Below are 72089 nucleotides of genomic sequence, written 5' to 3'. Positions count from 1 at the left end.
GGATTTTCTTTTTCTGTTTTTCGTTTTTGTTTTTGTTTTCATAAAAAAAGAATTGTGATTTCTTTTTGAGAAAATTGTGAAAGTATTAACTTTTTACTAAGTGAAACTTTTAAACAATATATCTCATAAGAAATCCACCAAAAACATTTCCCTGCTTTCAATAAAACATATTGACATTGGATTTTTAGGATTTGATTCAATAATTGGGATGATGATAATTCTGGAAAACTAAAAGTCATGTTGATATGAGTGGATTGTTTCTATGATTTGCTAATTGAGTTGATTTGAGAATTACTTGATTAAATCTTTTGTGAAAGACTTTTGACCTTATGAGTCTTGAACCTTAATGTAAAGGATGGATTGCCATGTGCCATTCCTTTTTTTTCTTGAGTGACTTGCTCATGTCTGTTTATACTCAAATGTTTAGCTTGACTCTTTTGTTTTGCGTCTTAGGTGAATATGCATGATTTGATATGACTGATGCATTTCTTGTTTTTATCTACTTGGCCAAATAAGCCCACCTTGATATTAATCCATTGGTAGCCCCTTTGAGCATTAAACCTCTTTTTCTTATTTTAAGCCTATTGCATAACCATGAAAAGAAAAAGACCATATTCTACCTTAGGAAGAAAGAAGGAGCTAATGGATTGTGTTCAGGAATGGTTGAGGAATAAAGTGTGTGGGTGAGTACCTCACCCACAAATTAATAAAAATGGCAAAAGGAAAAATTGTTGATGAAAAAGTGTTGAAATAATTGCTTTCTAAAAAAAAAGAGAGAGCAACACAGCAATCAACGAAAAAAAGTTGTTTTTGAAATTATGCTCTATTATTCTTCCTACATTACTATTTCAAAAACCCAAAAATCCTAAACTTTTTCCTACCTTTGCCTTGGCCCCATTATAACATGTGAAAAGTCCTCATGATCTTTGAATGCATATTTTTCTGAAAGTTTGTAAATATTAGAATCTTGTTAAGTATTATGAGTGTTTACTTGCATGGGTATTTTGAGTGAAAACACAAGCCAAAAACACTTAAACGAATTTTGGTGAGAAAATAAACATTTAACTTGAGTGCATTCTTTCATAATTGATTGTCTTGTGAATTCAAAAGATTAACTCAAGTGTGAAAAATAGAATTTTTCCATTTGTGTATGCATGACAACTTGATTTCTAGAATATTGATTTGTCTCAAGTAAGATTCATTCCTTTGATCTAGTGTTGATGTGAAATAAAATACCTCAGAAGAAGTTTTGGAATTGTTCAATTTTTCCCAGGAGTGCAAAAGGATAAGTGTGTGGTTATGATGAGTGCATATTTTTGCCCTTATTCAGTGTTTAATTTTGGGTATTCAATTGAATTTATGTTCTTAAAGAGTGATTTAATTGATAATTCTAACAATTAGGCTACTTGAGCTTGTGTGATAAAAATGTGTTAAAAAGTGATTTTTAGCTGCATAAATTATTTTTGGATATTTTAACGTTTGTTGATGCAGCTGAAGTTAAAATTAAGCTCATTCAAGGTGAAAATAAATTAATTAAAGTTACAAACACCTTTGAATAAGGCTAAAATCAGCAAGTTCTGAAAAACTCACTTTTGCACCCCATACATTACTTAAACACTCTCCTATTTCCAAATGGACCACAAAAAACTCTTTCTGCACCCCTAGTTTTTACTAAGTTGCACCCCTCCTACCACTTAAACCCATTTCAACCAGATGTTGTCATGTGGCAATCCTCAACTTTTAAAATTGGCCAACCAAGACAAGCCACGTGGCATTAATCCTTGCAAACACATATGCACCAATTATACACTGCCACGTCATCATCTTCCATCTCTCCCATAAACCACAAACCCTAGCCTCACATTCCAACGTCGGCAGCCACTGTTTCGCCACCGCGAGAAACCTCCACCACTTGCCGGAAAATGCACCACCAAAGCAGCGCCATCACCATCACGCCGTTCCCGAGAATGCAGATCTGCACCACCATCGTGAGTTCGTTCACCGCAACCACCTGCATCCTTGCGAGAGTCCAGAAGCAACATCACCTTCTCGCTGGAAACCACCATGAGCAGAACCTCCATGCCTACACCATTCACGAACGCAACTGCAGTAGCCATGGCAGTAACTTCACCACCTTCGAAGAGCTATGCAACAGCGCACCCCCGCACCACCACGACGTCCACACCAGATCGAACCTGTAGCAACGGAGAGGCATCACGCGAGCACACAACGAGCAAAACCCGTGATCTACGCGAACTTGCAACACCACCATCGCACCACGCGCAGCTTCATCCTTGCCGAAAAACGCTGCTGGAGCGAAGACACCGTGAGCCACCACGTTCTGCATCAGTACCGTGAAGAACTAGCAGCAACAGCTTGATCGGAGGTGCAGCAGCAACCATTGCACCTGCGGCATAATCCATGAAGGGAGCGGAAACCCTAATTTTGGGAGAGGGAAGGGAATGACATGTGTCATCCTGTCATTGCACAGTCAAATGGTCAAATCTGGTCAAGCATTCAAAATCTGGTCAAACAGTCAACTCTGGTCAAATGTTCAAAGACTGGTCAAACAAGGAGGGGTTTAATTGCAAATATTGATATTTTTGGATGTCTCTGCAAATTTTTACTATAGGATTAAAAATGGCTTATTGAGAAAATTAATGCAAATATTATTTATTAATAATTTATTAGATATCATTAAATAATTAATTTATTTAATTATATCATAAATTATTAACCAAACTATATTTGTCAAATAGTTTAGATCTCTCCAAATATCTTTGAATATTTATCTTTATCTTTATTTTAAAAGATATTTGAGAGGTTTTAGCAACCGAAAAGCCCAGTACAAGGGAGAACAGAAGAACAAGCTCGGGACTTCGAATTTTAGGAACCCTTAGGGGGCCTAATTTCGTTTCCTTTCTCTTTCTATTCTTCTTCTATTTCTATTTTGTATTTTATGGAGTGCTGAACTTCTTGGGTTGATTCCATAGTAATTTCTTAATTGGATTTTGAGGTTAGATCAATTAATTTGTTTGTTCTTTTGATTCTTGTTGAGATTTATTTTCATCTATGTCTTTTGGTTCTTAATTTAGTAAAAGTAATGATTTTTACATTGTAGCAAGTTAGCACGGTGTTAAATCTACATAACATAACAATCGTATGAGTCCAAGAGTTTTTAAATTTTAACTTAGAAGTTACTTTGATTAATTTTAGAAACTTTCATATGATTGAATGAGTTTTTGCTAATAATTGAGAAGTTACTTTGATTAAAGGTGAAAACTTAGATTAGAATTAATCAAGAAGTTACTTTGGTTAATTAGTTTTTTACTAGATATAAGAGGTAAAAGAATGGACATGATTAGGATTAGTAATATTTAATTGAGAAGTTACTTTGGTTAAATTTACTAAGATTAATCTACAAAGTTCTTGCTTTTGATTGAGAAGTTACTTTGGTTGAAAGTAAGGACGCCAACAAATTAATTGAGAAGTTACATTGATTAATTTGAAGTCTTAAACAAGAAATCAATAACAATAATCTTTAGGAAACCAATGATGAATCCTATTTTGAAAAGCAGTGGAATCGACCTATTTTTCTTTATTATTGTTTATATCTTATTTTATCTTTTTATCTTTATCTCTCATATTTTTATTATTTTATTTGACTAACTCTTTTGTATAGATATTATAAGAACTAACTTGTTAAAAATCAATTCCGTGTTCGTTGGGAGACGACTTAGGGTTAACTTAACCTATACTAATTTTTTGGCTACTTTCTTAACAATACTGAAGTTGTTATAGATAAGTAGTATTAATTTGATCCTTGACGACAACGTTATCAGTGAACATGTTGCATGTGTATCTCAAATTGAACCTAGGAATGTGAATGAAGCTTTGAATGATAGTAATTGGATTGTGGCTATGCAGGATGAACTCAATCAATTCACAAGAAATGATGTGTGGTTTCTAGTGCCTAAAACTAATTATATGAATATAATTGGAACCAAATGGGTTTTTAGAAACAAAATGGATGAAGATGGTAATATTGTAAGAAACAAAGATAGACTAGTTGCTAAATGTTATAATCAAGAAGAAAATATTGATTTTGATGAAACTTATGCACCTGCAGCTAGGCTAGAAGCTGCGAGATTACTCTTAGCATATGCTTGCATGTGTAACTTTAAATTGCATCTAATGGTTGTGAAAAGTGCATTCTTGAATGGTTTCCTAAATGAAGAAGTGTATGTATCACAACCTCCTGGATTTGAGGATCATCTTTATCCTAACCATGTTTTCAAATTGAAAAAGGCCTTATATGGTTTTAAACAAGCACCAAGACAATGGTATGAAAGGCTAAGCAATTTTCTCTTATAAAAAGGTTATGTCAGAGGTCCAGTGGATAAAACACTTTTCATTAGAAAACATGAAAATGATGTTATACTTGTTCAAGTGTATGTTGATGATATCATCTTTGGTTCAAATAACAACACATTATGTGAAGAGTTTGTTGCAGCTATGCAGGGAGAATTTGAGATGTCCATGATGGGTGAGCTTACCTACTTTCTAGGGCTGCAAGTCAAGCAACTCAAGCATGGAACATTTTTAAATCAATCAAAATACTGTTTTGACTTGTTGAAAAAGTACTAAATGGAGGATTGCAAGGAAGTTGCCACTCCAATTGCAACAAATTTCCTTATGGATGTAGATGAGGTTGGCCAACCAGTAGATTCAACCAAATATAGGGGGTTGATTGGGTCCTTGCTCTATCTTACAACAAATTCAGACTATGTAGGGTGCAAATTGGATAGGAAAAGCACAAGTGGTACTTGCCATTTGCTTGGATCAAATCTAATCTCATGGAATAGCAAAAAGCAAGCTTGTGTGGCACTTTCCACAACTGAAGCTGAATATATTGCTGCTGGACATGGCTGTGCACAAATCATATGGTTGAAACATCAACTTTTAGACTATGGTGTGAGGCTAAGCAAGGTACCTTTGTATTGTGATAATACTAGTACAATCAACTTAACCAAGAATCCAATACAACATTCTAAAACCAAGCATATAAAGATTAGGCATCATTTCATTCGTGATCATGTTCAAAAGGGAGATTGTGAAATCAAATTTGTTAAAACTAAAAATCAATTGGCAAATTTGTTTACAAAACCATTGGCTAGAGATAGGTTTAACAAGCTAAGAACTGAACTAGGCATTTTAGACATCAAGAATGTGGTCTGATGGGTTTGTAGCATGTTAATCTTATGTACTCATGCATTGATTCATAAAAATCTTTGCTGTATGCAAAAGTTAAAAATTGTCATAGTCAACATGTTGATTTTGCATTTCAACGTGTTGATTTCACTTAAATTTGCCTCTGTTTGCACAATTCATGATCTGTCAACCTGTTGTTTCTGTATTTCAACATGTTTATTTCACTTAAACTGCCATTGGATGATGAAAAATTGATCTGCTATGATTTTTAATCTGCTATTTTCATAATTCAGTATGTTGATTTCATTAAAACTGAATATGGAAAAATGTAGTTCAGTTTCACGGTTTTCAATCGATTGATTTTCAAAATCAGTCAGCTGATTTCACTTAACCAGATTCTGTTTTTAATCTCTGATGCTCGGATGTTGTTTTAGTCAACTGATTCTATTTTTTAACATGTTGATTTTACTTAAACTGTGCTTTTACTCACGAATTGAATTATTAAGCTGACTCAGTCAAAGAAAGCATCTTTTTGTCACGTACTATCTACTCTTAACTGCCCATTTCATCAGCCATGTGTTACTTTTACTGAATTGTTTGACCAAAAAGCATTCTAGTTTACAATTCCAATGTGCCTGCAGCTCACATGATCTGAACTGATTGATTCTCTCATAAAAACACATTGAAAACATCATGAATGCATGAGATACTATTTTGGACCGCATTAAATTGATTTGGGTAACATAAAACGAATTAATTAGAAAAATCTGTACCATTTAATCAATTGTTTCTGAAAATCAGTTTGTTGAATTATAAATACTGCACTTGTATTACTGCATTTGCATCATACATCTTTTAGAAACGGCAATACCAACACTCATCATGCCTCTTCGTTCCCAAAGAGCTATCCAATCTGATGATGAGCATTCCACTCTTCCTACTCCAAGGTCTCCAAATCATGAAAGCCATGGAGGAATTGAAGCATGGTTTGAAGATCATGAGGATAACATTCAAGTGTTCCTTATTGAGATGAATAGGAAGCAGATCAGCATTCCTAAGGTGTTGAGGTTCTCATGGCTAAGGGCTGAAGGCTTTGAAAACCTATTCCAACAACTAAAGCATCAAAAGTTGAAGTCCTTCCTTGAACTTTCAGGGAAAATCTATCCAGACTTGATGAAGGTGTTTTTCACCAACTTGGAGTTCAAAAATGATGTCCTACTGTCCAGCATCAAGGGTGTCCAAATGGAGATCAACAAGAAAGCTTGGAAAGATGTGGTTGGACTCAAACCAAGGGGTGTACAAGTGAGAAAAGGTGAAACTAGGGCTGTTCCAAAATTCAACAAGATGCAATATTATGGCCAATGCTTGAGAAATCCTATTGTTGAAATCAAACACTTCCATGTTGGTGGTCTCAAGGTGGATCAAAGGTTACTTGGTATGATTGTCACAAAAATCCTTGTTTCGCGTGGTAGCAACCATTCAACATTGAATGAGGGAGATTTGATACTCATGTACTGCATTCAACACAACATTCAAGTGGATTGGATCTATGTGTTTCGTGATCACATGCTCAAGGCCAAGAGGTTCATGGATTTTAGGCTTCCATATGTGGTTTTGGTGTCTAAATTCATTGAATACTTTAGTATTGATGTAAAGGATGAGCTAGAGGAGTCAACTGGACTATTGAACCATACCTCCAACCAAAATCTGCACAAAATGGGCTTTATCAAGGTGGGAAATGGATGGACAACTACTGAAGTTGTTGTTGTTGGTGCAAATGACCATGAAGCTGGTCCAAGTGGTGCAAATCAAGAAGATGAACCAACTGTTGGACCTATGGACTTGATTCCCTACAACCCTCTAGAGGATAGAGGCCCTGTGTACTCACATTTTGAGAGGATGGTACTGAACCAGCTACATGAGCTCAATGTGTCTCAACATGAACATCACAACTATTGCAATGAGAGGTTCAATGCATTAGATGGCCAAATCCATGATATCCATGATATGCTCCACTCATTCCAGACCAGAAATGATCCTCAGGATGACTGAGTGTGGTAGCTGTTTAGGATCATGCATTGCATCCTTGTGTTTGTGATTTTTCAGTTTGAGTTGTGTTTGTTTCAGTTGGTTGTTTTTCATTTCAGTCGACTGATTGTATCAGCTTTATGCATCTGTTTTCTGTTTTCAGTTTCTGTTGGTTGTATTCCCTTCCCGTATTGATGAAATAAAATGCAATGCTTGTTATCTTTATTCATTTCTTCTGTTTGATGAATCCAAAGGGGGAGAATAATTGGAAAAATTGGAAATTGGATAATTAATCACATTAAACTAAGCATTAAAATTGGAATCAATAATCAAATCTAAATTTGAACTCATATTATTGATAAGGGGAGCATGATTAGAGTTGTATACTTGCTAGCTTGTGTGTATTGCTGCTGTAAATGTTTTTCAGGTTCACAAGCTTCAAGCTAAGGTTTTACTTCATCAATTGGTATCCAACAAATGGAAGCTTTTTTGCAATGGAAGATAGAAGAAGATAGATGGAATAGAGGTTGGCTTCATCAAATCAAGGGGAGATTGTTGACATGTGAAGCCAATGTGGTTTGCTTCTTGAAGATTTGATGAAGACTTAATGAAGCTCTTTTGAACTATCTTGAAACCATTACCATTGGAATGAAGCCTACATTTATGAAGGAAAGGTGATTTGATGATATCCATGGTGATCAAGGCTAGAAGATGTGCTCTCCATGTAGTTACATCATTTAGAAAGTGTATTTGTAGCTTGTAATTCATGTCGTAGACCTTAAAGCATTAATTAAATGTAGTTTGGTCTTTATTGTGTTTTTAATCTGTTGAATGGTTTTTCAACAGGTTAAAATGTCTCTTTTAGTCTGTTGAATGGTTTTTCAACAGGTTAAAAGGTTGGCTGCAATAGTCTTAAACTGTAAAACTTTGTAAAACTTTTGAAATAGTGCAAAGTCAAGCTAAGGTTGCCTTGAAAAACTGGATGTAGCTCAGGTTTGAGTGAACCAGTATAAAAATTTGTGGTGTCCTCTCTTCTCCAACCTTTCTCTCTTGTATTTCCATTTTAAAGTTTCAGGAACTTGTGCTTTAATCATCTTTTTCATGTTCTTGCATGTTTTCATGGCATCTGTAGCATTGAGCATGTTTGTATGATCATTTGGAACTGGTCTTGATCATTCTTGAGCATTGTTTCTGGTTTAAAATTCAAATTCGCATTTCTGCATTTTTCCCAGTATTTCAGTCGACTGTTTTTTCAGTTTCAATCGATTGATTATACTAGAAGAGAATCTGTTTAGTAAAATCAATCTGTTAACTTTGTTTTTGATCGATTGAAAGTGTATAGTTCTGTATTGTTTGCATCCTAACTTGGTGATCTATTTGATTCAATTAAAGGTGGTTTTTAGCTTGCAAAGATGGCCTAAATTTTTAACTAGCCAATTCAAACCCACCCTTCTTGGCTTTTCAACCATTTCAAAACTAACATGCTTAAGTGCTGGTATGACTTTGATTGGTGAATGTATGTATATAATATATAGATGTGTGATTGATGAGTATGTTTCCTATCTATTGTGCCTTGTATGAACGAAATCGTATGAAATCCCCTTCTGTTTACGCTGCTTTCCGCAAAACTCTAGGTTTTTGCCCAAAAACCGCCTGGCTGGCATGAATGTGCCGCCAGGCGACACATCAGAATTGACCCAGTTTCTGGGTTCTGCTATGAACCACCTGGCGACGATGAACTACCGTTACGCGGTGCGACGATGTTCTACACGATTTTTGTGGTGTTGTGATGCAGAAGTCATTGCGATTTCTGGAATTGGTTGGTGTATACTATGTTTGATTTTACTAATGCAAATTGAATAATGGGATTTGGTGATAAAATTTCATATCAAAGGTGTGGCATAACCATGGAATTAGTGATAAAGGTGGAGAAAAGTTAATTAGGAATTGATTTATATGTCTGATTATTAAGTATTCGTATCCATCTATGTGCATTTTATTTTCTGGATATGCATAAGGGTTCGGCCTAGTGGAATAGTGAGATGGGTTGGGAAAAATGTAAGGGTTCTTCGCACAGAGGGAAAAATTGGGAAGTTTCCAGGACTTGTTACATCGCCTGGCGGTGCATTATCTACCGCCAAGCGATAGTTGGGGGCTTTCCAGCTTGGTGTTCTGATGGTGTAGAGGCCGAGAGTGGTGTATGGGCTCTTGTGATAAATTTAGGTGGACAAGAGTATTAAACTAAAGTTGTGGTAAGTGGAAGGCTATAGCGAAAAGAATATGAAGGTGTATAACTTATTAGTATGTGAGAGTGGGGTTGCATATGACATTATGAACATGATAAGGAATGATGTTGATGGTCAATAAGTTTGGGGGTTCTGGGAAAAGGTAATGTTTTGTTGGATATAGAACTATGATTTTTTGACACTTACTATCTATTAGGGTAAGGTTTAAATCTTAAATTGGTGTAGCTTTAGGTGAAAGAGATTGAATAAAAGGTTGGCATCATTTCAATAGGGAGGTAACAGGTAGTTTAATTATTTATGTACTGGAATTGGTGGACCTTTTCCATGAGCTTCATTGAGGTATTATGCAATGTTAAAGGACTTGGTAAAATCATAGGATTTGAATAAGGGAATTGAGAGTTATGAATGATAGACATTCGAACCCTGTGAGAACTGTAGATTACCAAGAGTCTAACCTTGAGTGACGAGTGTATTTATGGACTTTTGGAAGTACTTTAGTCTTTAAGCCAATCTGTTTTGGGGTGCTAAATCAGTAGATATCGCTACTAGTATAACGCCTGGTGGCCCGGGTGTATGTGCCAGGCGATAGGACCTCTAGGGAAGTCCCTGCACTGCGTGGCGCCTGGCGGCAAGGTGTGTTCCACTAGGCGACAGACCTTGAAACGGTGGGGTTGTCTGGAGCTTGGCGCTTGGCGACGAGGATGTTTTGCCAGGCGGTCTGCATAGGTTTTGTCTAGAGGCGGTTAGGCTGCACTAGACTATAATGTTGTGGTTAGTGGCTTGTATGTGTTGTTTTCACGCAGTGATGCGATACTTGGATGGTGGTGAACACGTGATGGTATAAGCAGGGAGGTTCATATCCTCATACTTTCGTGTGGGGATACAAGCGAGGTAGGTTCATATGTTCCGTGCTCACACTTGAGAGATGCTGCATGCGGGGAGGTGCGTAGCTGGTGGATCACGTGTGTTGAACTACGAGCGGGCAAGTCCGTAGAGCAGGACTACAAGCGGGGAGGTTCGTAGAGGCAGGACCACGAGCGGGCAGGTTCATGTGAGCATCATAAATCCTAAATCCAAGGCTAAGTATTGTGTGATTTGAAGGTTGAAAAACCTTGGGGTATTAAGGTCTTGGCCAAGAACTGACTAGACTAAATTAGTTGGGTAATTGATATTATTAATGTATGTGTTATTTTCATTATGAGCTCACCCATTTTGTTTGTGATTGGCGATGATCATGTGATTCGTTACACGGGAGCAGATGATGATACAGGTGATGCTGAGGATGCTTAGGCGACGGAGTGAGGGCTAGCTAGGATTAGAGTTAGGGATTTTTATTATGTTTTTATGATTTCATATTTTTGGAGATTGTAATGTTTTTTTTCTATTACTGCTTATAGATTTTGGCGCGATGATTAAACATTTTAACTTTTTTCGCATTCGGGAATAATAATATCGCGACGTATTAATTTCATTTTTTTTATTTATTTATTTAATTAAGTAATATTCCTTAGGGATGCTACACCTCCCGCAAGCTGGAGAGGAGTTTCAACCATCTCTAGCTTGGACAAGTTTGCATGGAATAGCCAAGGGGGAAGAGCTTTAGTGAAGATATCAACAAGTTACCGAGATGATGGAACTAGAAGAAGTTTCATTAATCCTGCTTGTATCTTTTCTTGAACCAAATGGCAATCGATCTCCAAGTGTTTCATTCTTTCATGAAAGACTGGATTTGCAACAATGTGTAAAGCACTTTGATTATCACAATAAAGTGTTGCTGACTTAGAACACTGGATTTTGAGATCATGGAGAAGTAAGTTAACCATTGCAACTCGCAGGTAGTAGTAGCAAGGGCTCTATATTCTGCTTCGGAGGAAGAACGAGACACGATATTCTATTTTTTGGTTTTCCAAGAAATTAAAGAGTTCCCTATGAAGAAACAATAACCTGTGACTGATCGGCGTGTGAATATGCAAGTTGCCCAATCGGCATCACTAAACCCAATTAGGTGGATAGGATAATTCCGTTTGAAGTAGAGCCCCTTGGTTGGACAACCTTTCAAGTATTTAAGAACTCTTATTGCAGCACCTAAATGAGACTTTGTAGGATTTGCCATGAACTGACTTAATTATTGAGTCGTAAAAACGATGTCTGGACGAGTCGTTGTGAGGTAAATCAAACGACCAACAAGGCGCCTATAGGATAGGCGATCATCAAGTAATTCACTCAAATTATCCTATGTTAAACGAAGAGAACTATCCATAGGAGTGGAATCTGAAAGCAACCCAAGGCAGCATTTTCGTTGAGATACAAAGATGCCATCATCAAACCAGCTTACTTCTAATCCTAGAAAATATTTGAGTTCCCCCAAATCTTTAATTCGAAAATTGGATTGAAGTATATGTTTGAGCTTTGTTATTTCAGTGGAAGAGTTGCCAGTTAAAACAATATCATCAATGTATATCAATAAACCAGTAAATTCCCCTTTTTCATGCTTGATAAACAAGTTGTGATCGTCATGTGATTATGAATAACCAAATGAGAGAAGAAGGTTAGAGAGTTTCTCATACCATTTTCGACTTGCTTATTTTAGGCCATAGAGAGATTTCTTGAGCTTGAAACACTGTAAGGATTCGTACCCATATAGACCTTGAGGAATCTTCATGTAAACCTCCTCGGACAAGTCATTGTGTAAAAAGGCATTACTAACATCCAGTTGCTGCAATTCCCAATTGTTTATGGAATTTAGGGCAAGGATAACTCACATGGTGATCATTTTAACCACTGGAGAATCCTTTCGCAACAAGCCTCGCCTTATATCGCTCCACACTCCCATCTGGTTTCCTTTTGAATTTGTAAACCCATCTACATCCTATGGGCTTTACATTCTTAGGAGTTTCCACAATCTCCCAAGTTTTGTTCAACTTTAAAGCCTCAATTTCATCCTTCATGCCTTCTTTCCAACAAGGCTTCAAAATTACTTCTTGATAGCTTAGGGGATCAATCTCAGAAGTTAGGTTCATGACATAATGATGCTCAAACTCATTAATGGAAGAAAGAACATATTGGATAGGATACTTACACGTTGACGATGATTGATTTGGTTTGGTCTCTAGGTTGTAGCAAACAAAATCTATAAGTCGAACATTGGGTTTAGAGCTACGAGTGGTTTGTCTTGGTATGAAAGGAATAGGGTTTGGATGAGGTGAGGAAGAGATATGTGGCGAGATTGACTAGGATGGAGAAGAAGATGGCGAAATTTGTAGAGAGGATGAGGTTGTTGGGGAAGGTAAGGTTTGAGGTAAAATGGGAGTCTTTGATGGAAGTTGGTCCTGAGGTGTAAAATTATTGTGTTAAGGTGTAAGTTGGAGAGGATCAATGTCATGGAAGGTCTTTGTTTGTGGAGGAAATAACTTTTCTTTTTCTTGGGCCTCGGGTTTGTCATTAAAAGGAAAATGGGACTCATAGAAGATAACATCTCTAGAGACAAAAATGTCTTTATTTTGTAAGTCTAAAATAATATAACCTTTTGTGCCAAATTGATAGCCGAGAAAAACTTCTTTTCTAGACCTAGAATCAAATTTCTGTTTGGGCCCAGTGGTTGATGCATAACATAAAGAACAAAAAACTTTAAGCATGGAAAAATCAGGTTTTTGGTTATGCAAAGTTCGTAAGGAGTTTGTTTCTTTGTAACTAGTGAAGGTATACGGTTAATAAGATAAACTGCATGTTTTATTGCATAAGACCAAAAATGTTTGGGCAATTGAGATTGAAACATGAGAGCACGTGCCACATTAAGAATATGTTGGTGTTTTCTCTCAACACGCCCGTTTTGTTGAGGGGTATAAACACAAGTAGTGTGATGTATAATCCCTTTTGAAGCAAAAAAATCTTTAAGAAAAAATTTTGGACCATTATCCGTCCTAATACATTTTATTTTGGAATCAAATTGATTTTCAATTAAAGAAATAAAATTTTGAACATGTATTTTCACTTTGGATTTTGATTTCAATAAGACAATCCAAGCATAACTACTAAAATCATCCAAGATAGTTAAAAAATATTTTTCACCATGAATGGAGGCCTTAGAAAAAGGCCCCCAAATGTCCATGTGCACTATATCAAATTTTTTTGAAGCTCTACTATCACTAAGGCAATAAGGCAATTTTCTTTGTTTTGCAAAATGACAATGACAAATGTCACAATTTTCATTAATATGTTTTGGAATAAAAGGGAATTGTTCACATAACATATTTAATCGGTTTCCCGAGATATGTCCTAATCTATAATGCGAAAGGTTGGAGTTTGAGATGGTATTGGTAGCACTTTCATTAATGGAAGGTTTCTTTGTTGAAAGAACCTTGGCTTCTTTGTTGACTTATAGATGATAGAGACCTTATTGAAGATTAGCCAAACGAGAGAGTTGGGCCCTGTTACATCAGAAGAATTCTTTTGTTGTTGTGGTTGGAGCAGGGACATTAGGGTTTGATATTGGGCCTGGGTTAATGTTATGGGGCCTCCCTCCTTCTCGAAACTGTTGCCTCCCTCAGTTGGTTCGATCACAGCTGCATTGTTAATGGAGGAAGAGCTAAAGGCATCGCGATTGAACTTTGGCCTCCCTGGGTATCGAGGATGACTAGGGGGATAGCCATGCTTTCCCCAACACACGTCAATGGTATGTCCAGGACGGTGACAATAGGAGCATTTCTTAGTGGAGGCCCCTTTGAGAGCGGAAGAAGGACCAGAGCCACACCCTTTGCCGAAGAAAGAGTGATTAGCTGAATTCACAAAGGCGTTGGGTTCAGTAGGTGAAGATAAAACGAGTTGGCGTTCCTACTAGACAACCATGGAGAAGACGCGGTTGATAGCAAGGAGAGGATCCGTCAAAAAGATTTGGGAACGCACAACAAAGAAGTGTTCATCCAGAACTTTGAGGAATCAGATTATGAAATCCTGTTGGTGGTAATTTTTGACAAGACACAAGCAAGAAGAAAAGGGTTTGTAGTTATTGAGTTCTTCCCAAAGGGTCTTCAATGCGATGTAGAACTCATAGACATGACGAGTTCCTTGAGTGGTGTCCTGATTGTAAAACAAATCTAATACTATATACAATTGGGAACTAACAAAAGGCAAGATTTTCAATTGAATAATATATCTGACCTACTTCTCAATTCAAATTTTTATCTACAAAAGGTAAAAACGCTGATGTGTCAATCTCTCAGCATTTTGAAGTCTGAAAAAAAAATGGAAAAGAAATTGAAAACCAAAAGTTTTAATTAAAACTTCTTTCTCTCTCTTCCTCAGTCTTCTCACCTTCCTCTTTCTCAATTCTTTCTCTCTCTTTCTCATTCTCTCTGCGACCACCTTCTTTCTTCTTTCTCTCTCTTTCTCATTCTCTCTGGCACCGCCTTCTCACTTCTTTCTCTCTCTGTCTTTGTTTCTCCGCGTTCATCATGGTTTCTTTGCCTTTCTTAGCTTCTTCTCTAACATCTTCTTCTGTTCATCTTCTTCTTTTCATCGAGTTGTTTTTAAATCGCAAAAAAACGACTATGGAGATGGTTTATATTTTTTTCTGAGCTTTGTTCTGTTCATCTTCTTCTGTTCATCATTTTTTTTTCTTTACAGACTTCAACTGACGCTTACAAAGACATGCATCCGAGATTTGCCGTTCATCTGTCCATTTTTTTTTGTGGATATCTATTTTTCTTCTTATATTTGTCAGATCTAACTTTTTCATGCGTTTTTTTACAGGTTTAAACCCAGAAGTCGTATTTATTTTGATTTTTCTCAAGCAAGCATCTCATTTTCTTCTTATATTTTGTCAGATCTAACTTTTTCATGCGTTTTTTTACAGGTAAGAACCCAGAAGTCAATTTTATTTTGAATTTCTCAAGCGAACAACTCATTTTCTTCTTATATTTTGTCAGATCTAACTTTTTTCATGCGCTTTTTTACAGGTAAGAACACAGAAGTTGATTTTATTTTGAGTTTTCTAAAGCGAACAACTCATTTTCTTCTTATTTTTTGTCAGATCTATCTTTTTCATGCGTTTTTTTACAGGTTTAAACCCAAAAGTCGTTTTTATTTTGAGTTTTCTCAAGCGAACATCTATTTTTCTTCTTATATTTTGTCAGATCTAACTTTTTTATGCGCTTTTTTACAGGTTTAAACCCAGAAGTCGATTTTATTTTGAGTTTTCTCAACCAAACAACTCATTTTCTTCTTATATTTTGTCAGATCTAACTATTTTTCGTTTTTTTACAGAACTAATATGGTTCACTGAGACATATGGTTTTATTACGCAGATTTCGTTTTCATTTTGACCTTTCTCAAGCGAACAACTCATATTCTTCTTTTATTTTCTCAGATCTAACTAATTTTTTCCGATGATGGTATTTTCTAGGATTGCTACATGTCTAATATGGTTCACTGCGACAGATTTAACATCAGGTTTATAAAAAAAATTTATCTAACTATTTTTGGCGTTTATGTACTTTGATCTAACTGTTTCTTATATTTTTCTTCTGTTTACATGCTTCAAATCAAGATTTCAAACTGATTCAAGAGTCTTTTTCGCTGTACAACTTAACTGGTAAGTAATTTGTATCAAAATCTACCTTTTTATTTACCAATTTATCTGTATTTTTCCACCTTTTACAAGCAACCCGTTCATCTTCTTCATTTTTCTACCTTCAACTCTCTTGGTGTCATTTTTTTTTCGTTCATGGTATTTTTTTAATAATGCATTCTATCAGCAGATCTTTTTATTGTTACCCGATTTACGTTTTTATTTGGACATTTTTCAAAGAGTTCATCATACACTATATTTTTTCAAAGTTCTACACCAAAAAGAGTTAATCTAACTATTTTTTCCGTTTATCTACCTTGATCTAACTGTTTTTTCTTCTGGATACAGGCTTCAAATCAAGATTTCAAAGTCATGCACGAGTCTTTTTCGCTTTACAACTTAACTGGTAAGTAATTTGTATCAAAATACCTTTTTCTTTACCAATTTATCTGTATTTTTCCACCTTTTACAAGCAAACCCTTCATCTTCTTCATTTTTCTACCTTAAACTCTATTTGTGTCATTTTTTTTCATTAATGGTATTTTTTAATAATGCACTGTATCACCAAATCTCTTTATTTTTACCCAATTTTTGACTTTATTCGGACATTTTTCAAAGAGTTCTTCACATTTTTCCAATCACCGTTTACTCCATCAAAACCATTTCGTTTACAAAACGTTTTGTATTCCAACCCCTTCAAATACTGCTTCGAATTTTTTCCAAATCAACCTGTCAATCAGTATTCAAACGCATTAAATTTCACACTGCTCGAGATAATGATGAATAAACTGCTCCATCATCTGCCACACGTTATAATTACTAAACTTTACTATATTCCAATATTAAATGCCCCTTCCTGAAAAAAATCAACATTAGTAAATTACATTAAATAATTCTTCTTCTACTTTTACGACGCTTCATAATTCTTTTTTTTAACGTATTATTTTTTAATTCGTATTTATTATCCTGTACTTTTACCAATTCAGACTGTCCAGTATGTACGGATACTTCCAATAGCTATGATTTCTCCTATTCTTTTTATATATATATATTCCCTATGTTTACCAATTCACAGTCAGACATCTGATTTTTCTACTGTTACCCATTTTCTTCTCTTACAATTATACTTAATCACCAACCTATTCTCCTGCAATGGAATCCATGCTCACACCATAATCCATACTTTTTTCAGAAATGGTTGGCAGATTCATTTCTATGTTTTTGAAAGACCAGGTATATTTTTTGATTCAAACTCATGTATTTTTGTTATTTATATTTATTTATTTCTTTATTCTTAACTTGCTAATCTTTTAAGGACTTTGGACACGTCGACCGAGTGTTCATAATACGCTGTTGGAAGGACCTTGCTACTAAATGGATTGTTGTTGATTACCAAAGTAATGTTCACCATGCTACTTACAACATGGATATTCACACTCCAATGATTATCCAAGGCTGGAACCAACTAAGATCTTTCTATGGAGATCATCAACTCTCTACAGAGGATCACCCTGAATTGTTTTTTGAAATTGAAAGTGAAAGAACAAGCAGAGATATCAAAGTTCTTTATCCATTTTTTTTGTATTAAAGTTGAAAATTTTGTATGTAATTTTGTTTGAACTTCTTATATATATCAATATATAAGAAGATTTCAATTGGACTCTTATTTTGTATGCAGTTATTATATATCTCAATATAAAAGTTATATTTTATTCTCTTTTATTATATGTATTTTCCTTTTTTGTATTAGATTTTGTTCGACTTCATTTTAGTCAATATAAATTAGTTTTAATTAGAAATTGAATTAATTAACATTAATTACCATTCCATATAAATTGGAAATTTAAAAGTTAGTGAAATACAATAACTATTACTTATTAATTATTATTATTAAAATAATATAAGTTATAAAATAATTAAAATATTTTTCACCATTTTCATAGTCAGAAGAATTTAAGATCAATTTTTATGGAAAAATAAATTTAAAATGACTTTTAAAAAACTTTTTGTATTCCAACGCCTCCAAACAGTGGTTCGAATTATCTCCAAATCAACGTGTCAATCAGTATTCAAATGCATTAAATTTTGCACTGCTCGAGATAATGATGACAACGTGTCAATCAGTATTGAAATGCATTAAATTTCGCACTACTCGAGATAATGAGGATTAAACTGCTATATCATCTGCTACACGTTTTAATTATTAAATGTTTTCATATTCCAATATTAAATACTAAATCGCCAACCAAGGAGCGTTTCATTTTTTTAAATTTCTCTTCATTATGGTTTTCACTTCTCAAGATAAAATTAATTGCACTGTCCAGAGTTATCAACACTTCTCAAGACGATAATCATGATTGCTCTACGTAATATTATTATCACTAACACGCTTTGATTACCAGTACCTCTCTTCACACTCAAAGATAGACATGTCAAAGTGAACCAACCCGTGTGAGCCGGGTTGGCTCACCACGAGCCGGGTTCAAAATGAGTGAACCCAACCCGGCTCACTTTCTGGTGAGCCAGAAATTTTGTAACCCGGCTTAACCCACCACGGGTTGGTGGGTTAAGTGGGTTGGCTAACCAACCCACCTAAAAAAATTATTTATTTATTTATTTTATTATTCAAATATTTAAATAAATTTTTAAGTAACCCATGAGATGACAATCATAGTAAAATCAAGAACCAATGTTTTGATCATGCTCACCACCAATATATGAAGAATTATTTCCAAGAAAGTATCCATTAGTCTAAGAAAGCATGACTAATATTACAAATTTTCTGTCATGCTATTCAACAAAATATAAATAAAAAAAAAAACTATACATTTTTTTCATGCTAATTTAGAAAAAATTGTTTATAAGACGGTTACTTGAGTAATTTACTATAAAGATTATTGTTAAAGATTAAAGTATCAACATATATATAACTTGACAATCAAATTAATTAAACATTCAAATAATTCAAATATAATTAAGCAACATTCTAGCATTTAAAAATATGAAATTGTGAACAAATATAATTGGAGTAGTAAATAATTTAAAAAAAATTAAAAGAAAATTTTAAAAAAATTTGTAAAAAAATGTTGGTGGGTTAAGTGAGCTAACCCACCTTCAATCCGGCTCGAACCCGTTTAACCCGTGGGTTAAGTGAGCCGGGTTGAGTTCAACCCACTTTTGAAAAAGTTGAATTTTTTTCAACCCAACCCGGCTCGAACCCGTGGTGAACCGGGTTGGCTCACGGGTTGAAACCCATTTTGACATCTCTACTCAAAGATCGCTGCTACGTCTACAATTTACAACTTATCTTCTTTCAAGGATACTCATATGGGTTCATATGTGTAGATCAGATTTCCAGACATGTATTGGAATATACAACATTCATTTATTATAGTAAGAGAGTGTCATGTCCCAAAAAAACATAATTGGTGGTCTTCATAATTAATGTTTTGGAGCAGTAAGTGTCATAAGATGACATTTTAGGAACCTTTACAAAGTTTTTTTAGAGAAAGTAACTATTGTTTTTAAAATAAATTAAACTAAAAATGGTAATACAATAAATTAATTAGGATTTGGTGTGGAATTTACAAAATATTACATGATATTTACTGAAATGTTTCGTAGTTTTGAGAGTGAATACTTTCAAATATAATTTTCATGTTATTTGATATAATAATATTTACTGTTTAAGAATTATAATAGTGAAGTAAATGAAAATCATAAGTTACAATTTATTTTTAAAATAAATGCAAATCGAGGTAAAATCTAAATTTTCTAAATTTTTCAACAAACAAAATTGAAATAAAGCTCATGCTTCAATAAATATTTATTAAAGTTTAATAAGTTAAATCCATGAATGAAATATATTTGTTTGCTTCCTCATTCCAGTCCCACGTCTTAAAAATTTCAGAGTACAAAAAATATTTATAATTTAAAATTAAAAGAATGCATAATGATAACTACCAAATATTTTTATATAACTATTAATAGTTTCTCCTTTTTTATAGACAAAATTAGTTATTTTTTTAATTTTTGTTTTAAAAATAATATTACATATTATAGTTTTTTGAATCTGATTAATTAATAATTTCTTATTAATAAAAAATGCAAATAAAATTATTTACTTTAAATACATTTATTTACCAAATTAAAAATTAAAACTTTTTTTTACTTGGCTTGCTAGATATGCTGTTAATACTTTTCAAAAAATACTTTTCATCTTCCAGAAATTAAAAGATGTTTAGGAGAATAAAAACAAATTTTCAGTTTCTTTCAACACTACTTTCAAGATAAAAATTTGTCTCTTCCAACACATTTTTATAATCAATTTAAATTAGCATTAATTATGAAGAAACCAACAACTTTTTTAGTGTCTCAATACAATGTTATATTTGAATTTATTGTATTATAATTTTAAATGGAAAATATTTTAAAAAATCTACATACCTTCTTGAAAAACTTTTATACGGGATCCAAAAATCTTCTCACATTCCCATAGAGTAAAAGTCATTTTGAATGACCAAAATCTCTAATAGTATATAATCTCATATATAATTATATACAATTGCAAAGCTAACAATATTGTTTTGAGTTTTAATGGCATTGTCCCAAAATATACATCATTGGTGGTCTTCATAATTAATATTTTGAAGTAAATATGATAAAATAACAACTTTAGAAACTTTTACAAAGTTTCTTGGAGATGGTAGCTAATTTTTATAAAATAAATCTAATTAAAGAACGTAATATAATAAATTAATTAGGATTTTGTGTGGAATTTATGAATATTACATGACTGAAATGTTTTGTAGAATCGAGAGTGAATACTTTAAAATATAATATTAAATCTTATTTGATAAAATAATATTTACTATTTCAGAATTTTTATAGTGAAGTAAATGCAAATCATAAACTACATTTTATTTTTATAATAAATACAAATTATAAAGGCATAATCCAAGTTTTTAAATTTTTGAACAAACAAAATTAAAATAAAGTTCTGACTCCATGAATTTGTCTCATTAATGATAACATAGACTTTTAAAAAGTTCAAAGTAGAAGAAAGATTTATAACTAACAAATATTTTTTATATAAGTATTAATATTTTCTCCTCTTCTACAGAAAAATTATGTATTTTATTAATTTATTTTAAAAATAGTCATTACATATTACACTTTTCTTAAAATCTGATCAGTTAATAGTTTCTTTAAATTAGTTACCTTAAATATATTTAATTACCAAATTAAAAATTAAGACTTTGTTTTTTTTTACCTAGCTTACTGAAAAATATATTTATATGTTTCAAAATCTACTTTTCATCTTCCAAAAATATAAAGATGTTAAGAATTAAAACAATTTTCCAGTTTTTTCCAACACTACTTCCAAGCTATATTTTTTCAACTTCTTAAAGAACTTTTCAGTTTCTTCCAACCTACTTCCAAGATATATTTTTACGGCTTCTCAAAGATGAATGTCTTTGTCATTAAATAACATTAAATATTAGAAACCAACAACTTTTTGTGTTTCTCATTGCAATGTTATATATGAATTTATTGTATTAAAATTTTAAATGGAAAATATTTTAAAAATCCACCTACCTTTTTAAGAGAGCTTTATATAGTTTTCAAAAATCTTCTTAAATTTTAACGTAGCTTATTGAATAAACTTTATAAATCAACACTTACGTCTTTCAATATACATGTAAAAAATATACAGAATAAATGGAAAACTTTTCGTCTTCCAAGAATTTTTCATTTTGAATTATGACTATTTATTATGAACAACAACAATCATGATTTGTGGGACTCAATGAATCATGAAGTATCAATCAAACACATAATTAGAGTTTAAGACATTCACGAAAAATATTATTTATCAATTTTAAGTATATAAAAAATATAAAAATTTTATATCATCATGTTGTTTTTTAGATGTTATATGCTTCTTTATTTATCGCTAATGATTAATACAAAATGCAAAATCTTCTTCTATTAATATGCTTGAAAACCGATTGATCTAATATTACTTATTATGGTTGTATTCTTAACTTTATATCAATTATGGTTTTAAAATATTGCATTGGAAACCAAAATCTTCTTCTATTAACGTGTTTGAAAACTGATTGATCTAATAATACTAATTATGGTTGTATTCTTAACTTTATATCAATTTATGATTAAATTTAAATATTAATTTAAGAATAAATTTATATTTATGTAGGATTAATGTAATATTATCATTTTATATTTTTATATAATATTACATCACATTGAATTTACATTGGAAACAATTTTTTTCATTTAATGTCCTTTGAAACTGAACTTTTCTTATAGTTGATTTTTGTAAATGTAAGCTCTTTTTTTTTTCAGTAATATAAAGTTTGGGCCTGGCCTTTTCGGAGGCCCAAGGCCCTGCCCTACAGAAGGGCACCCTACCCTACCACCAGCCCCTCCACTCTCCTCATTTCACACTCTGCTGTTTTTCAGAAACACTCTTCCTCTCCATTCCACAACTCAACCAGAAGTCCTCTGCTAGGGCACAGCAGATCTCCTTCACCTGGCTAGCTAAGTTCGTTTTGGCCTTCAAGTAAGTAAAAATCTTGGAAACTTTCATGGTCTTTCCTTTTCTTCCGCTGTTGGGCACATGAGTTTAGTTGGGATCTAACTCTGTACCCTTGCTTGGTCCTGGTTTCGTGGTTGCAGCCCAGTGTAGTAGTTCTGAAGCTGTGGTGTTCGGTGGTGTGAACCTGTTGTGGTTGCTAACGCTTAAAAAGGTAAGGGAAGCTAGATTCGTTTGTTCTAAGTTGTCCTTGGCTGTTTTTGGTTGTTTTCGTGTCCATATGCATGTATAGTATGTTTTGTTGAGAGAAATGGGGTTGCATGTGGGTTTGGGGGTGGATCTGGGTGGTTTCCGCCGTTGCATGTGGGTTGACAGTGGTGAACGCTGCTATTTTCGCCCAAGCGAGCTTGTCTCGCCTAGGCGAGAGTATCAGAGTACTCACCACCACGAAAGCTCGCCTAGGCGACCTGCCCACGTTCTGAGCGACGCCATGTCTCGCTCAGGCGAGGAGGTCTCGCCTGAGCGAGAAATCGTGAGAGACCCACGTCGCGCGTCTCGCTTGAGCGAGAATTCGTGAAGTGGTCACGTTGTGCGTCTCGCCTGAGCGAGAATTCGAGATGAGACCCTGTTGCTCATCTCGCCTGAGCGAGAATTCGCTGCCTCAGGAAGGCCAGCGTCTCGCCTGAGCGAGTTCGCAAAAGGGTGTCATGTTTCCTTGGCTGTTAAGTGATTTAATGTATGCATTGTTTTGATTATTCCCCCTAAATATGATGTACGTGAATATGCTTGGGTGTTTGGGTTTTTATGAATGAAACTAGCATGCTTGGGATGAGATTGATCATGGAGTTGTGGTTTTGTGATGTTTTAACATGAGGATTGTATGCATGAGATCAACGTGGTGGTTATAGTATGAGAAACATGATTGTGATGATGTGATAGGCGTAATTCCATGAATCTCGTGGGGAGACTTTATGGTGGCGTGTAGTGTATATATTAAGATAAGGATTCAAGTAAGGATCGCATCCCGAAACTCTAAAGGGTCAGTGAGTCTCAAGTAGAGCGAACTGACCCAAGTGGTGAGAGTAGCGGGAGGCCCTAGTCTTTGGCAGGATAATGGCCTTAGACGCTTGAAGGCTAACCTCGTGAGTGGTAGGGTGAAACCCATTGGCAATGGCTCTGCAGAGCAGTAGAGGCCACCACGAGTGCAGGCATCCAGTGAATCCGATCTTAATATATGTATCCGGATAATTGAGTCATAGTGTCTTGCTTGTTTGCCAAAACATGATCTATGTGCCTCTGTGTGGTATGCCTGGAATGTTTATGTATTTATCCCTTTATGCCATGATAAGTAATATGTTACACTAGCTTACCCTTACTTTCTGTGTATGTTATGTCTTGTGTCCTTCTCTTTTGCGATGATCACCTTTTGGTGGGAGCAGATGGAAGGAATGATCGGGATGGATCTGAGAGGAGCAGCGGTGCGGCCTAGATTTCCTTGTCTGGATGTCTTAGGAGTAGTTCATGGCCATGAGGCCTTTAGTATTAGTTGCCTCAAGGGCAACCCTTTTGCAAGACTGTTGAACTTTTAAAATTGTGTTCTCTTATGGCATGGTTGTATGCCCAGGTTCTTTCCTAAGTACTCATATGGATGACTGTAATAGCCACTTCCGTATGTTTCATCTGCTTGGTTCTCGTTACTATAATTTTGTGATGTTTATTTAGTAGTGTAATCTATTAAAAATGGGACGTCACACTTTTATGGTATCAGAGCCTTCGTTCCTAAGTGTCTGTGGGCTATGTGTTTGCTTAGCTTTCGTTGTGTCTTTCTTGTCATGTTTAGATGAGTTTCCAATCTAATCGAGTTTCTAATGGTGCTTTCTGTGTGTCCAGTGATATGGCACCCCCTCGTGTAGCTCCTCCTCAACCTTCTCAGGGCGACGGACAAGACCTTGCTAGGGCGATCGAGGCTATGGCTGCAGCCTTGACGCAACAGAGCAACGCTATGATGCAACAGCATGAGGCGGCGATGCAGCGCCAGGAAGCCTCTCTTGAGCAGCAGCACTTCATGATGCAGCAGATGGAGGCTGCTAGGCAGGCTGCTGAGGATGCGCAGAGGCAGCATGTGGATGCTCTCCGTCAGTTAGGGGAGAATGCTGCTGGTGCGCCGATGTATGGTCCTCATCCCCAACCTCCACCCCCTGAATGGAGTTTGGAAGACTTCTTGAAGCACCAACCTGCCAAGTTTGATGGCAAGAAGAGTCCTGACCAGGCGGACCAGTGGATGAAAGATATGGAGCGCATCTTTGATGCTAAGAGGTGCCCCGATGAGAGCAGGCTTGCTTTCACTGTCTACATGCTCACGGGAGAGGCTGAGCATTGGTGGGCCAGCATGAAGCTGGTGATGGAAGAGAAGCATGAAGACATCACATGGAGAGCCTTCAAGAAGAGGTTCTTGTCTGAGTATTTCCCTGATAGCGTGAGGTACGCTAAGGAGGTTGAGTTCCTCCAGCTGACACAGGGGAACAAGTCAGTGGCAGAGTACGCCGAGCAGTTCAAGCACCTGGGGCGTTTCTACACCATGCCGCTCGATGAGGAGTGGCGCTGCAGGAAGTTTGAGAATGGTCTCCGAGGAGACATTCGGTTGATGGTGGCCCCGCTGTCCATCAAGGACTTTGCGGCCTTAGTGGAAAAGGCCAGGGTCATGGAGCGGATGAAGGTAGAGGTAGAGGCTCAGCAGCAGCCACAGCAGAGAGTCAGCGGACCATCTGGGTCCAGGCCACGAGCCGAAGAGAAGAGGAAGCCATATGCTAGACCCCATCCACAGCCACAGAGATCTGGAGGTTTCTCTTCCCCGCCCGGCAGGATACAGTGTTACCATTGCGGAGGACCGCATGCGAAGAATTTCTGCCCACAACTTCCGGGTTTCCGCAGGTGCAACCTATGTGGCAGGGTAGGCCACTTCGGCAGGGATTGTCCTTCTGGGAGAGGGGCAGTAGCACGGCCTTCATCACAGACTCCGAGTCAGAGTTCAGGTCAGACTCAGCAGAGAGGAGGAGGCAGCAGGCCTCAGGCTACAGGCAGGGTTTTTGCTATGACTGGGTCAGAGGCGGCAGGTTCAGGTAACCTTGTTACTGGTTGTTGTGTGATATCTGGCAAGTCCTGTTGTGTTCTTTTTGATTCTGGAGCGACACACTCATTTGTGTCAGAGTCTTGTGTGCGGGAGTTGGGTCTGCCGGTGTGTGAGCTACAGTTTGACCTAGTGGTATCTACTCCGGCATCTGGGTTGGTTAGGACTTCTTCTGTGTGTTCTAGATGTTCAGTTGAGGTAGAGGGGCGCGTATACAAAGTCAATCTTATATGCCTCCCTCTGCAAGGGTTAGATGTGATCTTAGGAATGGATTGGCTCTCTGCCAATCACGTTCTCATCGACTGTCGGGAGAAGAAGCTGTTGTTCTCAAACTCAGAGGAGCCTGAGTTGTTGTCTTCTCATGGGGTTATGAAGGAAATTCAGAGCGGCGCGCAATGCTTTATGGTCTTTGCCAGAATGGAAGTTGAGAAAGAGGAAATGATAACAGTGATACCAGTGGTCAGAGAGTTTGAGGATGTGTTCCCAGAAGAGGTACCAGGTTTACCCCCTAGGAGAGAAGTTGAGTTCTCCATAGACTTGGTACCAGGAGCCGGTCCTGTGTCGATAGCTCCTTACCGCATGGCGCCAGCAGAGTTGGTGGAGTTGAAGAAGCAGATAGAAGAACTGCTTGAGAAACAGTTTATACGGCCGAGTGCTTCGCCGTGGGGAGCGCCTGTCTTGCTTGTGAAGAAGAAAGACGGTGGCTCAAGGTTGTGTGTGGACTATAGACAGCTGAACAAGCTGACTATCAAGAATAAGTACCCCTTGCCAAGAATAGATGATTTGATGGATCAGCTACATGGGGCGTCTGTGTTCTCCAAGATCGATCTCCGGTCGGGTTATCATCAGATTCTGGTGAAGGCAGAAGATGTTGAGAAGACTGCTTTCAGATCCAGATACGGGCATTACGAGTATGTGGTCATGCCATTTGGTGTGACTAATGCTCCGGCCTTGTTCATGGACTATATGAACCGGATCTTCCGTCCGTTTTTAGATAAGTTTGTCGTGGTCTTCATAGACGACATTCTCATCTACTCCAGGACGCAGGAGGAACATGCTGAGCATCTGAGGATAGTGCTTAGCATCTTGAGGGAGAAGCAACTGTTTGCCAAGTTGTCCAAGTGTGACTTTTGGATGAGAGAGGTGCAGTTCTTGGGGCACGTTATATCAGCTCAGGGTATAGCTGTGGATCCAGCTAAGGTAGAGGCCGTGATACAGTGGGAATGTCCCAAGACGGTGACTGAGATTCGAAGCTTCGTGGGTTTAGCTGGCTACTACAGGAGATTTATAGAGGGGTTCTCTAAGATAGTAGCACCCTTGACACAGCTAACCAGGAAAGATCAACCGTTTGTATGGACTGATAGATGTGAAGGGAGCTTCAGAGAGCTTAAGCAGAGGTTGACGAGTGCTCCAGTTCTGATAATTCCGGATGTGAGTAAACCCTTTGAGGTCTACTGTGATGCCTCTCATCAGGGCCTTGGATGTGTCTTGATGCAAGAGAGGAAGGTGGTGGCTTATGCTTCGAGGCAGTTGAAGGTTCATGAGAAGAACTACCCTACTCATGACCTAGAGTTAGCAGCAGTGGTTTTTGCTTTGAAGATATGGAGGCACTACTTGTATGGTGCACAGTTTCGTGTGTTTAGTGACCACAAGAGTTTGAAGTACCTCTTCGATCAGAAAGAGTTGAATATGAGGCAGAGGCGGTGGATAGAGTTTTTGAAGGACTACGACTTCGAGCTTCTCTACCACCCAGGGAAGGCGAATGTGGTGGCAGACGCATTGAGTAGGAAGGCAGTGCATGTGGCACACTTGATGATGAAAGAGTTGCAGTTGCTTGAGAGTTTCAGAGACATGAAGCTACAGTTTGAGTTGGAGCCAGAATTCATTAGGTGTAGCACCTTGGTTATATCTAGTGACTTCTTGGGCTTAATCAGAGAAAGGCAAGCAACGGATGTTAGTCTACAGAAGGTAAAAGAACTACTGGGGACGGATCAGGCCAAGGAGTTTACCTTGGGCAGTGATGGTGTGTTGAGATTCAGAGGCAGGGTTTGTGTACCAGAAGATGTAGAGTTGAGGAAGTTGATCCTTGAGGAGGGACACAAGAGTCGTCTTAGTCTGCACCCTGGCATGACTAAGATGTACCAAGACCTCAAGGAGAACTTTTGGTGGCAGGGCATGAAAAAGGAAGTTGCACAGTTTGTATCCGCTTGCTTGACGTGTCAAAAGGCTAAGGTGGAGCATCAGAAACCCGGTGGAACGCTTCAACCTTTGGATATTCCGGTGTGGAAGTGGGATAGCATAACCATGGATTTTGTTACCCACTTGCCTCGCACCGTGAGAGGACATGATGCTATATGGGTGGTGGTGGATCGTTTGACGAAGAGTGCTCACTTTTTGGCGGTAAATCTCAGAATGTCTATGACCAAGTTGGCCCAGCTCTACATCCGAGAGATAGTGAGACTTCATGGAGTGCCTAGTAGCATAGTGTCTGACAGAGACCCCCGGTTCACTTCCAGGTTCTGGCAGGCACTGCAGGAGGCTATGGGTAGCAAGTTGAGGATGAGTTCTGCTTATCATCCTCAGACGGATGGCCAGTCAGAGAGGGTAATTCAGTCCTTGGAGGACTTGCTGAGGACTTGCATCTTGGATCACCTTGGCGTTTGGGACGAGGTGTTACCGCTGGTGGAGTTTACCTACAACAACAGTTACCAAGCGAGTATAGGAATGGCACCTTATGAGGCTTTGTATGGGAGGAGGTGTAGGACTCCTTTGTGTTGGTACCAGGACGGTGAGTCAGTCTTGGTTGGACCTGAGTTATTGCAACAGACCACAGAGAAGGTGCAGTTGGTGAGAGACAGGTTGCAAGCATCCCAGAGTCGGCAGAAGGCATATGCTGATAGAAGGAGGAGACCCCTAGAGTTTAAGGCTGGGGAGCATGTATTCTTGAGGGTGACCCGAACCACTGGTGTTGGGAGGGCTATCCGCTCAAGGAAGTTGTCTCCTAAGTTCTTGGGTCCGTATCAGATCTTGAGGAGGATAGGGCCCGTGGCTTATGAGATTGCATTGCCACCCCAGTTGGCTAATCTACACCCAGTCTTTCATGTTTCACAGCTACGGAAATACGTGTTCGACCCGTCACATGTGTTGGAAGCGGAGGATGTGGAAGTCAAGGAGAATCTTCAGGTAGTGGTTCAACCCGTGGCTATAGAGGATCGACAAGTGAAGGAGCGCAAGGGAAGATCCACCAGTCTTGTTAAGGTCCTATGGGACCGGAGGACAGGTGATGCAACTTGGGAGCTAGAGGAGGACATGAGGAGTTCATACCCACATCTGTTCTGGTAAGTCTGATTTTTCGAGGACGAAAAATTTTTGTTGTTGGGGAGATATTGTAAGCTCTTTTTTTTTTCAGTAATATAAAGTTTGGGCCTGGCCTTTTCGGAGGCCCAAGGCCCTGCCCTACAGAAGGGCACCCTACCCTACCACCAGCCCCTCCACTCTCCTCATTTCACACTCTGCTGTTTTTCAGAAACACTCTTCCTCTCCATTCCACAACTCAACCAGAAGTCCTCTGCTAGGGCACAGCAGATCTCCTTCACCTGGCTAGCTAAGTTCGTTTTGGCCTTCAAGTAAGTAAAAATCTTGGAAACTTTCATGGTCTTTCCTTTTCTTCCGCTGTTGGGCACATGAGTTTAGTTGGGATCTAACTCTGTACCCTTGCTTGGTCCTGGTTTCGTGGTTGCAGCCCAGTGTAGTAGTTCTGAAGCTGTGGTGTTCGGTGGTGTGAACCTGTTGTGGTTGCTAACGCTTAAAAAGGTAAGGGAAGCTAGATTCGTTTGTTCTAAGTTGTCCTTGGCTGTTTTTGGTTGTTTTCGTGTCCATATGCATGTATAGTATGTTTTGTTGAGAGAAATGGGGTTGCATGTGGGTTTGGGGGTGGATCTGGGTGGTTTCCGCCGTTGCATGTGGGTTGACAGTGGTGAACGCTGCTATTTTCGCCCAAGCGAGCTTGTCTCGCCTAGGCGAGAGTATCAGAGTACTCACCACCACGAAAGCTCGCCTAGGCGACCTGCCCACGTTCTGAGCGACGCCATGTCTCGCTCAGGCGAGGAGGTCTCGCCTGAGCGAGAAATCGTGAGAGACCCACGTCGCGCGTCTCGCTTGAGCGAGAATTCGTGAAGTGGTCACGTTGTGCGTCTCGCCTGAGCGAGAATTCGAGATGAGACCCTGTTGCTCATCTCGCCTGAGCGAGAATTCGCTGCCTCAGGAAGGCCAGCGTCTCGCCTGAGCGAGTTCGCAAAAGGGTGTCATGTTTCCTTGGCTGTTAAGTGATTTAATGTATGCATTGTTTTGATTATTCCCCCTAAATATGATGTACGTGAATATGCTTGGGTGTTTGGGTTTTTATGAATGAAACTAGCATGCTTGGGATGAGATTGATCATGGAGTTGTGGTTTTGTGATGTTTTAACATGAGGATTGTATGCATGAGATCAACGTGGTGGTTATAGTATGAGAAACATGATTGTGATGATGTGATAGGCGTAATTCCATGAATCTCGTGGGGAGACTTTATGGTGGCGTGTAGTGTATATATTAAGATAAGGATTCAAGTAAGGATCGCATCCCGAAACTCTAAAGGGTCAGTGAGTCTCAAGTAGAGCGAACTGACCCAAGTGGTGAGAGTAGCGGGAGGCCCTAGTCTTTGGCAGGATAATGGCCTTAGACGCTTGAAGGCTAACCTCGTGAGTGGTAGGGTGAAACCCATTGGCAATGGCTCTGCAGAGCAGTAGAGGCCACCACGAGTGCAGGCATCCAGTGAATCCGATCTTAATATATGTATCCGGATAATTGAGTCATAGTGTCTTGCTTGTTTGCCAAAACATGATCTATGTGCCTCTGTGTGGTATGCCTGGAATGTTTATGTATTTATCCCTTTATGCCATGATAAGTAATATGTTACACTAGCTTACCCTTACTTTCTGTGTATGTTATGTCTTGTGTCCTTCTCTTTTGCGATGATCACCTTTTGGTGGGAGCAGATGGAAGGAATGATCGGGATGGATCTGAGAGGAGCAGCGGTGCGGCCTAGATTTCCTTGTCTGGATGTCTTAGGAGTAGTTCATGGCCATGAGGCCTTTAGTATTAGTTGCCTCAAGGGCAACCCTTTTGCAAGACTGTTGAACTTTTAAAATTGTGTTCTCTTATGGCATGGTTGTATGCCCAGGTTCTTTCCTAAGTACTCATATGGATGACTGTAATAGCCACTTCCGTATGTTTCATCTGCTTGGTTCTCGTTACTATAATTTTGTGATGTTTATTTAGTAGTGTAATCTATTAAAAATGGGACGTCACACTAAACATCAAGCAGTAGCTAATATTAGGTAATATATTCCTTCCGTGTGTTTTTAGAATAAATTTCAAAATTAATTCATTGAAAATAATATCGTTTTTAAGTTGTGAAAAATTAATCATAATACATATAATAATATTAATAAATTTTGGATTCAAATTTGAAATCGTAACGGACAGTAAAAGAAATAGAATGTGATAAAAAAATTAAATTTAACATTTAAAATGAAAAATATATACAAAAAGTTAATTTTTGTAATAAATACTTGAATATTTCTGATAAAAATATATAAATTCAAATATTCAAAAAATTTGATGACCCATGATATAATAATATATTATAAAATATAATAATATGTAACAATGTAAATATAAAATATAATAATATTAATATAATTAAAATATAAGGTAAAAATTATAAATTATAAATTTTTTAAACTTTTAAAGATATGGAAATAATTAACTATTTCAATTTCAATATTATTGCAAGATTAAAATTCATATATTGTGAAAATTGGAATTCGGAGTATATACAGTAACATTTTCTCTAAAAACAATTACCAAACTGAAACTTTAGAATGAAAGTGGTACTATTTGATTAATTAAACAAAAAATATACCAATAAAATTTAAATTTTAACATTAAAAAAAATTGTAAAATAGCATAGGTTTTTCAATTTATAATGTCTCTAAACAACTTTCAAATATTTTTAACTTATAAGAAAGGTTCGTATTTTATATATTATCAAAATATGAAAAAATGATAAATTAAAAAAATTTAATGGAAATACATTAATATTCACAATTAAAAACAATAAAAGTTAAAAATATGATATAGAAAATAAACAAGTAATATAATATTTAGGAACAAAAGATCTATGGTTCTTAATAATATAATAATATATTAACATATTAGTCCTAATATAATAATAATAGTAAAAATAATTAAAATATAGTGTAAAGTAATAAATAAATAATTGTAAAATTTAAATATGAATTTTTAAATATTTTTAAATATTTTTCACATATTTTTTGACATTTTACACAAACTTAAACAATAATTTAAAAAATAATTTTTATAACATAGATATTGGTATATCATTACAAGTTAAAATTATACATTCTTAAAATTTTTAAAGATATAAAAATCACTAATAATGTCGATTTCAATATTTTTTTTTCTAAATTAGGATATATATTGTCAAATTTGAAATTCAAAATATATAGTAATAAAGTTTGAATTTAAATTCTAAATTTCAAAAGCTATGAAATATGGGAGCAAAGTTAAAATTTGAAATTCAAAATCCAAAAAAATTGTAAAAAAAGGACTTCAATAGAAAAGTCTATCAATGTCTAACCTTTGTATTTTTGCATAGTGTACTATTTATATTTGTCTACATAGTCTACATTTTGTAAGTTTTGATTGTTTACTATTTATATTTTGTTTGCAATCTAACATTTGTATCTTTAAAGAATCTACTATTTATATTTAGGTGTAATTAGTCGGATAATACTCACTTTTGTTTGGATATGTCAGTTTCATACCCACTTTTACAAAGGTGTCAATTGGGTCCTAACTTTGGAAAATATGTCTCAATCAGGTCCCTTTGAGAAAAAAATATTAACGCCATTAATGATATCGATATTTAAAACGACTTACAAGAGTGAAAGGAACCTAATTGAGACATTTTTTCAAAAGTTGGGATTCGATTGACACATTTTTAAAAGTGAGTACCAAATTGACACATCTGAAGAGATTGAGTACTATCTGACTAACTAAACATTACATTTATATGCACGATCTATCATTTGTAGCTTTATATCGCTTACTCTTCACATTTTTTGTATCGTCTAATGTTTGTATCTTTATTAAGTCTACTCAACAATTTCTATATTGTCCATCATTTTTATTATTAGAGAAACAACTATTATATTTTTCTACATTTTTTACTCAATATTTCATTCAAAATTAAATTTGATTTCTTAATTTTAATTATCTAAATCTTAATATATTATTTAAAATAATTATATATAATACATTTTATTAAAAATATATATAAATAACTTAAATACATTTTTATTATAAAATCAATTAAAATATTATTATTGAATTTTATAAAATAAAATTTATATTAAATTTAATTATATTTTTATAATTTCAAATTAATTTAATAAATATACTGTAATTTTTAATTTTAAAATTCGATATCCCGTGTGTTGCACGGGTAAAAATACTAGTAAACTTCAAATTGGAGAAATATATAAAACTTCTTATTCCAATATTTTTTGTCAAACAAAAACTTTATAAAATGGAGACTAGTAAAGTAGTAAAATCATAATAATAATAATAATAAAGAAGGTGCATAATATAATCATAATAATAATAATAAATATATTCATATATTTATTTAAGGTATCGTTAAAAATATTTTATTTAATTAAAATGTAAAATATAAAAAATATCAACATATTTAAAAAATATATAAAGATAAAATATAAATTATAAATTATGAGTTATGAGTTATGAATTACAAATTACAAATCGTAAATAATAATAAAAATAAAATATATTATATTTATTTAAGGTATCGTTAAAAATATTTTATTTAATTAAAATGTAAAATAAAAAATATATCAACATATTTTAAAAATATATAGATTAAAATAAAAATCCTACATCTCAAATAGTAATTATATATTCTTAAAAATTTATTATAATTTTTTTTTTGTAAAATTTCTTAAAAAACATATTAGTAGAAAAATATATTTATAAATTCATTTCAGCATAAAAAATTACTTGCGAATTTTTTTTCAAGAAATAACTTATGAATTTAAAAAACGCAAGAAATTACCTATAGAATTGCGTTCTCGTGGTTCTCATGTGCAGGGTTCAATTGTTTTGGGGTTGTGACAGGTGACTCGCATTTCAAATCTGGTTTGTGACACAATAAGCAATTTCTGGCATGTTTAGGTTTGTGATTTCGAACTGGTTTTCTTTGGTGTTCCAATTTGTGTTGTATTGATGGGTGGCTTGTCATAGCGCAATGGCGCAATGGCATGGTGGACATGTGACATCCTATGATTAGTGCAGATTTGTGTGCAAGGATTATGACTATGCAACAAGATATGGTTCGAAAGATATATGAATGTAGGATAGTGCCACGTGGCATTCCCTGGTTAGGCTGATTTATGAGTCTTAGAGGGGTGAAAATAGAAAAAAATAGAGATGTGAAATTTTATTGAAATTGAATAAAATTAAAATAAAATAGAATTTTATTGAAAAAAAAACTAGAGTTACATTGATAAACTGAATGAAAATCGAAAGCAAAATAGTATTTAAACTTAAAATTATTTTATAATTTATTGAGTTAAATTTAATTAAAATTAAAGTTTAATTTATATTTTATTAGGTTAAAATAATATATGTAGGTATTTTTAATACCTGCAAGTTTTAAAAAATCTACTTGAAAAATCTAGTTGGTATCTGACACACGACTTGTTATCATCCTTACTTGCAACACAATTCTACCAACTTTCATTCATACCACGTTCTAACATCCCTAAAAATATCTACTATATTTCTAACTACATACACATATACTATATTTCTAACTACAGACACATAACTACGTATCTACTACAACCATTATTAATAACCATTATTTTCTAAATGCACTCCATTAATTATCATTACCAAAATCAAAATATTATGTTTGTTTCTCTTCTCCCATTAAATATACTATGAAACTCACCGACTAAATATGTTTGGTAAAATAATATAAAGGAAAATCATAACTATCTATTTGACACGGTAATAGTTAATTACAAAGTAGAGGTAATAATTCCTAACAGTCCAACGGTCACATCTTCTACCAACAATAAGATAAAACCTGTGCAAAGTTTGCAATAAATAGATTTATGTATAGTTTGAATATTTTATTAAAAAAATAATGGGGTAAACTTATCAAAAGGCGTTAAGTTTGGTTGATCAGGCGCGAATTTCCCTAAATAACAAATGATGGAAAATTGCAAAGAGATGAAGAGTGTGGGAGACACTCAAGCAAGGCGCGTGTGGGATGGAGATGATGGTTTATTAGCACCTAACGGTTAGCATGCGGAATCCTCTTACAATCAATGACTCCCGTACGCACAAACACACCAACATCACTCTCTGTCTCTTTGTCTCTCCGATTCTCTGTTTTGGTCTCAAATGGTATCACACTCTTTCCCTCTTCTTTCCTCTCTCACTCACCTCACCACTAACGTTTTCTTGTTCCGCTTCACATAACACAAGAACAATCCCTTACGGTGGCACCTTCTCTTTCCTTACTCTTTCAATCGAAATATTTATCCACGGCGGTTCCTCCGTCGGTCGCCGCCTCTCCGGCGTGCCCTACTTCGGCGACCTCCATTCTGGCGCGTCTCCGACAGCCACCTAATTGATGCATTCTGAGTTCAAGAGCCTTAAGTGTGTCCGCGTCTGCAAAGACTCCTCCACCGGTAAATCCCTCTGTTATGGTTAGGTCTATTTTGTTTGTCATCCTGTGCGTTTCGTCTCCATTCATGTTTTCTTCGTTTAGGTTTGACGCAATTGTGCTCCGTTTTCTTTTCTTGAAATCTTGATCTTCGTATATTTCTAACTTAATTAATTTCTTGTTATGATATTATATATAAACACGTTGCTTGAATGAAAGAGAACGATAAAGGTGTGTTGATCCAGATCTTTGAGATCGTGTTACTGAAATGGTGTTTGTCATAGCAATTCGTGCAATCAAAACTAAGAATCATACGTTGTTGAATGGAAAAATTATGAGAGTGATGTGGTCACGTCGCGATACTGATACGAGGAAGTAATCGTTAGGCACAGTGAGAGTGGCGGAGAAGAGGTGAGAGGGAGGAATGTCGATTCTTTGTTCACTTTTAATAATATAATATAACCAGTGGACGCCAGTGTGAATTGGAAAAAGGATTTGGTAGAGGGTCCCATGGGCCAGAAATGCTGCATAGCTTGCTTGCTGGGGCTGCTCCTGTGCAGCAAAAAGAGATACTCGGAGAGCATCTTTACATGCTTGTTCATGAACTAAAGGCATAACAATCTACTATTCTATTTTCCTTTTTGTTGTTGAAGGTTAAGTTTTTCAATTCTTATCGTGTGCTTACTGTGATATCTTTGAACAGCCTAGCATAGCAGCAAAAATAACAGGTATGCTTTGGAGATGGAAAATTGAGAACTGTTGGTTCTCCTCGAATCGTCGAAGGCTCTTCCAGCAAAGGTGGAAGAAGTTGTGGAAGTGCTTAAGAACACTAAGACCAAAGTATATGGACAGAACATACTTCGTTCAAATTACCTTTCAGCTCAAGTTGCAGTAAGCTAAACACTTTAACCTGATATTTGAGACATGAATTTTGACATCAATGATTACCTTAGCGTTTCTTCTACAATATATTTCCTCACAAAAAAACAAAATTACGTCTTCTAGGCTTAAGTTTGACAAAATTTGGAAGTGACGATAACAATCATGGATAAGTTTGTTTTTCGGTTTTGATTACATGGATAAACTTTGATGAATCTTAGTTAATAATTTTCGTTTCCTATTCATATGCTATTTACACACACATGTAGAATATATTCCGCACATGTAACCAATTTTTGGTAGCCTTGCACTCTACCACTTACCCAGTTCGTCTTGGACCTTGAACATTTCTATCGTGATCCTCTCTTGTAATAATTAGATATATACCATGATCAACTACCTTGTGACATCCATACCCATAACCCTACCAAAACCCTGACCTCTAAATCCTTACCGTAACCCTAACCCTTAAACCCTAACAATAAACTCCAAACACTAAATCCTAACATAAACCTAAACTCTAACCCTAAACATAACACTAATAGTAAACCATAAACCTAACCTTAAACTTAAGCTTAAACTAAAGCCTAACTTTTCTATAATTTTGTGACCGATTTCATTAGAGTTATAATTTGATTCTAGATATATTAGGATTATATTAGATTTCTGCAGGTTTATTAAGAAGTAGTAACGAAAGATTATTATTGTCTCTGTATATCCCTTGCTTTTGTTTTTTTAACTCTTCTACTGTTTCTTTCTCTACATTGATAATCTTCTTCTGTTGCATTAGTTTGTGTAATTAATTATTCATTGATTAGATTATTTTTCCAATTATTTTCATTCTGCACTTTTTTGACAAACTTAACCAATTCTTTTATGTGTTTCCTTCTACCACTTTTCTCTTTTATTAACATGTCCTTACTCATTTTAGTGTACAAACGTTGCATTTTTCATTTGTTTTGATTTAATTTCATTTTTGTAGGTTTGACAACAAGTAATAGGAAATGATTGTTACCGCTTTTGTACCCACACTTTAATTTTGCTTTTCTAACTCTTATACTTTTCTTTTCTGCATTGATAATTTTAATCTATTGTAGTTTGTAATGAATTTTCATTGATTAGATTAATGTTGTAGTTATTTTCATTTCGCACTACCTTGTGTTTTGTAATCAAATTTGAAATTTAGTTTTTACAAACATAACTAGTTATGCTACAGGTTTACTTATACTAATTTTATCTTTTATTAACATCTCTTCTCACTTACTCTAATGTAGCAATGTTGCATTTTTCATCTGTTTTGGTTGAATTTTATTTCTGTAAATTCATTAATAAGTAGATGTGAAAGATTGTTACTACCTCTGTACATATCCCTTGCTTTTGTTTTTCTAATTCTTATACGGTTCTTTTCTCTCTATTGATAATATTTCATTCTGTTGTAATAGTTTGTGTAACTAAATTTTCATTAATTACATTATTGTTGTATTTATTTTAGTTTTGCATTATATTGTGTCATTTAATCGGATGAAGCGGCGAAAGTGGCTAGCACGGACCAGTTCTTCTATTTTATCTTGGAGTGCTTTGCATTCTTCCGTAGTGTGACCATGGTTGCGGTGGTAGCGGCAATATTTGGTCATGTCGGTGTTGGGAGGTGTGGTTGTCTTACGTGGTGGAGGGATTAGATCGGCTTGGAGGGCTTCGTCTAGAATGCGGGAGCGGGCTACTGTGAGGGGGGTGTATCTGGTGAAGCGAGGGTGGCGGGGTTCACGTGGGCAGGTATCAGGGCGTGGGTTAGGTTGTGGGGTGGGGTTGGAGTTGGTGGCGGCGTAGTCGCTGCAGAATTTGGTGTGAAGGGTTTGCATTTCCTCCATGCGGACGTAGTCGGCTGCACGCAGCTTGAGTTCGTGCATGGAGGCAGGTGGGTGAAGGTAGACGTTGTTGGCGAAGGGGTCGGGTTGTAGGGTGAGAGTCATGCATTGGAGAATGATCTCCTGGTTGAGGTGCGGTGTACGAAGGGCGGCTTTACTGAAGCGATCGATGAACGCTCTGAGTGGTTCATTAGGTTCCTGTCTGATACCCAGTAGGGATATGGTGGTGGTTTGATGGGGACGGCTTCCAGCGAAATGGGTGGAAAACATGTGGGAGAGGATGTCGAAACTATCGATTGAGTAGGGCGGGAGGGTGGTGAACCATTCTAGGGCAGGGCCTTTGAGGGTGGTGGGGAAAGCTTTGCAAAAGACTGCGTCTTGGGATGTGTACAGGGCGACGTGGGTGATGTAGACTTTTAGGTGCTCGTCAGGGTCGGTTTCGCCGGTATAGCGATCCAGGGTGAATGGTTCCCACTGGGCCGGGAGAGGGGTATTGGCGATAAAATTCGTGAATGGGTGGCGGCGTCTGGGCTGGTGAGGAGGGGGCATGTGAGGTAGGGGTGGGTGGTTAATCATAGCAGGAAAGGTGGAGGTGATGTTGTGAGGAGGAATGTGGGTTGTGGGAAGATATTATGGGTTGTAGGGTGGGATATGTGTGGTATGGAGGGCGGTGGGTATGTTGTAGGGGATATGGGTGGTAGGGAGGGTGGGGGCGGGAGTTGGGGGTGCGGTGAGCCCCGGTTGACCGGATGCAAAGTGATGGGGATGGGTAGAGGTAACGGGTGTCTGTTGGGTGGTGGTGAAGGTGTGGGGGGTGGGATTGTATTCACTTTCTTCCTCTGTAGGCTGGAAAGCCGGAGACTTCACAGCTTCAGAGGTTTCTTTGGCTTTTCCCTTCAGGTTGGGATCCACCTCGATCCTTCGCCTGAGGCGGAAGTTCTCTTGTCTCAACGCCTCCATTTCTTCAGCACTGCGCTTCTTCAGGTCTGCGAGTTCCTGTTGCATCTTTGCTTGGCCGTCTAGGATGGCGGTCAAATCAGGGGTGATGCTGGGAGGTCCAGAGGGACCAGCATCCGCTTGCTTGTTAGCTCCAGCTCTGCTGCGGGTAAAAACCATCTTCAGAGAAAAATGGGTACTAAAGGTGTTCGTCTCGTGCCCCACGGTGGGCGCCAATTGTTCCTGCAGAGAACAAATAAGATAAGTTAGGCACAAGAGTCACCTTACCATGTAGTCCGATATCTCTTCGGTTGGCCTCCTTCTGGTTGGTACATATCAGCTTGAACCCAGGAGGGGTTACCTGCAGAAGAATCTCCAAAGCTTAAGTAAGTCAAAGTTCTCCGAGAGTCAAATCAGTGATTAATGAATGCGTACCTTTAAATGATGGGGTCCACATGTATTTATAGAGCATTAATGACATTTGACCATTTCATGGGCTGGGCCTTGACTTGGGCTCTGGGTGGGGCTTGTGAGTGGGCCAGGGCCCAAACCCAAGCCCTTAAGGTTTATTGGATGTGGACGTTTCCATTATGTTGAGTTCATTAGAGTGGTCGGCCTAGGTTCTAAACTTAGCGGATATGCTGGAGTAGTCGATCTAGGCCGGCTATTTGTCTTGATGGCTTACGTTGGTATAGGTTGTCCCTTTAGAAGTTTAGGTCAAGACCGGTATAGGTTATGCTAAGCCGGCCTAGGCTATATACTTGGCTGCCTTGATATGCACTGTTTACTTATTTGGTCTAGTTTGGTTAGGTGTGGTACCTTAACAATTTGAATTTTTTTGGCCACCCTTACAAATTCTTGTTGCAGGTGGCATACTTCACGTGTTTGCTTAAGTGATTGTTCTTTGTACCAAGTGACCAAACTTTTATTCTCGTTTAAACACGTTCACACTCACATTAAGCGAGAAAATACTCACTTAAAACATACATCCTACCACTCTAAATGAAATATTATGTCTTCTCTTATAATGTGTTTTGTCATGCATTAAGCTTTGTTTATGCACACATAAGGGTAGCTTAAAGAAATTATACTAGCTTAGGAAACCAAACAAGTCTTTGCATAATCTCTTAATTTTCAATACAATTTTTTTTGTCTTGTCATGTCATAGTCAGAACCAATTAGAAACTTTAAGAAAAGAAAACGATAGGAGACAAGAAAAGACAGAAATAAAGACGTATAGGTGGGATATTAATATTTTTAGGTCCTCGTCATAGTTAAAAGAGAGATGCTTTTAGAAACTAAAGCAGATTTTAATTAGGAAAACTTCATAGTTATTAGTGTAATATTTTCTTTTCTATGATTCATAGTGGATGTTGGTCTAATTTCTTAAATGCTAAGGAAGAAAAGGTTCTGTGATGCTCTTAACGCGCTTCCATATGGTCCAACTTTTTAAATGGCTAAAGTAAGAAAGGTTCTGTGATTGGTATATAAAGATCATGTATCTGACTGTATTGCATTAGTGCTTTCTCTTCTAAAACTTCGTTACCTCATCAATCCTTTCCATGGAATTCGCATCTTCAACATCCAAACTCCCAGAGATGTACGACGTGCTCATCAACTTCACAGGAGAAGACATCCGCATAAAATTTGTTTCTCATCTTGATTCTGCCCTCACTTCTGTTGGACTCACCACTCTCCTTCACCACGACAATGTAGTAAAGTCAATGCACATCCAACAACCTATTCTGAATCGGTGTCGGGTAACAATTGTTGTTTTCACCAAAACCTATTCTGAATCTGTTTGGTGTCTTCATCAGCTGCAACAAATCATTGAATGGCACCAAACTTATTGCCGACATGTTCTACCCGTATACTACGAAATTCAGCCATCTGATGTACGTCTTCAGAAGGGTGATTTTGGAAAAGCCTTCAAAGCAACTGCACAACAAACATTTTCCCCACAACAAATGGAGCATGGCATGTCCGGCTGGAGAGCAATCACAGGTACACCACTCTCTCAATCTATGATGTCCGGATATAGATACGGATACAGACACGACATGGACACGGATACGGAGATATGGCCAAATTGAAAAAGTATAAGACACGGACACGGCAATATACATATTATAAAATCTAATAATTTTATTTCATAATAAAAAAAAACATTTAAAATATCATAATGTTTGAGTCTTATATATGTTAATCTTCATCAAAAAATATAACTTCTAATTCTAGTTCATCGAGAGATAGGCTAGCAATATTAAGAATTCCATTATCATTCATTGAAAAATCATCTCCAGCAATATCCCACAAGCTAGTTTCCTTTTCCTTGTATTTTGAGGAGTTTCTTGAAAGAAGACGAAGATTACTGTAGACAAATACTAAATCTTCTGCCCTTTTAGGTGTCATCTTATTTCTTTTTAAAGAATGTATAAAAGAGTAGGTGCTCTAATTTCTTTCACAGCAAGAAGAAGAACATGGTTGTCCAAGTAGCTTAAGAGCTATATTTTGAAGTATTGGTGCATGAGATCCATGAATAATCCACCATGACTTTGCATCCATTTTGCCTCTATCCCTTAAAGAGTCCTCATCTGCAAAATCTCCCAATTTACCTGAAAAGTTTGCGAACTCTATATCTCTTAAAACATTTTTTCCTTTCTTGAGTAGGTTCAAAATCTTTATGTGGGGCACGTCTTTGTGGGTCTTCATTTAACCATTCAGGACTGTAATATCTACAATTTTAAAAAAGACATAAAGATATATTAACATAATATTATAAATTTTAATAAATATAGTCATAAAGTAATTTAACTACATAATTACCTTGGATTTAAAGAATGAGCAAGGCAATGAAGAGATGTGCTACTTTTAGTCCAATGATCAATCAATATTGAATTTACCACCTCAAAAAAGGATGAATGTTCAACTTTTGTCTTCCTTTCATGTTGGTATATGATCTTTTTAACATTTTCAATCATTGAGTCCCACATTTCATATACCAAGTGAAGAGTAGCCATATCTGTATCTGTTTTTCTGAGAACATCATAAATAGGAGCAGTAAAAGCAAGTATGTAGTCAACCTTCATCCACCAATTATCATTCAATAAAGTTGCTTTCACAAATTGTGCACTGTCCACATTGTCCTCTTTATAAGAAGACCAATCATCACTAATAACCATCTCTTGAAGTCCTTTCTTCAAACGTTGAAACCTTTTGAGCATGATAATGGTTGAAGCAAATCTTGTAGAAGCAACAGAAAGCAACTTGAATGAGTTGAAGGTATTGAACATTGACAATCTCATAGAGTGCCCCACAATAAATTTTTTGATAAATGTAGCATCATCAGCAATTTGTGTGGTCCAAAAACATTCTTTATAAGTATCACTATTTCTTTCACAATTTTTTGCTGCACAAATATTTTTCAATGCAAGATTCAATGTATGCACTACACAAGGAGTCCAGTAGATTGAAGGAAATTCTGCTTCTATAAGCATACCTGCTTCCTTACATACAGTTGCATTTTCAGTTATAATTTGTACCACATTTTTTGGTCCAACCTCCATAATTACATCTCTCATGTGTTTAGCAATAAAATCTTTGTCCTTTATCTCACCAGATCCATCTATTGACCTAAAAACATTGGACCACTCTCAATGACAGCCATAAAATTTATAAGTGGTCTTCTTTGAGGATCAGTCCACCCATCACAAACAATTGTCACACCTTTATCATTCCATGAATCTCTTATGGGTTGTAGAAGATTTTCTACGTGACTTCTTTCTTTTGCAAGTAAAGGACCTCTCAATTTATTATATGTTGGTGGTACATATCCACTGAGATTAGAAGTATTGGCAGCATAAGAAAATGTGCTCCTGTAGTGAGGATTTTTTGCTAGATGAAATGGTAGTCCTGAAGAATAAAACATCCTTGCAATTTCATAATCAAGAGTATCTCTAGCTTGGATATTGAAAGAAGCTTCTAAAGGACCTTTATGTTTTGGATTAACACCGTTATTCGTCTACTTTCCTTCATTAGATACAAATGGTAGATAGACCTTTTTCTTCTTTGAATTTTCTATTTTCAATGCTGCTTCATTAGTCATGTTTGGACAAATTCTAACTCCTACTCCCGTTAATTTTAGCAAATGAGATCTTACTCGAGTATACGATCCATTGAATGATAAATCACACAAACTACATTTAATCATATTATTTCCACGACTATGAGTTTTTCTTAACTTTGTAACATATCTCCACAAAGATTTTGTTTCATCTTCTTTTTCGATGGCTTGACTAGGTATACTCATCTTAATTTCCTATAATAAAATAAATTTTCTATTAAATTAATTTATTTAGGTATAAAAAATAATAATATCACAAACTAAAAAGAAATTATATAATTTAAATTCGACAAATATTAATTATAACAATAAAAAACTAATATTTTAATTTAAATGGGACAAATATTAAAAAAGATATAATTCAAATAAAAAATATAAATTTAAATATAAAAAAAAGTTATTCGCTCTATGTAGATTTGTTTCATTTTACTTTAAACTTGTCTTTTTCATTTGAATTTATATCTTAACATTATATAAAGGTGTTTTAAATAATAAAAATATAGCAATAAAAAACTTCAAAACATAAAAAATGTTATTTTTCTTCTATTCTAGTTAATTTGATCTTATAAAATTTCAACAATAGATATATTGTTCCAGCAATTATACAATTAAATTACATAATTTTAAATTTAATATAATAAATAAATTATAAAACACAATAAAACATTATTTAATAAATACTAACAACATTAACAAGAAAATTGTTCACATATTCAAATATACACTGTATAAGAAAAACTACGATAAATCATTTTTACATAAAAAAAAACTATGAAGGATATTTATTTAAATTATAAAAAAGAAAGTTTATAAAGTTACCTTTTCTAGACTTTCTTTCTTCTTCCCTTGGTTCTACAACCGTAAAGCAACAACTTTCCTTCGTTCTACAACTACAAAGCAACAGCTTTCCTTTGTTCTGCAATTGCTAACAAGTTTTCTAATTGTATTTCATCTCAACTCAAGCGCTCTCAATCTCGATTCTTTCTTTTGTTTTTGTTACCTGTGATTATAACATCTCATTTTACTCTAATTTATAGAATAATTTATCCTCAACTCAAGAGCTCCCAATCTGGAATAATTTATTTTTGTTTATCATCTTTATTTTATTTTATTTTAATAGAAGGTATGGAAGATTATTTTTTATCTTTTTATTTCCATTTTTATTTAAATTTTTTGGATTTATTTTAATAGAAGGTATAAAAGATTATTTTTTATCCTTTTATTCCATTTTTATTTTAATTTGTTTGGGTTTATTTTAATAAAATGTATGGAAGATTATTTTTTATCCTTTTATTTCCATTTTTATTTTTATTTTTTTGGGTTTATTTTAATAGAATGTATGGAAGATTATTTTTTATTTTTTTATTTCCCTTTTTATTTTAAATATTTTGGATTTATTTTAATAGAAGGTATGAAAGATTATTTTTTATTTTTTATTTCCCTTTTTATTTTAAATATTTTGGATTTATTTTAATAGAAGGTATGAAAGATTATTTTTTATTTTTTATTTCCCTTTTTATTTTAAATTTTTTGGATTTATTTTAATAGAAGGTATGAAAGATTATTTTTTATTCTTTTTATTTCCTATTTTTATTTTAAATTTGTTAGATTTCCCTTTATTCTCTAAAAAACAGAGAAGAAAAATATCATACCAATCAAATAAAATATTCGAGAGACATTAAAAGAAAAGGGCAATCAAATAAAATATTCTAGTAACATTAAAAGAAAAGGGCAAAAAGTGAACAAAACAAAACGTGAATCATTTTCCCTCGCATACGCGAAAAAATTATCAGAATCCCGTATCAGTCGCGCATCCGAGCAACCAGAGGTGTCCCCCAGCGCGTGTCTCAGAGCTAGTCGTGTCTGATCCATGGAGAAGCTTCCGACACCGTGTCGTGCAGGTGTCCGCTGCGCCTCCGCTTCCGTGTCCGCTTCGGGAGCGGGAAGCGTCGTCCAACCACCGTGTCAGAGCATCACAACTCTCAATCAACCATATTTTATGCTTGTGATTTAACTTCGGTAACAGATGACTTTAATTGTAATTGAACGTGAAAGAGTGATGCTGAATTTACCAGTCTTGTTTGCTACAAAATTTCTAGTTGGATTACAATCCCACGTAAAAAATGCAATTCAAATTATAAAAGATAAATCCGTGGGAGTTTGTATGATAGGGATATGTGGAATAGGAGGATAGGGTAAAACCACACTTGCCAAAGCCATCTATAATCAAATTCAGGGTACATTCACAAAGGAATTTTTTATTGTAGATATCGCACAAGTTAGTGAAAAAAGAGGGCTTCTTCATTTATAAAATTATTTCAAGCTTTTATTTCAAATTCGAAAGCCAGTACATGAAAGAGTCTAGAGAAAAAGTGAGGGAGGTAAAGAAAGATTATGAGGGAAGTTTTTTGGAAAAATTTTGTTTCCCTCCTTCATTTTCTTTGAAGGTATTTATAGGAGACGGATTTCAAAATTACATTTCATTGATGATTTCAAATTACATTTCATTGAGGATTATTCATCATGGACCATCTTCCTTGTATTTTATCGAGCATCTTTTTTCTAGTGGAGTCTTTTCTTCTTTTCATAATGGAGCATCTTCCTTTTATTTTGTCGGACATCTTTTTCTAATGGAGTCGTTTCTTCTTTTCTTTTTCTTTAATGTCACCTCAATTTGATTGATCGACGCTGGGAATCTTTGCATAATGGCGAGAAGCTATGGCCTTATCTTTTGTAGTTGCTTTCCGGATATGACATAGTTGTCCAATCCATTTTCTTCCTGTTAATTCCATTATTTCGGGTAATTCATTCGGGTTAGTTCAAGAAAGATCTATCCCATACTAATCATCCCCATTTTCGAAAAAAGGATGATCATCAACTTCTTCTTTTTCAGAGGAATCTAAAGATGATAATGCTTGCAACAATGAAGTCTTTATATCAGCTTTGGATTTTCCTTTTAATTTTAAACGGAGTCTTAACATCACTTCACTTTTCTTTTGAGGAGTGGCCAAATTGAGAGACTTATTTTTCCATGTTCTGAATTTTTCTTCCAAATATTGAACTTGAAATTTCTTCCACTAAAAAGCCTTCATTTTAAGGCATAAGGTTTTTGGGAATGGGGCTGGTTTATGCTGATGTAATTCATAAATATGCTGACACAACCAGCTTAGACTCTTTTTAGCACAAAAATTTAAAAGTTTTTCATGAATAGGCATATTCGGAGTGGCTTTCTTGAAATCTTCATAGAATTTTACCATTACTGGAGGAAAAATAGACTTTGTAGGCCCTGCCCAACAAAACCATTCTTGAAACCACACTAGTATTTCTTCATTTAGAGGATTCTTGAAACTGATGTACCAAGAATGCTTGGGATTTGGATCACACACGACACAATACCAGGCATTTTGATAATCAAAATAATTATAAAAAGGGGGGTCAAACACTCTTGAAAATCTCTTTTCAGTTAAAGGACTTTGATTCCAATCTTTATAAGACAGAACTCGATTTATTTGTCATTTCGAGTAGATGGTTTTTAAAGGATCTTTCTTATATACTTCAGGATAAATCTCAGCAGAAGCGGTATCAATAAGAATCATTTGATAAACTTTTTTTGTTTTTTTAATATTTTCTTTTAGAATCAATCCCCATTTAGGGGCCAGGTGGTTAATTATTACTGTTGGGTCAAGTTCTTCCCATTCCTTTTCAAGGGTTACAATGGCAGAACACGTTTCCTTGATAAGAAAAATCCATGGGCGACTCTATACTACTAGTATTAGGAAAGGTTCCTAATACTTGAAATTTATTTTCAGTGGCTGTCAATGTGCTAGGGAGAACTCTCTTTTCATTTAGGGTAGAGGTATTTCCTTTTTCCAAAGTCTTTTTACTGTAGGTAGGGGCAAAGTTGTCTAAGGAAAAACCTTTAGACTAGGGACTCTTTTGGCTCATTTCCCTGTAAAAATTCTCTTTTTAAAAAATCAAGAATGAAATTAGTTTTTCCTTTTATGAATTTGATTTTAAAATCAAAACAAGATAAAACTTTGCCAACGAGCAAAAATTTGTTAAGAAACCAAATTTGTAACATCTGTTTCCAAAATTTCTTTTGCCAATTTACAATCAACTCTTAGCAAAAAAGTTTTATTTATTAAATCAGTTTGGAATTTAGAAATACACAAAAAAATTGAAAGTATTTCTTTCTTTACTATACTATACTTCTGTTCAACGGCGGACCTAGTAAGGGACGGGGGGGAGCCGTGGCCCCCCCAACGTTTTTTATTTTTTATTTTATTTATATTATATGAATTTTTTTTTGTTTTTAATTTTTTAAATTATTAATAAGAAATTTAATGTTTTGGAATTTTTTAAATAATAAAAATATATATTAGGAATTGATAAATATTAAAATAGGTATCTTTTTATTTATTTTATAAAATATAACATTTAATGTTAATAAATAATAAAACATAAAATTAAATTTAATAATAAATAAATAAATTTATTAAGATATTTTTTATTTTGTCTCTCACTGTTTTTTGAGTTTCTCACATATTGTATTCACTTTAGACTTTTACTTGTTTTGTTTTCTTTTGTTTATGAAGAAAAAAATAAAGTTGAACACAAATTCATTATTTTGTGCTCTCATTTTTGTATGCTTTCTTCTATTATTGAAGAAAAAAGTAATTCTTTTTTTCTCAATTGATAGTGAAATATTAGTTTAATAATTAATATTATTTTTTATCTCACGAGCATTTGGTATATTTATTTTTATAAATATCAAGAAAAAGCAATGCACTAAGTGTTTTTTAATAACTGGTTTTTAATTGTGACTTGATTATCATATATTTTTCTTTTATTAATTACATATCACAATTTTTATTTAAATTATGATAAATTATCTTTTAGTATTTCTTTTAAAACATAAGTATATTGATGAAGAAATAAAAGAATAAATTAATTATTTAAAAGTGATAAAATGGAAGCTACGAGGAAGAAAATAGAAAAAATCAATCTTTGACAAAAATAGGAAGTCAATTACATCTATTTCATTGATTTTTTAATCTGTCTCGTCTTATTTTAACTCTTCTTGTTTCTACGACTATATCAAAAAGATAATTTTCTACAATGAAAATTATCAAAATAAGACTGCAAAATAATATGGAAGATGAATTTTTTTTGCTGACGATATGATTATTTACATTAAAAACAAAATATAACTACAAATTTTAGTATTGATTCAATTATTATTAAGTTAAATAATCTTACGGATCCATAATTAAATATATAAATTTTAAGTATATTTTGGCACCCCCATAAATATCGAGCAAGTTCCGCCACTGCTTCTGTTGAGTATCATTCCATATTCCCGAGTGGTATTTAACTATTTGTTCCTTGTCGTTTAACTTTTGTTTTAAGATTCCTCCAAAACCTATTTTCGATGCGTCCGTTTCTATTATCATAAAGGCTTCTGGATTATGCATTCTTAAGCAAGGAAGGTTTTGTACTAATTCTTTTATTTTTATTACTGCCCTTGAATGTTCATTTTCCCACTGTTTAGGGTTCTTTCTTAAACGATTATAAAGGGGTTTTGCAATTATTCTTATTTCAGGGGTAAATTCAGAGACATAATTTAAACATCCTAAAAATCGTTGTAATTGGTTTTTATCATTTATTTTATTAGGGAATCTACTAGCAAATTCAATACTTCTTGCGATAGGGGTTATTTTTTCTTTATAAATTTCGTGACCCAAGAATTTTATTTTTGTTCGTGCTAAATTCATTTTCTTTTCGAATAAAACTAACCCATTTTATTTTATTATTCTTTTAAATATATTAGATGTTTTATACGTTTGTCCCAAGGTTATGAGAAAACAAGTACATCATCTAGATATACAATAGCGAATTCATTATAGGGACTTAAAATATTATTCATGATATTTTGAAATTCTGCTGGGGCGTTTTTTAATCCCATGAGCATAACATTCCATTCATAGTGTCCAAAGCGTACTACAAACGCGATTTTATATTTATCCTTTTCTTTTAATTTTATTTGATAGTATCCGATTTCATATCAAATTTAGAGAAAATTATTGCCTTATATAATCTTTTGTATTAATTCTTGCTTGTCTAGTAATGGGTATCTTATTCATTTTAAAACATTATTTCAGGGTTTGTAATCTAATACTATATACAATTTGGGAACTAACAAAAGGCAAGATTTTCAATTGAATAATATATCTGACCTACTTCTCAATTCAAATTTTTATCTACAAAAGGTAAAAACGCTGATGTGTCAATCTCTCAGCATTTTGAAGTCTGAAAAAAAAATGGAAAAGAAATTGAAAACCGAAAGTTTTAATTAAAACTTCTTTCTCTCTCTTCCTCAGTCTTCTCACCTTCCTCTTTTTCAATTCTTTCTCTCTCTTTCTCATTCTCTCTGCGACCGCCTTCTTTCTTCTTTCTCTCTCTTTCTCATTCTCTCTGGCACCGCCTTCTCACTTCTTTCTCTCTGTCTTTGTTTCTCCGCGTTCATGATGGTTTCTCTGCCTTTCTTAGCTTCTTCTCTAACATCTTCTTCTGTTCATCTTCTTCTTTTCATCGAGTTGTTTTTAAATCGCAAAAAAACGACTATGGAGATGGTTTATATTTTTTTCTGAGCTTTGTTCTGTTCATCTTCTTCTGTTCATCATTTTTTTTTCTTTATAGGCTTCAACTGACGCTTACAAAGACATGCATCTGAGATTTGTCGTTCATCTGTCCATTTTTTTGTGGATATCTATTTTTCTTCTTATATTTGTCAGATCTAACTTTTTCATGCGTTTTTTTACAGGTTTAAACCCAGAAGTCGTATTTATTTTTATTTTTCTCAAGCAAGCATCTCATTTTCTTCTTATATTTTGTCAGATCTAACTTTTTCATGCGTTTTTTACAGGTAAGAACCCAGAAGTCGATTTTATTTTGAGTTTCTCAAGCGAACAACTCATTTTCTTCTTATATTTTGTCAGATCTAACTTTTTTCATGCGCTTTTTTACAGGTAAGAACACAGAAATCGATTTTATTTTGAGTTTTCTAAAGCGAACAACTCATTTTCTTCTTATTTTTTGTCAGATCTATCTTTTTCATGCGTTTTTTTACAGGTTTAAACCCAAAAGTCGTTTTTATTTTGAGTTTTCTCAAGCGAACATCTATTTTTCTTCTTATATTTTGTCAGATCTAACTTTTTTATGCGTTTTTTTACAGGTTTAAACCCAGAAGTCGATTTTATTTTGAGTTTTCTCAACCAAACAACTCATTTTCTTCTTATATTTTGTCAGATCTAACTATTTGTTTCGTTTTTCTACAGAACTAATATGGTTCACTGAGACATATGGTTTTATTACGCAGATTTCATTTTCATTTTGACCTTTCTCAAGCGAACAACTAATATTCTTCTTTTATTTTCTCAGATCTAACTATTTTTTTCCGATGATGGTATTTTCTAGGATTGCTACATGTCTAATATGGTTCACTGCGACAGATTTAACATCAGGTTTATAAAAAAAAATTATCTAACTATTTTTGGCGTTTATGTACTTTGATCTAACTGTTTCTTATATTTTTCTTCTGTTTACAGGCTTCAAATCAAGATTTCAAACTGATTCAAGAGTCTTTTTCGCTGTACAACTTAACTGGTAAGTAATTTGTATCAAAATCTACCTTTTTATTTACCAATTTATCTGTATTTTTCCACCTTTTACAAGCAACCCGTTCATCTTCTTCATTTTTCTACCTTCAACTCTCTTGGTGTCATTTTTATTTTGTTCATGGTATTTTTTTAATAATGCATTCTATCAGCAGATCTCTTTATTGTTACCCGATTTACGTTTTTATTTGGACATTTTTCAAAGAGTTCATCATACATTATATTTTTTCAAAGTTCTACACCAAAAAGAGTTAATCTAACTATTTTTTCCGTTTATCTACCTTGATCTAACTGTTTTTCTTCTGGATACAGGCTTCAAATCAAGATTTCAAAGTCATGCACGAGTCTTTTTCGCTTTACAACTTAACTGGTAAGTAATTTGTATCAAAATACCTTTTTCTTTACCAATTTATCTGTATTTTTCCACCTTTTACAAGCAAACCCTTCATCTTCTTCATTTTTCTACCTTAAACTCTGTTTGTGTCATTTTTTTTCGTTAATGGTATTTTTTAATAATGCACTGTATCACCAAATCTCTTTATTTTTACCCAATTTTTGACTTTATTCGGACATTTTTCAAAGAGTTATTCACATTTTTCCAATCACCGTTTACTCCATCAAAACCATTTCTTTTACAAAACGTTTTGTATTCTAACCCCTTCAAATACTGCTTCGAATTTTTTCCAAATCAACCTGTCAATCAGTATTCAAACGCATTAAATTTCGCACAGCTCGAGATAATGATGAATAAACTGCTCCATCATCTGCCACACGTTATAATTATTAAACTTTACTCTATTCCAATATTAAATACCCCTTCCTGAAAAAAATCAACATTAGTAAATTACATTAAATAATTCTTCTTATATTTTTACGACGCTTCATAATTCTTTTTTTTAATGTATTATTTTTTAATTCGTATTTATTATCCTGTACTTTTACCAGTTCAGACTGTCCAGTATGTACGGATACTTCCAACAACTATGATTTCTCCTATTCTTTTTATATATATATATTCCCTATGTTTACCAATTCAAAGTCAGACATCTGATTTTTCTACTGTTACCCATTTTCTTCTCTTACAATTTTACTTCATCACCAACCTATTCTCCTGCAATGGAATCCATGGCCACACCACAATCCATACTTTTTTCAGAAATGGTTGGCAGATTCATTTCTATGTTTTTGAAAGACCAGGTATACTTTTTGATTCAAACTCATTTATTTTTGTTATTTATATTTATTTATTTCTTTATTCTTAACTTGCTAATCTTTTAAGGACTTTGGACACGTCGACCGAGTGTTCATAATACGCTGTTGGAAGGACCTTGCTATTAAATGGATTGTTGTTGATTACCAAAGTAATGTTCACCATGTTACTTACAACATGGATATTCACACTCGAATGATTACCCAAGGTTGGAACCAACTAAGATCTTTCTATGGAGATCATCAACTCTCTGCAGAGGATCACCCTGAATTGTTTTTTGAAATTGAAAGTGAAAGAACAAGCAGAGATATCAAAGTTCTTTATCCATTTTTTTGGTATTAAAGTTGAAAATTTTGTATGTAATTTTGTTTGAACTTCTTATATATATCAATATATAAGAAGATTTCAATTGGACTCTTATTTTGTATGCAATTATTATATATCTCAATATAAAAGTTATATTTTATTCTCTTTTATTATATTTATTTTCCTTTTTTGTATTAGATTTTGTTTGACTTCATTTTAGTCAATATAAATTAGTTTTAATTAGAAATTGAATTAATTAACATTAATTACCATTCCATATAAATTGGAAATTTAAAAGTCAGTGAAATACAATAACTATTACTTATTAATTATTATTATTATTAAAATAATATAAGTTATAAAATAATTAAAATATTTTTCACCATTTTCATAGTCAGAAGAATTTAAGATCAATTTTTATGGAAAAATAAATTTAAAATGACTGTTTAAAAAACTTTTTATATTCCAACGCCTCCAAAAAGTGGTTCGAATTATCTCCAAATCAACGTGTCAATCAGTATTCAAATGCATTAAATTTTGCACTGCTCGAGATAATGATGACAACGTGTTAATCAGTATTCAAATGCATTAAATTTCGCACTGCTCGAGATAATGAGGATTAAACTGCTATATCATCTGCTACACGTTTTAATTATTAAATGTTTTCATATTCCAATATTAAATACTAAATCGCCAACCAAGGAGCGTTTCATTTTTTTAAATTTCTCTTCATTATGGTTTTCACTTCTCAAGATAAAAGTAATTGCATTGTCCAGAGTTATCAACACTTCTCAAGACGATAATCATGATTGCTCTAGGTAATATTATTATCACTAACACGCTTTGATTACCGGTACCTCTCTTCACACTCAAAGAACGCTCCTACGTCTACAATTTACAACTTATCTTCTTTCAAGGATACTCATATGGGTTCATATGTGTAGATCAGATTTCCAGACATGTATTGGAATATACAACATTCATTTATTATAGTAAGAGAGTGTCATGTCCCAAAAAAACATAATTGGTGGTCTTCATAATTAATGTTTTGGAGCAGTAACTGTCATAAGATGACATTTTAGGAACCTTTACAAAGTTTTTTAGAGAAAGTAACTATTGTTTTTAAAATAAATTAAACTAAAAATGGTAATACAATAAATTAATTAGGATTTGGTGTGGAATTTACAAAATATTACACGATATTTACTGAAATGTTTCGTAGTTTTGAGAGTGAATACTTTCAAATATAATTTTCATGTTATTTGATATAATAATATTTACTGCTTAAGAATTATAATAGTGAAGTAAATGGAAATCATAAGTTACAATTTATTTTTAAAATAAATGCAAATCGAGGTAAAATCTAAATTTTCTAAATTTTTCAACAAACAAAATTGAAATAAAGCTCATGCTTCAATAAATATTTATTAAAGTTTAATAAGTTAAATCCATGAATGAAATATATTTGTTTGCTTCCTCATTCCAGTCCCACGTCTTAAAAATTTCAGAGTACAAAAAATATTTATAATTTAAAATTAAAAGAATACATAATGATAACTACCAAATATTTTTATATAAATATTAATAGTTTCTCCTTTTTTATAGACAAAATTAGTTATTTTTTTAATTTTTGTTTTAAAAATAATATTACATATTACAGTTTTTTGAATCTGATTAATTAATAATTTCTTATTAATAAAAAATGCAAATAAAATTATTTACTTTAAATACATTTATTTACCAAATTAAAAATTAAAACTTTTTTTTACTTGGCTTGCTAGATATGCTTTTAATACTTTTCAAAAAATACTTTTCATCTTCCAGAAATTAAAAGATGTTTAGGAGAATAAAAACAAATTTCCAGTTTCTTTCAACACTACTTTCAAGATAAAAATTTGTCTCTTCCAACACATTTTTATAATCAATTTAAATTAGCATTAATTATGAAGAAACCAACAACTTTTTTAGTGTCTCAATACAATGTTATATTTGAATTTATTGTATTATAATTTTAAATGGAAAATATTTTAAAAAATCTACATACCTTCTTGAAAAACTTTTATACGGGGTCCAAAAATCTTCTCACATTCCCATAGAGTAAAAGTCATTTTGAATGACCAAAATCTCTAATAGTATATAATCTAATATATAATTATATACAATTGCAAAGCTAACAATATTGTTTTGAGTTCTAATGGCATTGTCCCAAAATATACATCATTGGTGGCCTTCATAATTAATATTTTGAAGTAAATATGATAAAATAACAACTTTAGAAACTTTTACAAAGTTTCTTGGAGATGGTAGCTAATTTTTATAAAATAAATCTAATTAAAGAACGTAATATAATAAATTAATTAGGATTTTGTGTGGAATTTACGAATATTACATGACTGAAATGTTTTGTAGAATCGAGAGTGAATACTTTAAAATATAATATTAAATCTTATTTGATAAAATAATATTTACTATTTCAGAATTTTTATAGTGAAGTAAATGCAAATCATAAACTACATTTTATTTTTATAATAAATACAAATTATAAAGGCATAATCCAAGTTTTTAAATTTTTGAACAAACAAAATTAAAATAAAGTTCTGACTTCATGAATTTGTCTCATTAATGATAACATAGACTTTTAAAAAGTTCAAAGTACAAGAAAGATTTATAACTAACAAATATTTTTTATATAAGTATTAATATTTTCTCCTCTTCTACAGAAAAATTATGTATTTTATTAATTTATTTTAAAAATAGTCATTACATATTACACTTTTCTTAAAATCTGATCAGTTAATAGTTTCTTTAAATTAGTTACCTTAAATATATTTAATTACCAAATTAAAAATTAAGACTTTGTTTTTTTTACCTAGCTTACTGAAAAATATATTTATATTTTTCAAAATCTACTTTTCATCTTCCAAAAATATAAAGATGTTAAGAATTAAAACAATTTTCCAGTTTTTTCCAACACTACTTCCAAGCTATATTTTTTCAACCTCTTAAAGAACTTTTCAGTTTCTTCCAACCTACTTCCAAGATATATTTTTACGGCTTCTCAAAGATGAATGTCTTTGTCATTAAATAACATTAAATATTAGAAACCAACAACTTTTTGTGTTTCTCATTGCAATGTTATATATGAATTTATTGTATTAAAATTTTAAATGGAAAATATTTTAAAAATCCACCTACCTTTTTAAGAGAGCTTTATACAGTTTTCAAAAATCTTCTTAAATTTTAACGTAGCTTATTGAATAAACTTTATAAATTAACACTTACGTCTTTCAATATAAATGTAAAAAATATACAAAATAAATGGAAAACTTTTCGTCTTCCAAGAATTTTTCATTTTGAATTATGACTATTTATTATGAACAACAACAATCATGATTTGTGGTACTCAATGAATCATGAAGTATCAATCAAACACATAATTAGAGTTTAAGACATTCACGAAAAATATTATTTATCAATTTTAAGTATATAAAAAATATAAAAATTTTATATCATCATGTTGTTTTTTGAGATGTTATATGCTTCTTTATTTATCGCTAATGATTAATACAAAATGCAAAATCTTCTTCTATTAATATGCTTGAAAACCGATTGATCTAATATTACTTATTATGGTTGTATTCTTAACTTTATATCAATTATGGTTTTAAAATATTGCATTGGAAACCAAAATCTTCTTCTATTAACGTGTTTGAAAACTGATTGATCTAATAATACTGATTATGGTTGTATTCTTAACTTTATATATTTTTATGATTAAATTTAAATATTAATTTAAGAATAAATTTATATTTATGTAGGATTAATGTAATATTATCATTTTATATTTTTATATAATATTACGTTACATTGAATTTACATTGGAAACTATTTTTTTTTTCATTTAATGTCCTTCGAAACTGAACTTTTCTTATAGTTGATTTTTGTAAACATCAAGCAGTAGATAATACTAGGTAATATATTCCTTCCGTGTGTTTTTAGAATAAATTTCAAAATTAATTCATTGAAAATAATATCGTTTTTGAAAAATTAATCATAATACATATAATAATATTAATAAATTTTGGATTCAAATTTGAAATCGTAATGGACAGTAAAAGAAATAGAATATGATAAAAAAATTAAATTTAACATTTAAAATGAAAAATATATACAAAAAGTTAATTTTTGTAATAAATACTTGAATATTTCTGATAAAAATATATAAATTCAGACAGTGGCGGATGTTTTGAGGGGCAGGGAGGGGCCATGGCACCCCCTCCCATTTTTTTTAATTTTTTTTATATTATATGTAATTTAGAAAATTTTAATATTTTTTAAAAAATTTAAATGATATGTAATTTATATTAAAAAAAATATTATTAAATTAGGTATTTTTTTAATTTTTTATAAAGTATAACATTTAATAATAATAAATGATAAAACATAAATCAAATATAATAAAAATTAAAAATATTTATTAAGATACATTCTTTTTTATTATCTTTTTGAGAGATTTATCTCTTATTCTCACATGTTTTTTTTCGCTTTTAAAAAAAAAGTTAGATACAAACTTATTATTTTTTTCTTTTAATTTTATTATAATTGAAGAAAAAAAAGAAATTCTCATATCTTACTTCATCCTGGAATATTTGTTTAATAGTTAGCATTATCTTTTATCTTATGAGTCTTATATTTATTTTTTATGAATATAGAAGTAAAAGTAATGTATGATGTGTTTTTTCATAACCGATTTTGAATTGTGACTTTATTATCATAGATTTTTTTAGGAATTCTCATTTTTTTATTAGATTGTAATAACTTATTTTTTTATTTTAATCATTTTTAGGAACTCTCAATCTTTTATTAGGTTGTGATAAATATTAATGAAGAATAAGATAATAGATTCATTGTTTTAAAGTGATAAAAGGAAAGCTACATGTGAAAATGAAAACAAGACTAATTCAATTTTTTACATATTCTGAAACATAATACTAATGATTATATTGTTCAATTAGAAGATCCTTTTCTTAAAGTTCAACGAGTTACATGAGAAATTTTCTATTAATTATTTAGAAAGGTTTTCATATTTATATTAAAAGAAATAGCTGAAAATTTTAGTTTTTATTTAATTATTGATGAATTCAAGAATATGAAAAAATAATACTTTAGATATGTGTGATTTGTTTTGTAATTACGGTTATATTAAATTATGTATTAAGTTTTATTGTATAGTGACAATAATTAAAAATATAAATTTTGAGTACATTTTTTGGCTCCCTCAATATTATTGGGCAAGATCCGCCACTGAATTCAGATATTCAAAAAATTTGATGACCATGATATAATAATATATTATAAAATATAATAATATGTAACAATGTAAATATAAAATATAATAATATTAATATAATTAAAATATAAGGTAAAAATTATAAATTATAAATTTTTTAAACTTTTAAAGATATGGAAATAATTAACTATTTCAATTTCAATATTATTGCAAGATTAAAATTCATATATTGTGAAAATTGGAATTCGAAGTATATACAGTAACATTTTCTCTAAAAGCAATTACCAAACTGAAACTTTAGAATGAAAGTGGTACTATTTGATTAATTAAACAAAAAATATACCAATAAAATTTAAATTTTAACATTAAAAAAAATTGTAAAATAGCGTAAGTTTTTCAATAGATTCTTATAATGTCTCTAAACAACTTTCAAATATTTTTAACTTATAAGAAATGTTCGTATTTTATATATTATCAAAATATGAAAAAATGATAAATTAAAAAAATTTAATGGAAATACATTATTATTCACAATTAAAAACAATAAAAGTTAAAAATAAGATATAGAAAATAAACAAGTAATATAATATTTAGGAACAAAAGATCTATGGTTCTTAATAATATAATAATATATTAACATATTAGTCCTAATATAATAATAATAGTAAAAATAATTAAAATATAATGTAAAATAATAAATAAATAATTGTAAAATTTAAATATGAACTATTAAATATTTTTAAATATTTTTCACATATTTTTTGACATTTTACACAAACTTAAACAATAATTTAAAAAATAATTTTTATAACATAGACATTGGTATATCATTACAAGTTAAAATTATACATTCTTAAAATTTTTAAAGATATAAAAATCACTAATAATGTCGATTTCAATATTTTTTTTCTAAATTAGGATATATATATTGTCAAATTTGAAATTCAAAATATATAGTAATAAAGTTTGAATTTAAATTCTAAATTTTAAAAGCTATGAAATATGGGAGCAAAGTTAAAATTTGAAATTCAAAATCCAAAAAAATTGTAAAAAAAGGACTTCAATAGAAGAGTCTATCAATGTCTAACCTTTGTATTTTTGCATAGTGTACTATTTATATTTGTCTACATAGTCTACATTTTGTAAGTTTTGATTGTTTACTATTTATATTTTGTTTGCAGTCTAACATTTGTATCTTTAAAGAATCTACTATTTATATTTAGGTGTAATTAGTCGGATAATACTCACTTTTGTTTGGATATGTCAGTTTCATACCCACTTTTACAAAGGTGTCAATTGGGTCCTAACTTTGGAAAATATGCCTCAATCAGGTCCCTTTGAGAAAAAAATATTAACGCCATTAATGATATCGATATTTAAAACGACTTACAAGAGTGAAAGGAACCTAATTGAGACATTTTTTCAAAAGTTGGGATTCGATTGACACATTTTTAAAAGTGAGTACCAAACTGACACATCTGAAGAGATTGAGTACTATCTGACTAACTAAACATTACATTTATATGCACGATCTATCATTTGTAACTTTATATCGCTTACTCTTCACATTTTTTGTATCGTTTAATGTTTGTATCTTTATTAAGTCTACTCAACAATCTCTATATTGTCCATCATTTTTATTATTAGAGAAACAACTATTATATTTTTCTACATTTTTTACTCAATATTTCATTCAAAATTAAATTTGATTTTTTAATTTTAATTATCTAAATCTTAATATATTATTTAAAATAATTATATATAATACATTTTATTAAAAATATATATAAATAATTTAAATACATTTTTATTATAAAATCAATTAAAATATTATTATTGAATTTTATAAAATAAAATTTATATTAAATTTAATTATATTTTTATAATTTCAAATTAATTTAATAAATATACTGTAATTTTTAATTTTAAAATTCGATATCCCGTAAAAATACTAATTAATTACCATTCGGGGTTCCCCTCTTTCTCGTTCATTTACATTATTTATGTAAAAAGCAGCACAACTCCAAGGTGATTTGCTTTTTCTAATTAAACTCTTTTCAATAATTTGATTTATTTCTTGTCGACAATGTTCGAGGGTTTGTTGATTCATTTGTACAGGTTTTTCTTTTGTTGGGATCATTTTATCATTAAAATTTTCTTCATAAGGTAGGTCTACTTCAAAACTATTTCGGTGCCAAAAAGTCGTTGGTACGTCGGCACATATTTCTTTTTTAAAATCATTTTCTATTTCTAGTATTTTTTTTTATTATCTCGTTTTCTATTCATTCATAATCTATTTATTTTTTTTTATCAACTATATTTGATCTTTTTTATTTTTTATAATGCTTAGAAAGTTTTCTTCTTCCGATTCTTTTATATTTTATATTTCTTTAAATTTTATAGGTTTAATAAATTCAAATAAATTATTATTTGTTTTTGTTCCTTCTTCTGATACAGTGAATGGATAGATATGGGTTAAAAAGGGTTCCTAAAATTATTTCTTCTAAAATGTCTTTGGTTACACGAACTGCACATTACATTTGCACAACCATGGCAGAGTAATTTCATTTAATGATAAAGATTGGGAGGGTATAATATCAAATTTAGGATAAGGAGACAAGGTGGAGATTTTTGTGACTTGTAATCATGGATTTGGTAGTCAAGAACACGTATGTCTATGTGATATGTGGTGAATCAAATGACTTAGAAAAGGAGCCCGCGCAAAAGAAAAAGTCCCTCATTAGATTTATGAAGAAAATTGTATTCTGACTTTTGAGTCATTTATATCTTTTTTGAGAATAGCAGGATCACTTTAGTTATGGAATTACTCCTTGTGTCCTTAAGTGCAATTTATTTTTTCTCATACTTTTCTTCTGTTTCTGAAAGTATAGATATTCTCATTGGCTTTATTTGAGCTGTTTATTGTTTTTGTTTTCTCATTCTGTTAAGTGTTTTTTTCATTTCTTATAGTAAGCACCGTATAGCCTCATCCATTCGTTTAAGACTAAATGAAACAATTTTTTTAAATTGTCTTAAAATTAACTCTTATAAATTCATATTCATTTGATATATAAGTCTGATATAATCTTTTTAAAAAAATCCAAAAGAAACAACATTTAGACTAGTGCACAATATTGTTTGATGACTACTAGTTTATACTTTATGTATCTTTTATAGAATTGATATATAGATTATAGTGAGTTTATAAATGTTTGTTACATAATCAACGATAAAGTAGAAATTAATTTTTTTAGTATCCTCTAATGTCATCATTCAGGGAAAGGTATATAAACAATGTAACAGTACAAAAATAATTATTAACAATACAAATCCTAACATTCAAAATGTATGGGCTATCGTTTATAAAATTTCAGTATAAGCTATAATGAATAAAACTAAACAAATACACAAACAAAGAGAGGATATTCAGGTTTCTATAAGGTGCTTGACACTACGCCAAATTTAGCAATAGACAACGTTTTTTTTCTTAATAGATAGCGTTTTTTAGGTGCTATCTATTGGAGCGGTATATATTAATAGACAACGCTTGTAAAAAAGTGTTGTCTAATGACACTTGATAGATAGCGCTTGTCTAAACAAGCGTTATCTATGTATTTTTTTATAGATAACGCTTTCTTTAGAAAATGATGTCCATCAAAGCTCTCATAGACAACACTTGACTCAATAAGCGCTATCTATGAGAGCAGTTTTTCATCAATAGGTACCACTGTTTCAATGCATTAGTAGATAGTGCTTGTTCAAACAAACATTGTCTATTTTTTATTAATGGATAACACTTTTTCAATTAATCAATAGATAAAATTTTTTAAAACAAGCGATGTTATTGGTTTGATTATTTTTTATTATAATTTATTTATTTTGTTCATTTTATTCTTTGACTCACATGCCTGTATGAAGAGTTCGAACTTGAAATCAAGCAAAACTGAAATGAAAGGGCATTTAAATTCTTACATAGTTACACAAAAAACTTAATGATATTTATATATTTTTTAAAAGGTATAATATTACATGAAAGAAATTAGAAAAAAACTAAGATTTACAGTACTCATCCATCATGTTACATTTTTGCTAGACTGTGGGGCCAAAACACTTTAGGCAAAACATTGCTCCTAACCTTCGCTACTAACCTGTAAACATTTACTAATGAGATAAAAACACCAATCTTCCTTGACTTCAATGATTTGATTGTTAGAGAATTGTTGACATCTGCAACTAGGAAAATACTACAACAAAGAAAAATAAAATAAAATAGTCAATCAAAATCCTACAACAAATGAATAATACATACAATTAAGATAACTTACATCTATTGGAATTGTCCCTCCTTCATAATATGTGAAAATTTCCTTCATATATCGACAAATGTAATACCCACAATCATGGTCGTTTGATTGTTTTGGACACTAGAAAACATTAATACAATTAGTATTAACCTTCAAATAAAACAACAACATTTGATCTTCAAATAAACAATTTAAATCTACCTTAATTGTTGTCCATTTGATATTGCTTAACTTAGACTTTGAAACCATAAACCCTCTTTGAGCTCGGTAGATTTGTATAACCCTTGTTAATAATAAAAATGAAGCATATATAAGTAAAAAAAAATATACAAAAAGTATTCATATATGTGTGAATCACATTAAGAAGATTCTTACATGTCAAACAACTTCTTCAAATCTTGCCTCATATTAATGTCTTTCGCCAATGGGTCAAGATAATAAATTATCTCCATTTTAAGATTGATTCCGAGCAAGACCCAATGTTGGCTAAAATTGGAAATCAATCAACAAAATTAGATTTTGTGCATCTAACTTTGAAAATAATACATTATTGATAAAGTTAGGGAAAAAAAAGTATTACCCTGTATTGATAGAAGCAAGAACAAACTTATTAATCACCCCATTGTCAAGAAATATACTCACTATTTTTTGCATTCTCTCTTTCATTGGTAGTTCATGTGTTGTTATTTGGGGTGATAAAAAGAAGAACCCCTTATGATTTGGCTTAATGAAATTTTGATATAGGTACCTGACAAAAGAAAGATATAAGAATTAAAAGTTAGTAAAATCATAAAAGCTACTCATCAAAGATTAAAGTCAATTATAAAAAAGTAGTATATTGTACCCGATATATATAGAAATTGTAGTTGCACCAAGCCATGCATAGTCAATAATTTCTCCAATAATTTCTGCATTAATGATTTCTTTATGTTCATCAAGGCCAAATATGTCTTTCTCTATTTCTATTGGGAAAAGTGACTCTGTAGGCTTTAATTTCATATATGAAGAGAGGTAATTGCACCACTGAGGAAGATTGGGGTGAATCACTTTACGAGGAATATGTTGAACAATCATTTTTCCTTGACATTTTCTTTTAGGTGCAACAGATTTATTCGCATTATTAATCTTTTTCTTTTTAGATAGAGCAGAATCCTAAAACATCAAATTAGGTGATAGATAAAATATTTTCATAAATAATTATGAATTAATAAGGTTTGACAAACATACCGCATCAACAACCTGTAAAAGATTGATTGGCCATGCCACAAATGTACCTATTGCTTGTCGTATTGTCATTATGTCGTCATCAACATTAGGTATAGGCAAGGATACATTTGGCTCCAGAGTAATATCTACATTAACTTTAACATGTCCATTAGGTAAAGATCTACCATGTAGTGTATCACCTTTAACATTATGCAATTTCCCATGGGCAACCAAGCAAAGTAATGGTGATGATACAAACAATTTACAACTTGAGACCCCATAAATTATAAAATATAATTATAAGATATAATGTTTAAAGTGACCAAATGTAGAGAGCTATTACAAATTTAACGTAAGCAAGTTATGCTAATGTAGAAAAGTTAGTTACCTCGGGAAAACTATTTTATGAAATTGTGTAACTCCCTTGGCCACTATTGACACCAATATCAGGTTCTTCTATGTTATTAGATGTGTCCTTCTTTCGAAGTGAATTAATTTCATTCTCCATCTGTGCCATTCTTTCAGCCATGTCTTTCTTTTGAGTAGTCAATGCATCATGGTATTGTTGTGTATAATGCTTTTTGGGCGGGAAATAATCTTTGTGACTGACTCCAAATCCTGTTGCCCTAACACGACCCGAATACTCTAGGACACATAAAGCTTGAGCAAGAATGTTTGAGCGAGCATTACTCATCTCTTCTGACTGTATAGTTTGTGACAATATTACCTACAATAAACAATAATCAAACATATCACACTTATTCTCATATCACACACGCACACACACACACACACACAAATATAATATGAAAAGATATCACTTACACATTTGTTCCAAACTTGCTTAACATCTTCATTTTCAATTTCCCCAGCCTTGTTCACATGAGCATGCTTCCATAATTCTTGACGGGGAATATTACTAACATTTGAGCCTAATTCCTTTATCTAAGTTTTGGGAAATATAATCAACCTAGTTACAAATCAATATTAGCAAGTTGTGTATTGTTTATTTATTGATATATTGACTTACCATTTCTTGTTCTAGGCGTGCATACCCCTTATGCGAACCTCTATAAGGGTACTTAGAGTGTGATGCTCTTTCCTTATTTTCTAGGCTTTTTTCCTATATAGAAAGATTGTAAATGTAATCTTATGTACATGAATCAAAGGATAAATACATTGCATTTGGATATTACAAATTACCTAGAAACTTGTATCCATACGTTTTGCAACAAACTCTTTCCAAACATCCTCACTAATCATTGATGCATACTTTAAATGTGTAAACCAACCTTTTCTTTCTTGTAGTCAACTTTAAATGATTAGGTTTTGATAAAGCTGTCGTTGACGCGATCAAATTAATACTACTTATCTATATCAACTTTAGTATTGTTAAGAAAGTAGTCAACAAAATAGTAAGGGTAAAGTAACCCAAAGTCGTCTCCCAACGAACGTGAAATTAATTTTTAACAAGTTAGTTCTTATAAAACTATACAAGAGTTAGTCAAATAAAATTATAAAAATATGAGGGATAAAGATTAAAAGATAAAATAAGATATAAACAATAGTAAAGTAAATAGATTGATTCCATTGCTTTTTGAAAATAGATTCATCATCGGTTATCTAAAGATTATTGCTCAATTAATTATTGTTGTAGATTTGCAAATTAATCAATGTAAAGTCTCAATTAATTTGTTGGCGTTCTCACTTTTAACCAAAGTACAGTCTCAATTAAAAGTGAGAACTTTTAGATTATCAATAGTAAATTCAACCAAAGTACAGTCTCAATCAAATTTTATTATGCCTAATCATGTCTATTTTTTTATCTTCTCACCAAATAAAAAGCTTAATTAATCAAAGTAAATTCTCAATTAATTTTAGTTAGAGTAAATACCTTTAATCAAAGTAAAGTCTCATTTATTGGTAAAAACTCATTCAATCACATGAAAGTTTCTAAATAAAATCAAAGTAAAGTCTCAATTAAATTTAAAAACCCTTGAACTCATATGATCAACATCCATATAGATTTAAAATCATTACTTTTTACGTGATTCAAAGATAAAAGACATAGATGAATTAAAACCTCAACAATAATAAAAAGAACAAAACAAAGATATTAATTGATCTAACCTCAGAATCCAATTAAGAAATTACAATGGAATCAACCCAAGAAGTTTAGAACTCCATGAATGCAAAATAAAAATAGAAGAATAGAGAGAAGAAAAGAGAGAAAAAGGAAACGAAATTAGGCACCCCTAAGGGTTCCAAAACTCCGAAGTCCCGAGCTTGTTCTTCTGCTTCTCCCTTGGTCTCTTTATATAGGACTTGGACTGGGCTTTTCTGTTACTTAAACCTCTCAAATATCTTTTAAAATAAAGATAAAGATAAATATTCAAAGATATTTGGAGAGATATAAACTATTTGACAAATATAGTTGGTTAATAATTTATGATATAATTAAATTAAATAATTATTTAAAGATATCTGATAAATTATCACCAGATAATATTTGTATTAATTTTCTAAATAAACCATTTTCAATCCTGTAGTCCAATTTTGCAGAGACATAAAAAAATATCAATATTTGCAAATAAACCCCTATCCTTGGACCAGTCTTTGACTTTTTGACCAGATTTGACCAGCTTTGCTGCTCCATTGACCAGTTGACCAGATTTGACCAGTTTGACTGTCTAACCAAAGGATGACACGTGGCAGCTCCTTCTCTCTCCCAAATTAGGGTTTCATTCTCACACTCTTCTCTAACTCGCGGTGGCTGCTGTTGCGCGGAAATGGTGGCGCGTCTTCTTCTCCAGCGGAGGCGTGGTGGTGGTTCTGTGAGAAGATGGTGTGGGCTGCTGCATTTTCCGCTGCCATGGATCTGTTCTGGTTCGGTTTGGTTGTAGATCTGGAGCTGTTTTCTGCTAGATGAAGATGTTAGTGTGGAGCAAAACGGTGGTTGGGTTGCAAGAACGTGGAGGATGCGCTGGAGAAGATGGAAGCTGTGCGAATGGAGGATGCTTCTTGGTGATGGTGCTGCACAAACTGGTGCACGAACGTCTCCGCTGCTGCCATGGTTTCCCTACGTGGACGACGAAAGGTTCGAGGAGCTGAACGTGGTGGCTGCGGGATGAAGATGACTCGCGTGCTGCTGCAGTGGTGGTTCGTTGCTGTTTTCCGGCATGGCTGTAGTAGGCTTCACGGTGATGCTTCATGGCGGCTCTACATGTGCAGCGTTGAAGGTGGTAGTGTAGGTGATGACGGAACGCGTTTTGCTCTAGTGGTGCCGCTAGTGTCTGCCGGCGAGGGTGGCGAACGATGTTGCTGCGATTGCTCCAGCGAGAGTTGCGGCTGCCGTGGAGGGTGGTCATGGTGGCTGAAATTAGGGTTAGGGTTTCATGTGTGAGATGGAGGAGATGATGACGTGGCAGTGTCTAATTGGTACATATGTGTTTGCAAGGATTAATGCCACGTGTCAGCATATGGTTGGCCTGATTTGAAAGTTGAGGATTAAGTGGTAGGAGGGATGTAAATAGACATATTAGGGGGTGCAGAATAAGTTTTGGTGAGACCCATTTAGAAAGAGGGGAGTGTATAAGTAAAAACTAGGGGTGCATAAATGATTTTTCCAGAACTTGCTAATTTTAGCCTTATTTAAAGATGGTTTCTAACTTCAATCAATTTATTTTCCCACCTTGAAATGAGCTTAATCTTAACTTCAGCTACATCAACAAACATTAAAATATCCAAAAATAATTTATGCAGCTAAAAATCACTTTTTAAGACATTTTTATCACACAAGCTCAAACAGCTTAATTATCATAATTATCAATTAAATCACTCTTTAATCACATAAATTCAATTAAATACCCAGAATTAAACACTGAATGAGGGCAAAAATACGCACTCATCAGGTTTCTTACTTATACAAAATGATGGATTTATCCAAATCCCTTCCTCATGGTCATCTCTCTTATACAAGATATCATCTGTTATTGGATCATCATCATATGATATGTCATATATAGGATCATCCTCAATATTTGTATTTCAATTCTCTATATCTTCATTGTGATGATCATTTATTTTATTGGATAATAACACAATTGACCAATTGACATCAACAGGATCAGTGACATAAAATATTTGTTGCACTTGTGATGCTAAAATAAATGGCCCATCCTTGTACCCCACTTTATTAAAATTCGCAAGCATAAACCCTGCCTCATCTTGTCGAACTCCATTATTGTTATCAACCCACTTGTAACCAAATATGGGAATTTGAAATGTTTTGTAATCCAACTCCCATATGTGTTCAATTACCCTAAAATATGACATATTTGCATATATAGGAGTTCTATCTTTAGCACTTGAGATATGCATAGATTCAGCCACCAAAGTGACACCACTATTTTGCATGGTGCTTTGATTATCTCGTTCTTTGGTACAAAATGTGTACCCATTAATCATATAAGCAATGTAAGAGAAGACTTGAAAAGTTGGACCATTTGCTAACCATCTCAATCTGTCAGAAATATTAAAGGAGTTCACATTTAACTCTGCATAAATATGGCTTTTTAGCCATTGTATAAAAGTTGCATTGTGTTCTCTACTTATCCAATTGTCAGTCCTATTTGGATCTAATCTTTTTAGCATGGCTTTGTGTCTCTCAATATATGGTTCAACTTCTTAATCATTGTGTAAAATATACATTTGAGCTTGTTCCCAATCTTTCCTCGATATGGTCACTATGGTCTTTCTAGTAATCCCTCTACTGAGGTTCTTGCTAAGTGTCGAGCCTTTGGAAGTCCTATTGATTCAACATTAGAAAGGTAATTAGTACAAAACTCAATAGCTTTTTCAAGTATATATTGTTCCACTATACATCCTTTTGGTCGACTTCGATTTTTCACATAACCCTTCAATATCTTCATATAACGCTCCATTGGGTACATCCATCTCATATATGCTGGCCCACAATATTGTGTCTCTTTAACTAAATGAATGGTAAGATTACCCATTATGTCAAAGAAAGAAGGTGGGAAAAACATTTCAAGCTCACACAAAGTTACAATAATTTCTCTTTCTAGTGCTTGCAATTTTCCAGTGTCAATCACTTTGCTACAAATGGCTCTAAAGAAATAACATAGTTTAGTTATGGTCCATCTTACCTTTTTAGGTAAAATGGAACGTATGCCTATCGGTAGAAAATGCTCCATGAGAATATGACAGTCATGAGACTTCAACCCTTTTAGTTTTAGATCTTTCATAGATACTACGTTTTTTATGTTTGATGAGTACCCATCTGGAACTTTAATTCCTCTGGAACACAAATTTCTCCTTTCTAGATAGAGTATAATCTACTAGTGGTAGATATTGACGTTTACCTTTCTTTATTGGTGTTAATTCTGTTCTAATTCCCATATCAAGTAGGTCCAACCTTGCATTGATGCCATCCTTATACTTTCCAGGAACATTCAACAATGTACCTATCACACTATCAAATACATTTTTTTCAATATGCATGACATCAAGGAAATATCTAACATACAAGGATTTCCAATATGGCAACTCAAAAAAGATTGACTTTTTCTTCCACCCAGATGTGACTAGATCTGCTGCAAAAGTTTTACCAAATTTGTTGTTTATATTCTTTACTTTATGAAAAACTTTATCACCAAACAACAATTCTGGAGGTCTACGTTCCATTAAACGCTTTTCTCCACCCTAGATAACGATGTTTTGAAGTTAAGAATTTGCGATGACCAAGAAAAACATTTTTCTTACCATGTTCTAATCGCACCCAATCTGTATTATCTTCACATATAGGGCATGCACACTTCCCTTTGATACTATATCCAAATAGATTACCGTATGGTGGAAAATCATTAATTGTGCCAAACAACATTGCTCTTAGCTGGAAACTTTCTTCCATATAGCCATCATACACCTCTACACCTTCGTTCCACATATCCTTCAAGTCTTCAATCAAAGGTGCCAAGTATACGTCTATGTCATTCCCTATTTGTTTTAGACCTGGAATTAACATGGACAACATCATGAACTTCCTTTTCATGCATAGCCATGGAGGTAGGTTATATATAATCATAACCACAGGCCACGTGCTATGTGAGTTGCTTCGCATACCATGCGGATTTATTCCATCAGTAGACAAAGCAAGACGTAGGTTTCTTGGTTCTTTTCCAAAATTAGGGTAATCATGGTCAACTTTTTCCCATTGAGGAGAATCTGCAGGATGTCGAAGCTTTCCATCACATATTCTTTCATATGCATGCCATCTTAAGTTCTTTGCGTCTTGTGCATTATGATACATGGGCCTAAATCTTGGTATTATAGGAAAATACCATACCACTTTCATCGGTGCTGAATTTTTCTTGTAGCGTAATGCTCTACATTTAGGACATTTATCCAATGCTGCATATTCATTTTGAAAAAGAATGCAATCATTTGGACAAGCATGAATCTTCTCGTAGCTCATACTAATAGCACTTAACATTTTTTTAGCCTCATACATTCGACAAGGAAGTACATTATCTTGTGGTAGCATTTCTTTCAAAAGTGATAGTAATTCAGTAAAGCTCTTATCAGTCCATCCATTTCTTGCTTTCAAATTGAATAATTTTAACACTGCTAATAGTTTTGTGAAACTAGTACAACCATTATACAATGGTGTCTTAGCATTCATTGTCAACCTATCAAACATTTGAGGGCAATCTCGCTTATCCTCTTTAACAATGTTTGATATCATGCCCATTATGTGCTATATCATTTTTTTTTTATTTTCACCATGTTTGGTCCAACATAAATAACTTTTATCAATTCTGTTGCATACTAAATGTGCTTCTAACTCATCTGTGTTCACTACCCTTGAATGACAACACTTCAAGCATGGACAAATGATTCTACTAGGGTGTTTTTCATGCTCAACTGCAAATCTACGTGATGAAAGATTATCTTGTTTCTTTTTAAGATTATTTAATATGGTGTGAGTTGATTAAGAAAGCTAAGTGAAATCCCCACTGGACATTAAGATAGCAAGCTATCTAGATGTGAAGGTTCCTTTGACAAAGCTCAAAAGAAGAAGATGATGGATTGATTCAAATCAAAAAGGAAATGGAAGGCACATAAACAATAGAAAACCAAGAACAATTAAAGGAAGAAGAAAACATAAAATGGAAAGGAAAGAAATGGTAAAAATGTGAGAAGCACGCCACTATAAGGCTAGGCTAGAAGCCATGGCAACCTTGAAGATGAGTGGATGTGTGCCGCCACTTGCTATGCAAGATAAGGCTTGTTGAAGTCTTTGGAGCTTCAAAAGAGTCTCCCTCCTAAAGTAGGAAAGAACAAATCTAGCGTGCATCAAATTTTTAAGGTCCCTCCAAGAAGTCGCGAGTGACTTTTGGTTAATATTGTCCATACATAATTGATGCCACCAAGTCATGGCATAATCCTCAAACTCTAAGACTACCAAATCTACTTGCTTTTGATCACTAACTACATGAATGGTAAAAATTTGGTCCACTTTTTGTTCCCACTCAATGTAGATGTTTGGGTCATTTTCTCCTTTGAACTTAGGAATCTTTGGAGTTTGCTTCTCTTGTGATGGGTTGCGTGCCCCCTTTTCCAGGCGTCTCTTTCTTGCTCTTTAGCTTCAAGCCTTTGAATGTGCTCTTGGATTCTTAGGTTACTTTGCTCATTTTCTTTTCTCAATTGTTCAAAGGACTCCTTCCTAGACAACTCTAAACCCCGAAGCAATCTCATCAATGTATTGTTTTTGTTTGGAGTAGGTGCATTTGATAAACTTGCCATGATTCCTACAACAAAACACTCAAAGCCAAGACAAAATAAATGAATTAGGGGTTAGAGAACATGAAAAACGAAACCAATTCCAACCCAAAATGCAACCCAAGTGTTTAGATCACACTCCCAAAGTACCAAGGCAAGGCTAGCACTCAAAATCCACCAAAGGATTGAAGAAAACACTTTTAAAAACTTGTGCAAAACCTTTCAAATGCAAGACAAGTGATTCGGCCACAACACCCCAAGAGTTTCAAGAAAAGAAAACTAGTAAGACAAAACAAAGAACACCTAGTGACAAGCAAGAAAAGCACAAAAACAAGGAAAGCTAAACTCTAAAGAAGAAAAGTTTGAGACAAAACTTTTAACAAGACTAAAACAAGAAAAGCACATTTTAAAGACTCTATGGAAAGTACTTGACAAGCATCTTCAAGTCTTAAATCATGCATACACCAAGAAAGATCATAACCAAGTTAAAGTATGGAACAAATTAGCCAATATCACCCAATTCTCAAGTATGAAAACTAGTAGCATAACACCTAGTGAAAAACACACTTTTGGTTCACCAAGGAGCAAGGTTGCTCTCGGTTTTTAGGCAAAAATTGGTGCAAAACTTTCTTCTTTCACAACTAGTTTCATAAAATGGTGAGAAAGAGGTTTAGGTGGCTTGGACACTTAGTTCCTCAAGTTTTAGGCCAAAATCAATTTCATGGAGGATACATCAAGCAAGACATAAAGTGAAAGCAAGATTCAAATACTTGGAAAAAAAAGAATAAGAAAACTTCAAGCTAACATATGACATATGACTCAAGCAAAAGTTAGGCACATTTAAAGACTCAAACATGTAGCTATCATGCATTTAAACTTTTGGAAATGAAGGTCAATGATTAAGCATACAAAGACATGTTATCCAACAACATT

At 33.2% G+C, this 72089-nt stretch overlaps 2 protein-coding genes, 2 long non-coding RNA genes and 2 pseudogenes across 5 annotated transcripts; 3 read left to right on the top strand and 3 right to left on the bottom strand.

Annotated features, from left to right (window-relative positions):
- The first annotated feature begins 16013 nt into the window (after positions 1-16013).
- LOC114165785 (uncharacterized) lies at positions 16014-17558 on the top strand. Its single transcript, XR_003599781.2, has 4 exons — positions 16014-16074; positions 16399-16456; positions 17243-17283; positions 17366-17558. It is a non-coding gene; the product is annotated as an uncharacterized LOC114165785 (long non-coding RNA).
- A 17576-nt stretch (positions 17559-35134) lies between these two features.
- On the top strand, positions 35135-38823 carry LOC146882316 (uncharacterized). Of its 2 annotated transcripts, XR_014985295.1 has the most exons (3): positions 35139-36169; positions 36262-36449; positions 37420-38823. It is a non-coding gene; the product is annotated as an uncharacterized LOC146882316 (long non-coding RNA). The 2 variants fall into 2 exon arrangements; XR_014985296.1 differs by lacking the exon at positions 37420-38823 and having other exon boundaries at positions 35135-35583; positions 36262-37411.
- Positions 38824-39095: 272 nt separating this feature from the next.
- LOC114167519 (disease resistance protein ADR2-like) lies at positions 39096-52656 on the top strand. The gene is made up of 7 exons (XM_028052620.2): positions 39096-41242; positions 50287-50389; positions 50838-50884; positions 50969-51026; positions 51350-51407; positions 52194-52234; positions 52317-52656. The coding sequence occupies exons 1-5, from the start codon at positions 40801-40803 to the stop codon at positions 51402-51404; spliced, it is 705 nt and encodes a 234-aa protein (XP_027908421.1). The 5' UTR covers positions 39096-40800; the 3' UTR covers positions 51405-51407; positions 52194-52234; positions 52317-52656.
- Positions 40954-43547, bottom strand: LOC146882315 (uncharacterized; annotated as a pseudogene).
- Positions 52447-62813, bottom strand: LOC146882314 (uncharacterized). The gene is made up of 6 exons (XM_085667350.1): positions 62728-62813; positions 62523-62633; positions 62349-62430; positions 62169-62267; positions 61992-62087; positions 52447-52512 (listed from the first exon to the last, which is right to left on the bottom strand). Exons 1-6 carry the CDS (start codon positions 62811-62813, stop codon positions 52447-52449), a joined length of 540 nt encoding a protein of 179 aa, XP_085523476.1.
- Positions 62814-67400: 4587 nt separating this feature from the next.
- On the bottom strand, positions 67401-70125 carry LOC146882313 (uncharacterized; annotated as a pseudogene).
- Positions 70126-72089: the final 1964 nt, after the last annotated feature.

The sequence above is a fragment of the Vigna unguiculata genome, chromosome 10 (genome assembly GCF_037176805.1).
Source record: "Vigna unguiculata cultivar grain cowpea cultivar isolate G323 ecotype 2 chromosome 10, ASM3717680v1, whole genome shotgun sequence".
Taxonomy (NCBI): domain Eukaryota; kingdom Viridiplantae; phylum Streptophyta; class Magnoliopsida; order Fabales; family Fabaceae; genus Vigna; species Vigna unguiculata.
Note: the sequence above shows the minus strand (reverse complement) of the source record. Positions and strands in the feature narration are given on the sequence as shown.

Bases quoted from the DNA above. Each gene is read 5' to 3' on its own strand.
- LOC114167519 (XM_028052620.2), top strand. From the start codon at position 40,801: ATGGAATTCGCATCTTCAACATCCAAACTCCCAGAGATGTACGACGTG. The intron at 41,243-50,286 runs GTACACCACTCT...CGTTTTTTACAG, and splicing joins CGGCTGGAGAGCAATCACAG to GTAAGAACCCAGAAGTCGAT. The intron at 50,390-50,837 runs GTAAGAACACAG...GGTATTTTCTAG, and splicing joins TTTCATGCGCTTTTTTACAG to GATTGCTACATGTCTAATAT.
- LOC146882314 (XM_085667350.1), bottom strand. From the start codon at position 62,813: ATGAAAGAGAGAATGCAAAAAATAGTGAGTATATTTCTTGACAATGGG. The intron at 62,634-62,727 runs GTAATACTTTTT...TTCCAATTTTAG, and splicing joins CTTGCTTCTATCAATACAGG to CCAACATTGGGTCTTGCTCG. The intron at 62,268-62,348 runs GTAGATTTAAAT...AATGTTTTCTAG, and splicing joins TCAAATGGACAACAATTAAG to TGTCCAAAACAATCAAACGA.